Below are 72,089 nucleotides of genomic sequence, written 5' to 3' on the forward strand. Positions count from 1 at the left end.
TACACTGGTGACTTCTTTTCTTCTCAGCGATCCCTTGGTAAGGTAAGGTCGATGACAGCACTAACATCAGGGGTGAGGAGTTCAGCTGTCCCCTGCACAGCATCCCATCCTCGTCGCCAAATTAAAGTTGTTGTAATTATTCAATAGACAACAACTTAGATGTAAGAACTTTTATTCCTCGAACTCCTCAGGTCACCACCAGCCTATTCGCTCTTCACCAACATTCTAATGTCAGCTCCCAGCCAGTCCATTTGTTCTTACATTTTAAGGGGACTGGAGCATACCATTGTTAACTATATACAGTATTTTACTTACATTATAAAATATTTACTACTACTAAATATGTAATAATACATAATAACGTAATACAATTAAATATTAATGTTTATGTATAAACAGTCTTGATTAAATCATTTGGGGAGATGAATCAAGTTGAGCCCTACTTACAACACTTTATTCAGATGCACATAACATCCATAGAAGCAAATATACTTTTAAGAGCATAATAAAACAAATAGATTAATATAATATTAATAACACCTTAAAAGAGTATTGTTCCACATGCACGTACAGCACGTTTTGAAAACTTCCCCGTATACAAAATCACTTAATCATCTGGTAACTGCAATAAACATAAGAATGCAGGCCTACATTGATTTAAATTAAAAAACTTATTTTTCAGAAGTGATAATAAAAATAATCTAGTATACCTGGAATACAACTTACAAAAAAAAGTAAAATGCAACATTGTCCAGATTTTCCATCACACCAGCAAGGCTTATTGTCAAGATTTTGCACATAACCGACTGGGAAACATAATAAATATTTAACAGTATTAGATCTGAAATGCAACAGAAGAGAACTAATCCAACGTCCCGATCGTACCAAAGATAATGATTCAAACAATAAAAATCAGTTATATTTAAATATTCAGCAGCACTGCTTTTCATCTCCATTTCTCTTAAAGGCCTCAAAAACACAAGGTCATAAAGTGCCTTTTCAACTTTCTTTTTCAAACAGGCTTTTACAAGACAAAGGGACAGATTTAAGAAAAATGGTGCTGCACTTAGTGCAGCACCACTTTCCTTGCGACCCTTAGTGCCCCCTACCGCCACCATGTGTGAGACGTATTTGAAATACGGTGCACCATGGCACAGGGTGGGGGGCAATGGCATAGTTTTTTTGACTATATTGATGTACTCTGCAGGAGTAACTCCAACACTTTGGTGCTACTCCTGCAGAGCACATAAGGGCCCATTGTAGATTATGGTATGCCCTCTTTTTTAAATGCCTGCTCTCTTAGATTTCTTTGCACCATTTTTTCGGCTCCCCTAATGGGGGAACGCCCCCGTTGCATACATTATGCCTGGCGCAGGCATAATGTGGAACAAGGGTTTACAAAGTGGCACAATGCATGCATTGCACCACTTTGTAAATATGACATGGGGAAAATGCCTCTTTAGAGCCACCTTCGCATCAAACAAATTATGCTATGACGGCGCTAAGGTGGTGCTAGGGGCTCTTAAATCTGTTTTTAAGGGACTAGAAAGGCAAGGCATTCACCTAACTTGCAGATCTCAGACTTTAAATACGTCAGCCATGGAATATGGACACCTCTATCAAGGGACAAACAATCCATAGTCATATCCCTTCTTAAAGTGGCCACCTCATTCCTACAAATTGCCAGCCACAGTAGCACAGGGTGAACTTTAATCAAATCCTCTATGTATGAAAGCCCAAGCTCACTGTGAGAAATAAAATGCAGTGCAGATATCAGGACTGATATTAGTTTTCTGCAAAGCCTGTTCCCTTCTAGCTGAATGAGCCCACACAAATTTAGGAGCAGATTTAAGAGCCACTAGGGCCTCCATGTGCCACATTAGCACTATTTTTTTCACGCTAATATGGCCCAACGAGGCCGAAATTGCTGCACTAAATTTATAAAGTTGCGCAATGCATGCATTGCACCACATTGTAACCCCTTGCGCCACATGATACCTGTGCCACACATAATGAATGCAAGGGGTGTTCCCCCATTAGGGGGGCTGAAAAAATAGCACAAAGAAATCTAAGAGTTTTCTTTGCATCATTTTTTTAGGCACTTTAAAAACCTGCTCAGAAAACCCCAGTAACCATGGCATCTAAAGCATCAAGAGCATTTACAAAATCAAGTTGGGCAAGAAAAGACAGCAACTCCTTGCTTCTAGAGTCTCTTAGGCCATTAGACTTCAACTATGACGTAATGTCAGTTATATTTTGGCAGGCGGACAGTCTCACATTAAAATCACCCGCCAGGCATACATAAGGAAAAAAAAACTTTAATCACTACATCTTCTACTAGCTTGCTTATATAATCAAACAATGTGGCTAGCTTAGTGATTTGGACACTAGTAAACTCATTGTTGTAAAAATGAATCAGGTACAAACACAAATTATTCTTTACCATGGTAACCTGAAAACTATTGTCCGAAGTCTCCAATGCCCTCAAATGTTGCTTTAGCCCATGTGGCCAACCCATAGGAGGCCCGCCCATGGCGAGATGGAACAGCAGGAGCATAAAAACATTGGTACCTGTCAACAGCTATGGGAAGTGTATCCCAAGATTCCTGCAATAAGACTAAATAAATCATAGTCTTCAATAAATTTGAAGCAATTAAGTGTGCCGGTCTTCGTTCGTGGAACAGCCACATTACAACTAAGTATTTTCAATGGTGCAACCCCTGCCTCATGCAACAGCCCTTAATATTTGCAAAAGCCCTTCATATTAGCAATGGGTGAATGTGCTGAAAACGAGTCAATACTGGAAACGGATAGCAGTAACAGTACACTCACAGTCTGTAGTCAATCCACGCTTTCAAGTTCACAAAGAGGGGCAAACATATTTGAGCCCAAAAAAGACAATACCTTATTGGGGATGTCGCAAGACCGTGGAGAAAAAGTTGTTGGCCTGTAAAAAAAACAAGGGGTAAGGCAACAACCTTAACAACAAACCTGCTGATACATTCCTTCAATTTCATATGTTCCTTACAATACTGGGCCTCCTAAAATTAATTATAATGTAATCCCTGTTAATGTTTTTTCTTGATTGCCCAAGCCAGCCCGCTCTTACCATTAAAATCTTGCTTACACCGGAAAAAATGTCTTTGTTTAGTTAGCCAATGATCAACCTTGTTCCGAAGCTGAACCCAAGACTTTAACCTTAGTGGAGGGACCCCTGCTAAAATTAAAACATGAGGACATGCTGCTGGTAAACTCAAGATGTCCATGTTGGGAGAAAACACGGCCTGGGAGCTCCCCTAGAGGAAAGATTCAAACTGGACCAGGAACTGCCTGATGCTGATCCACGCATGCCAACCAATGCCTCTGGGATAACAGCAGTCCAAATATTTCCGCTGGCTGAAGGATCGCACTCAGACACCTCAGGCACAGTATTCAGAGTATTCACTGGGGGGCAATGTTGGCTATTTTCGGCTCATTCAGATGGAATTTTTCGAAATACGCCCAGGGCATTCCTTAATCAAATCAAATGCAGTACACAAGTGATTTTCAATTCTATTCAATCAGTCAATTATGGATTGTAAATTCACCTCCAAAATACTGCTAAATCTCTCACACAAATCATCGCAAAGAGGGAGATCCTGAGGCAAAAGGGCCTGACACGTTTGGGTCCCCAACGTTTGCTTTTGGGGTTATAACTGAACCCATGAAGAGAGCTGACCTTCACTACACTGGCGTGAGGGTAACCACTTGCTCTTAGCTCCCAACCCTCACTCCAAAATCATTTTCCTTTTAACCGCTGCGCTAGGGACCCTATCAGCATTTTCTATAACAGCCATCTCAGAACCAACATAAAAATGATCTTGAGATTCATTAGGCTCATCACGAGCTATTAAGTCAATGTGCACCGATATGGGATCCTCCTCAGACTCAGTAGGCTTAAAAGATTGCAATAATTTACTGCTATTAATATGGGGGAAGTACTACACACTGAGATAATGTGGTGCCATAATCCAGAGAGAGTCTGCACTCAGTTAGTTCAAATCGCGCTTCCCCTTGATAAAGACAAAGTCAGGGAGGCAAAGAGGAGAAAGCCACAATAATATACATCAAGCAGTCCTAAAAAGTACCTTCACAGAGTCAACAGTGTCAGCTGCAACTTTCCATACGGTAGGTGAAAAATAATGAGCCTAGCCCAGCCTTGTTCGGCCTCGGACGGGTGAAGACGGGCCGGCTTTTGGCCCGATCTTCGCCCGGAAACGCGCCCAGGCACGTCCTGTATGCATCCCATGCAGCAGAGGCACTGTTTGATCCAAATAGCGCCTCTGGGCGTGTGCAGCACTATGGTCGGGCTGCCGGGTGTTCTGGGGCTTGTAGTCTCCCCTCCTCTCCTGCTGCCTCCTTGTTACTCCCACGCAGTGGGAGCAGTGTTTGATCTGAATAGCACCTCCAGGCGCGTGCAGCACTATGGTCGGGCCGCCGGGTGTCCGGGGCTTGTAGGCTCTCCTCCCACTGTGCTCCTCATCACTCCCAGTTTCTCAACCTACAGATAATATCTGCATCATTATACACCGAGTCTCCTTTAAGGTGGCTACAAAAAGGCTATTAGTCAGTACCATCAGTATTGATGCTTTTCAAGGCCTTCGTTGGCATCCTACAGTTCAGTTATCTCCTTCGAGAAGGAAACACAGCTGTCGATATCCTGGAAGGATTAACAAGCAAAGTACATGAATGGCATCAAACCAGGAGTCTCGGGGTTTGATTCATTGCCTCTGATAACAATAATAACAATGTTAAAGCCAGGGTAGGTGGCGGATTCTTCCAAATGTTTTCTTTAGCTCCTTCAATCAGTCTGAGTATTCTGGATTTCAATTAAACTTGTTTGTCATCAGTTGGAGGATTTGTACACTTTTTTTACCATTCCTATAAAGTCCATAAATACTGGAGGATCATTATGCTAACACGTCTCTGTAAGAGCCCTCATTCAGGAGAGTCTTACCCATTAGAACTTCACCTTATTCATGCTACAACAACTGTTTCAGCAGTACAAGTCTGTCAATTATTATTTGCTTCAACGGGAGGAGTTGCTACTGCCAAATCCATGCCAATAGATTTTGACAAATGTAGACAGATAGGGTGCCCAATAGAAACCCTTAACCCCCTGCTACATTAACGCTGGAAGTCACCAAAGAAGATTGTGCCAAGAGCAAAGCCACCCTAGTGTTGCACTTGCTGCAGGCCCGTTTGTATAACGTGGAGCACACATTTATTAATGTTAATGATAAAGTCACTGTTTTGGCAAACACCTTAGATATTCGTCTGGATACAAATATCAGACTGAAATAAAAGATCATGTCCTCCATGGAGTTCATTTTTGCCACTGTACAGGATCCTTGGTACAACAACGGACTTATCAATTACAGTCTCGTTTTAGTGCTGGATGTCTCTGTATACTGTATAAGAATTGGATCATCAAGGAAGCGTCTGAACATTTAGATGAAAGATAACAGCTTGGAAGGCAAAGTACAACTGAAGTACCATCTTCACTAATCTTGGAGAGCACGATGGTGGCTACGAACCATGTCTCTCCTGCAAAGTATTAAACAAACAAAATCAACATTTGTAGCAACACTGTGTGCTGGGTAGATTTTTATAAGTACCAAGACAAAGGTATGGAACTCAAGAGCAGCAAACATCAACAATGACAACAGACAAGAGCTCACAGTAGTAGTTGAATCACTTTTTCTTATTGTGAATATTTTGGAACTGTTTTTGTCCTCCCTATTTTGCATTCTAGCTTAGGTAACTAACTTGGGAGTCTGTGGGATGGCACAGACTATTTGAATTGTATTAACTCTCAATTTCCTTCCATGATAGATGTGCTGAGTCCATGAATGATTGACCCTCTTTCTCACAAACAATTCACTAATTCCCACTACCCATCTATTGAGACATTCCTTAATCCTCTCCCCTTTCAGATGCATAGTATTGTGCAGAAAACCATTTCCTACATTAGCAAATCTCACACCTGGAAAGGCGGATGTGGTGTAAGCAACAATAACTCTCTGGGAGGAATGCAAAAAACAACAACACCCACACAATCCTTCATGCCATGCATCTGGGACATCCTGATATTGTAAAAGGATGAGTAAGGTATCATGCACTTTCCAAAGACACTCTTTTTGCCGAAAAATTCCTGACTTTTACATGGGCCCATAATAATCCACACTTTGCCTTTGAGTTCCACAGCCTTTTTATATTTAATATTTAGAATTTATTTGTATAACACAAATATACAGCACTTGATTGAGAAAAAGACTCAGGGCCTGATTTAGATCTTGGAGGAGGGAATACTCTGTCACAAACTTGGCGGATATCACGTCTGCCCTATTACAATCTCCAGAAGTTATCATGGGATCATAATAAGGTGGATGGGATATCTGTCAAGTTTGTGATGGAGAACTCCCCTCAGACAGCATCCAAATCCGGCCCTCAGTCTTAAGATACTGTGGCGAGTTGTGTTGTCCTCCATTTTGGATTTGCCAATTAATATGTCTTCTTTCATGTTGCATAATCCTTTTGCCTTACTCAAATGATGAAACATCATGTCCTGTGCCATCTTCCCTGTTTGTGCCTATCAGAATGTTTTCTCTCGTGTAACTCCGCTGCAACAACAGCAACTCACAGGTATTGAGGGAGTTGACCGCCATCCATGCTTAGATGAATGTGAGGCTTGAGTTAGACAGTTGGCAAAGTAATATGGCACCTATCCTATAGGCACCTCTTCTTAGTGATAATGTCAGAGCGAAGGGCAGAATACAGCTAAATCTCATTAAATGGGCTCAACTGAAAAGTAACAGAGGAGAGTACATTATCATGCTCAGGTTCCTGACAATGCATGACAGTGGAAGCTCACATTCTTGGACACCCAGAAAGTAAAGTCATGTAGAGAGAGGATGATGGAACTCTTTGTTCTTTATGAAAAGCCTGGTTTAAGCCTCTGACGGTAGTTAAGTGTAGCTTCCATGATTTACACTAGATGATTAACAAATAATAAACAAGCCAATAAACTAATAAAGGGAGAGAATGTTATGTGTAGGACAACGTCAAAGACAATGGAGACAGTCCATCTTTAAACCCTAGAAAACAATAAATAGTAAACTATTTCTTCTCCAACTCATCCCACCCACATAACCTGCAACAGACTTTCCTCGTTCCTCACCTAAAAAAAGCTCAGTATTATCTGTCCCTTCCCCATCCCATCACACTGACACTACTACAACAGACTCACCCTCTTCCTAAACCCTAAAACACAGAAAACTATGGGGTATATTTGAGAGCCACTAGCGCCAGTCTAACGCCACATTAGCATAATTTTTTTACATTAATGTGAGGTTAGAAGACAAAAAATGCTGCATCATATTTACAAAGTCCATGCATTGAGCCACTTTGTAACCCTTTGTAACCGCTGTATAAGGGGCGTTCACACGTGAGGGTGGCCAAAAAAATAGTGCAAGGAAATCTAACAGATTTCCGTGCGTCATTTTTCTCAGCACTTTTAACGCCTGCTCAGAGCATGCATTAAAAGGGGGCATGCCATTAAATACAATGGGCCCGTATGTAATCTGACTGAGTCGCACCAACATGTTGGCACTACTCCTGAAGAGTACATCAATAACGTAGAAAGAATTACGCTATTGCCCCCGACCCTGCGCCATGGTGTGAGAAGGTAGCCTCTTTCTAGCCTTGTTACCCCCACTTTTGGCCTGTTTGTGAGTGTATGTCAGGGTGTTTGTCACTGTTTTCACTGTCTCACTGGGAACCTGATAGCCAGGCCTCAGTGCTCATAGTGAAAACACCATGTTTTCAGTATGGTTGTTATGTGTCACTGGGATCCTGCTGGTCAGGACCCCAGTGCTCATAGGTTTGTGGCCTATATGTATGTGTCACTGGGACCCTGTCACACAGGACCCCAGTGCTCATAGGTGTGCATGTATGTGTTCCCTGTGTGGTGCCTAACTGTCTCACTGAGGCTCTGCTAACCAGAACCTCAGTGGTTATGCTCTCTCATTACTTCCAAATTGTCACTGACAGGCTAGTGACCATTTTTACCAATTTACATTGGCTTACTGGAACACCCTTATAATTCCCTAGTATATGGTACTGAGGTACCCAGGGTATTGGGGTTCCAGGAGATCCCTATGGGCTGCAGCATTTCTTTTGCCACCCATAGGGAGCTCTGACAATTCTTACACAGGCCTGCCACTGCAGCCTGAGTGAAATAACGTCCACGTTATTTCACAGCCATTTTACACTGCACTTAAGTAACTTATAAGTCACCTATATGTCTAACCTTTACCTGGTAAAGGTTAGGTGCAAAGTTACTTAGTGTGAGGGCACCCTGGCACTAGCCAAGGTGCCCCCACATTGTTCAGAGCCAATTCACTGAACTTTGTGAGTGCGGGGACACCATTACACGCGTGCACTACATATAGGTCACTACCTATATGTAGCTTCACAATGGTAACTCCGAATATGGCCATGTAACATGTCTATGATCATGGAATTGCCCCCTCTATGCCATCCTGGCATTGTTGGTACAATTCCATGATCCCAGTGGTCTGTAGCACAGACCCTGGTACTGCCAGACTGCCCTTCCTGGGGTTTCTCTGCAGCTGCTGCTGCTGCCAACCCCTCAGACAGGCAGCTGCCCTCCTGGGGTCCAGCCAGGCCTGGCCCAGGATGGCAGAACAAAGAACTTCCTCTGAGAGAGGGTGTGACACCCTCTCCCTTTGGAAAATGGTGTGAAGGCAGGGGAGGAGTAGCCTCCCCCAGCCTCTGGAAATGCTTTGTTGGGCACAGATGTGCCCAATTCTGCATAAGCCAGTCTACACCGGTTCAGGGACCCCTTAGCCCCTGCTCTGGCGCGAAACTGGACAAAGGAAAGGGGAGTGACCACTCCCCTGACCTGCACCTCCCCTGGGAGGTGTCCAGAGCTCCTCCAGTGTGCTCCAGACCTCTGCCATCTTGGAAACAGAGGTGCTGCTGGCACACTGGACTGCTCTGAGTGGCCAGTGCCACCAGGTGACGTCAGAGACTCCTGCTGATAGGCTCCTTCAGGTGTTAGTAGCCTTTCCTCTCTCCTAGGTAGCCAAACCCTCTTTTCTGGCTATTTAGGGTCTCTGTCTCTGGGGAAACTTTAGATAACGAATGCATGAGCTCAGCCGAGTTCCTCTGCATCTCCCTCTTCACCTTCTGATAAGGAATCGACCGCTGACCGCGCTGGAAGCCTGCAAACCTGCAACATAGTAGCAAAGACGACTACTGCAACTCTGTAACGCTGATCCTGCCGCCTTCTCGACTGTTTTCCTGCTTGTGCATGCTGTGGGGGTAGTCTGCCTCCTCTCTGCACCAGAAGCTCCGAAGAAATCTCCCGTGGGTCGACGGAATCTTCCCCCTGCAACCGCAGGCACCAAAAAGCTGCATTACCGGTCCCTTGGGTCTCCTCTCAGCACCACGAGCGAGGTCCCTCGAATCCAGCGACACCGTCCAAGTGACCCCCACAGTCCAGTGACTCTTCAGCCCAAGTTTGGTGGAGGTAAGTCCTTGCCTCACCTCGCTGGGCTGCATTGCTGGGAACCGCGACTTTGCAAGCTACTCCGGCCCCTGTGCACTTCCGGCGGAAATCCTTTGTGCACAGCCAAGCCTGGGTCCACGGCACTCTAACCTGCATTGCACGACTTTCTAAGTTGGTCTCCGGCGACGTGGGACTCCTTTGTGCAACTTCGGCGAGCACCGTTTCACGCATCCTCGTAGTGCCTGTTTCTGGCACTTCTCTGGGTGCTACCTGCTTCAGTGAGGGCTCTTTGTCTTGCTCGATGTCCCCTCTCTCTGCAGGTCCAATTTGCGACCTCCTGGTCCCTCTTGAGCCCCAGCAGCCTCCAAAAACGCCAAACGCACGATTTGCGTGTAGCAAGGCTTGTTGGCGTCCATCCGGCGGGAAAACACTTCTGCACGACTCTCCTAGGCGTGGGGGATCCATCCTCCAAAGGGGAAGTCTCTAGCCCTTGTCGTTCCTGCAGTATTCACAGTTCTTCAGCCTAGTAAGAGCTTCTTTGCACCAACCGCTGGCATTTCTTGGGCATCTGCCCATCTCCGAGTTGCTTGTGACTTTTGGACTTGGTCCCCTTGTTCCACAGGTACCCTCAGTCAGGAATCCATCGTTGTTGCATTGCTGATTTGTGTTTTCCTTGCATTTTCCCTCTAACACGACTATTTTGTCCTTAGGGGAACTTTAGTGCACTTTGCACTCACTTTTCAGGGTCTTGGGGAGGGTTATTTTTCTAACTCTCACTATTTTCTAATAGTCCCAGCGACCCTCTACAAGGTCACATAGGTTTGGGGTCCATTCGTGGTTCACATTCCACTTTTGGAGTATATGGTTTGTGTTGCCCCTATCCCTATGTTTCCCCATTGCATCCTATTGTAACTATACATTGTTTGCACTGTTTTCTAAGACTATACTGCATATTTTTGCTATTGTGTATATATATCTTGTGTATATTTCCTATCCTCTCACTGAGGGTACACTCTAAGATACTTTGGCATATTGTCATAAAAATAAAGTACCTTTATTTTTAGTATAACTGTGTATTGTGTTTTCTTATGATATTGTGCATATGACACTAAGTGGTACTGTAGTAGATTCACACGTCTCCTAGTTCAGCCTAAGCTGCTCTGCTAAGCTACCATTATCTATCAGCCTAAGCTGCTAGACACCCTATACACTAATAAGGGATAACTGGGCCTGGTGCAAGGTGCAAGTACCCCTTGGTACTCACTACAAGCCAGGCAAGCCTCCTACATTGGTTGTGCAGTGGTGGGATAAGTGCTTGAGACTACTTACCACTCTTGTCATTGTACTTTTCATAAGAGAAAAATATACAAAACAAGGTCAGTGTATATACACATAGCCAAAAAGTTTTGCATTTCCTCTTTTCACTCTTTTCAAAGTGCTGAAAAGTACTTCTAAACTTTCAAAAAGTTCTTAAAAGTTTAAAAAGTTTTTTTCTGTCTTTCCAAAAAGTTCTGAAAACTTTTTTCTCTTTTTCTATCACTTTAACTCTCTCTAAAAAATGTCTGGCACAGGAAAAAATGTTGAACTGTCCAAACTTGCATATGATCACCTTAGCTGGAAAGGAGCAAGGAGTCTCTGCATAGAGAGAGGTTTGAGTGTAGGGAAGAATCCTTCCTTAGAACTGTTAATTAATATGCTTAGAGTACAGGATAAGGCCATAAGTGCCCAATCTGTAGAAAAAGTAGCTAATGGTTCTCAATCTGATCCAGGGACTCCCCCAGGAAAAGGTTCAGGAAAGAAACTTCTCAGCCTGCCCATTACTAGACAGTCTAGCATAGTTGGTACAGAGGTTGTATCACACCATACTAATGGTGTGCTCTCACATTATACTGGTAGCCAAGCTGTTAGGGTGCCCTCTGTAAGGGACAGGTCTCCTTCTGTTCATTCCCATCATACCTCTGTATCTAGAAATGTCCCTCCCACCCACCCTGATGACAGATTGTTAGAAAGGGAGCTCAATAGATTGAGAGTGGAACAAACCAGACTGAAGCTCAAGAAGCAACAGCTGGATTTGGATAGACAGTCTTTAGAAATAGAGAGGGAAAGACAGAAGTTGGGTTTAGATACCCATGGTGGCAGCAGCAGTATTCCCCATAGTCATCCTGCAAAAGAGCATGATTCCAGGAATCTGCACAAGATAGTTCCCCCTTATAAGGAGGGGGATGACATTAACAAGTGGTTTGCTGCACTTGAGAGGGCCTGTGCTGTACAGGATGTCCCTCAAAAGCAGTGGGCTGCTATCCTATGGCTATCATTTACTGGAAAAGGTAGGGATAGACTCCTTACTGTGAAAGAAAGTGATGCCAATAATTTTACAGTTCTTAAGAATGCACTCCTGGATGGTTATGGCTTAACCACTGAACAGTACAGGATAAAGTTCAGAGAGACCAAAAAGGAGTCTTCACAAGACTGGGTTGATTTCATTGACCATTCAGTGAAGGCCTTGGAGGGGTGGTTACATGGCAGTAAAGTTACTGATTATGAAAGCCTGTATAACACAATCCTGAGAGAGCATATACTTAATAATTGTGTGTCTGATTTGTTGCACCAGTACCTGGTAGACTCTGATCTGACCTCTCCCCAAGAATTGGGAAAGAAGGCAGACAAATGGGTCAGAACAAGGGTGAACAGAAAAGTTCATACAGGGGGTGACAAAGATGGCAATAAGAAGAAAGATGGTGAAAAATCTCAAGATAAGCATGGGGATAAGGGTAAAACCAAAGATCCCACTTCAAATCTTAAACACTCTTCAGAGGGTGGGGATAAAACAAATTCTTCCTCTTCTTTCCAACCTGCACACATTAAAAAGCCTTGGTGCTTTGTGTGTAAAAACAGAGGCCATAGGCCAGGGGATAAGTCCTGTCCAGGTAAACCCCCTGAGCCTACCACCACTAATACATCAAGCTCTAGTGCCCCTAGCAGTAGTGGTACTAGTGGTGGGACTGCTGGCAACAGTCAAGCAAAGGGTGTAGTTGGGTTCACTTATGGGTCCATAGTGGAAACTGATGTAATCAGTCCCAAGACAGTTTCTGTCACACCTAGTGGCACTGGCCTTGCCACACTGGCTGCTTGTCCCCTTACAATGGATAAGTACAGGCAGACAGTTTCAATAAATGGTGTTGAGGCCTTGGCCTACAGGGACACAGGTGCCAGTTTCACTTTGGTGACTGAAAACCTAGTGCCTCCTGAACAACACATCATTGGACAACAGTATAAGATTATTGATGTCCATAACTCCACTAAGTTTCTTCCCTTAGCTATAATTCAGTTTAGTTGGGGTGGAGTTACTGGCCCTAAGCAGGTGGTGGTATCACCTAGCTTACCTGTAGACTGTCTCTTAGGTAATGACCTAGAGGCCTCAGGTTGGGCTGATGTAGAGTTTTATGCCCATGCAGCCATGCTGGGCATCCCTGAGGAATTGTTCCCTCTCATTTCTACTGAAATGAAAAAGCAAAGGAGAGAAGGCCTGAAAACTCAGGATCCCTCTCCATCAACTGGTAAAAAGGGTATCACAGTATCCCCTAACCACCCTACCATTCAGGATACCATTCCTGTGGTGGGAGAAACCTCTCCTGGGGTGGCACCTGTTCCAAGGGAATTATCAGTTGTCAAAACTGTACTCCCTGAGGTGGAAGTACCTCTCTGTGGGATAACTAACATTGGTGAGAAAAAGAGCACCATTTTAGTTAACATGGAGCATCCCTCCAACCCTCCCAGAGAAACTTTAGTGCAGAAACCCTGCACTGCCTCACAACACTTAGGACAGCATCCCTGCCCTAGTGTGGAGCTGATAGGACAGCATCCCTGCCCTGCTCCAACCCAAGAGAAACAGCATCCCTGTTCTCTCTTCCAGCCATATGGACAAAGTTTTTGCCCAGCTATGGCTTTTCTGAGACAGCATCCCTGTCTGGCATTTCCATCACTACAAATAGGTTCAGTGGACAATTCACACTGCTCTAAACTAAAACTTACTGATAGAAACTCTGAAAATACATCTTCACATTGTTGCTTAGCTAAAAAACTTCAAACAGGGTGGTTTACATCCCCACAGGGAAGTAACCATATAGTGGATGATAAAGGGAGTAACCAGTCTATTGCAGAGCTACTCTCTACTTATCACCACTTAGACAATAAAGTCTCAACTGGCCAATGTTAGCCTTATTGTCCTTCGTTTGGGGGGGGGTTGTGTGAGAAGGTAGCCTCTTTCTAGCCTTGTTACCCCCACTTTTGGCCTGTTTGTGAGTGTATGTCAGGGTGTTTGTCACTGTTTTCACTGTCTCACTGGGAACCTGATAGCCAGGCCTCAGTGCTCATAGTGAAAACACCATGTTTTCAGTATGGTTGTTATGTGTCACTGGGATCCTGCTGGTCAGGACCCCAGTGCTCATAGGTTTGTGGCCTATATGTATGTGTCACTGGGACCCTGTCACACAGGACCCCAGTGCTCATAGGTGTGCATGTATGTGTTCCCTGTGTGGTGCCTAACTGTCTCACTGAGGCTCTGCTAACCAGAACCTCAGTGGTTATGCTCTCTCATTACTTCCAAATTGTCACTGACAGGCTAGTGACCATTTTTACCAATTTACATTGGCTTACTGGAACACCCTTATAATTCCCTAGTATATGGTACTGAGGTACCCAGGGTATTGGGGTTCCAGGAGATCCCTATGGGCTGCAGCATTTCTTTTGCCACCCATAGGGAGCTCAGACAATTCTTACACAGGCCTGCCACTGCAGCCTGAGTGAAATAACGTCCACGTTATTTCACAGCCATTTTACACTGCACTTAAGTAACTTATAAGTCACCTATATGTCTAACCTTTACCTGGTAAAGGTTAGGTGCAAAGTTACTTAGTGTGAGGGCACCCTGGCACTAGCCAAGGTGCCCCCACATTGTTCAGAGCCAATTCACTGAACTTTGTGAGTGCGGGGACACCATTACACGCGTGCACTACATATAGGTCACTACCTATATGTAGCTTCACCATGGTAACTCCGAATATGGCCATGTAACATGTCTATGATCATGGAATTGCCCCCTCTATGCCATCCTGGCATTGTTGGTACAATTCCATGATCCCAGTGGTCTGTAGCACAGACCCTGGTACTGCCAGACTGCCCTTCCTGGGGTTTCTCTGCAGCTGCTGCTGCTGCCAACCCCTCAGACAGGCAGCTGCCCTCCTGGGGTCCAGCCAGGCCTGGCCCAGGATGGCAGAACAAAGAACTTCCTCTGAGAGAGGGTGTGACACCCTCTCCCTTTGGAAAATGGTGTGAAGGCAGGGGAGGAGTAGCCTCCCCCAGCCTCTGGAAATGCTTTGTTGGGCACAGATGTGCCCAATTCTGCATAAGCCAGTCTACACCGGTTCAGGGACCCCTTAGCCCCTGCTCTGGCGCGAAACTGGACAAACGAAAGGGGAGTGACCACTCCCCTGACCTGCACCTCCCCTGGGAGGTGTCCAGAGCTCCTCCAGTGTGCTCCAGACCTCTGCCATCTTGGAAACAGAGGTGCTGCTGGCACACTGGACTGCTCTGAGTGGCCAGTGCCACCAGGTGACGTCAGAGACTCCTGCTGATAGGCTCCTTCAGGTGTTAGTAGCCTTTCCTCTCTCCTAGGTAGCCAAACCCTCTTTTCTGGCTATTTAGGGTCTCTGTCTCTGGGGAAACTTTAGATAACGAATGCATGAGCTCAGCCGAGTTCCTCTGCATCTCCCTCTTCACCTTCTGATAAGGAATCGACCGCTGACCGCGCTGGAAGCCTGCAAACCTGCAACATAGTAGCAAAGACGACTACTGCAACTCTGTAACGCTGATCCTGCCGCCTTCTCGACTGTTTTCCTGCTTGTGCATGCTGTGGGGGTAGTCTGCCTCCTCTCTGCACCAGAAGCTCCGAAGAAATCTCCCGTGGGTCGACGGAATCTTCCCCCTGCAACCGCAGGCACCAAAAAGCTGCATTACCGGTCCCTTGGGTCTCCTCTCAGCACCACGAGCGAGGTCCCTCGAATCCAGCGACACCGTCCAAGTGACCCCCACAGTCCAGTGACTCTTCAGCCCAAGTTTGGTGGAGGTAAGTCCTTGCCTCACCTCGCTGGGCTGCATTGCTGGGAACCGCGACTTTGCAAGCTACTCCGGCCCCTGTGCACTTCCGGCAGAAATCCTTCATGCACAGCCAAGCCTGGGTCCACGGCACTCTAACCTGCATTGCACGACTTTCTAAGTTGGTCTCCGGCGACGTGGGACTCCTTTGTGCAACTTCGGCGAGCACCATTTCACGCATCCTCGTAGTGCCTGTTTCTGGCACTTCTCCGGATGCTACCTGCTTCAGTGAGGGCTCTTTGTCTTGCTCGACGTCCCCTCTCTCTGCAGGTCCAATTTGCGACCTCCTGGTCCTTCCTGGGCCCCAGCAGCGTCCAAAAACTCCAAACGCACGATTTGCATTTATCAAGGCTTGTTGGCGTCCATCTGGCGGGGAAAACACTTCTGCACGACTCTCCAAGGCGTGGGGGATCCATCCTCCAAAGGGGAAGTCTCTAGCCCTTGTCGTTCCTGCAGTATTCACAGTTCTTCAGCCTAGTAAGAGCTTCTTTGCACCAACCGCTGGCATTTCTTGGGCATCTGCCCATCTCCGAGTTGCTTGTGACTTTTGGACTTGGTCCCCTTGTTCCACAGGTACCCTCAGTCAGGAATCCATCGTTGTTGCATTGCTGATTTGTGTTTTCCTTGCATTTTCCCTCTAACACGACTATTTTGTCCTTAGGGGAACTTTAGTGCACTTTGCACTCACTTTTCAGGGTCTTGGGGAGGGTTATTTTTCTAACTCTCCCTATTTTCTAATAGTCCCAGCGACCCTCTACAAGGTCACATAGGTTTGGGGTCCATTCGTGGTTCACATTCCACTTTTGGAGTATATGGTTTGTGTTGCCCCTATCCCTATGTTTCCCCATTGCATCCTATTGTAACTATACATTGTTTGCACTGTTTTCTAAGACTATACTGCATATTTTTGCTATTGTGTATATATATCTTGTGTATATTTCCTATCCTCTCACTGAGGGTACACTCTAAGATACTTTGGCATATTGTCATAAAAATAAAGTACCTTTATTTTTAGTATAACTGTGTATTGTGTTTTCTTATGATATTGTGCATATGACACTAAGTGGTACTGTAGTAGCTTCACACGTCTCCTAGTTCAGCCTAAGCTGCTCTGCTAAGCTACCATTATCTATCAGCCTAAGCTGCTAGACACCCTATACACTAATAAGGGATAACTGGGCCTGGTGCAAGGTGCAAGTACCCCTTGGTACTCACTACAAGCCAGTCCAGCCTCCTACACATGGTGTGCCGTATTTTAAATATGGCGCACACATGGTGGTGGGGGGACACTAAAGGGCACAAGAAATGTGGCTCTGCACTATGTGCAACATCACTTTTCATAAATATTCCCTTATATAGCCCTCTCCCAATCACAGCAACCCCACCACTCTCCTAAACAAGAAGCAAATAACAAAAGTGCCCTGATAAAAATTACCATGAAAATGCTGTCCAGGACCTTATGGAGGAGGACCTTAGTTGGAGGTGGTGAAGCGAGGATAGCGACTCACTGCTCCAGGGGGGTGGCAGGCCATGTGGCTCATATGATTTTATCATTTGTAGAGGTCTTGATGACTTACAGGCTCTGAACTGCTTCGAACTGCTGCTGCTTCCACTTCTCCTTAACGTCTCGTAGCCAGCAGAGGGCTATTAATATTGCCTCAATTTTCTCAAGGGGCGCCGCATAGCTATGTCCCACCAGGTCTTGCAGCAAGGGTCGCCTTCTTAGCCTCTGACAGGAGAAGTGAACTGCTCTAATAAGAGAAGTAAAAGGCACTGAATTGTAGTTTCCACTTCTAGCATGTGTTTGCATAACCGCACAAAACTGTGGAATTCACTGGTGTCATGTGAGGCTTAATTTTTGCATATATTTTCTATTTAGTGTACTTGCAATCAATTAATCAATTACCACCTGCATACATAGGTTTTTGTTTAGCACAAAGAGATGAAAAGGTTAAAACAATACATATATGAGTTCAAACGTTCACCAGAAAGCATTTACTTGTGTTTAAAAAGATGTCTGGACTGCAAAGTTTTCGTTGCAATAATTTATCTATACAATTTATTTGACTTTTCATGCAGCCCAATAAATGGAGCTAATTCTGCCGCATGATTTTTGGACAACTGTTGCAGCATATTAATATGTCTTATGGCACTGCCCTTCCCCTATCAGACTGCCAAGGCTGATTTTAGGCCTGGGCTTGGACTTGGGCTTGGGCTTGGTTTAGGAGTGGGTATGAATAGGTTAGGTAAAAGAGAGGTAGAAAATTGACCGATGCCCAAGATAGTATTGTAGGGAACCTAGTAGGAGTAGCGTGGCACATTCTGTGGCAGGAGGTGGTAGTTATGAGTGGGGCCCAGCTCCCTTCACTACCCATTAAGTGGCCGAGAGGTGGAGACAGAAACATAATGAAATTGTGAAAAAATGCCAGGGACTAGGTTTAGTGAGATGAAATTACAACCTTGTTAGGGTTAACAAATGTAGCAGTTAAGAGAGGGGACATGAATTATCGCTCACATCAGCAGCTGTTGTTTCTTGTCAGATTTTCCCTTGGGTTGTCTGTATTAAGACAGGGACATATTTGTGAATATAAAAGTTCTGAAAAATTATTTTAAATTCTTGCTAACCAGAGTATCACTTTGAAAGGTTTAGTTGAAGTCATTAATTAGTAGTACTGACTGCTGTACAAATATATTAAATGTAACAGTCAAACAAATGTATTACTTAAGTAACCAATCCCGCAACTCCTATCCTAATTGTAAGAGTTGTGTGTCCTAAATATACCTACAAATGATGTTCCTCCTGCCCACCTTTCATTCATTTTCAACATCATTACACGAAACCTATATGCTAAGTTGCAAAACTCAGCACATGACGAATATGGAGACCATAATGGTCAGAGTCACGGTTCATCCTCATCACCCTAGGGATTTTACTTGTTCAAGTCTCACTTTTTGTCAAATACTCTAGGTCTTCGAGGCTGTCTTGCTACCACCTCATGTGACATCCTCATTTTATGAAATCCGATTACCTGGAATCCACTTCTAACACTCTCTTTAACTGGACTATCTAGTTTCTGGGCCTACTCTCCATTCTCACTTATGGGGCCAGATGTACGATGGTTTTTGCATGGCGCAAACAGTGAAATTCGCTGATTGCGCCATGCAAAAAGCACATCGCGATGCTCATTCCCATTTTGCGAGTCGGTAACCTGGTTACCGACTCGCAAAATGGGAATGCGACTCGCAAAGCAATTCGCAGTTACCACCCATGTCAAATGGGTGCTAACCCATTCGCAAAAGGGAAGGGGTCCCCATGGGACCCCTTCCCCTTTGTGAATGGCCCTGAAAACATTTTTTTCTGAGCAGGCAGTGGTCTTATGGATCACTGCCTGCTCTGAAAAAATGAAACACAAACGTTTCATTTTTCCGTTTGTGTTGCAACTCGTTTTCCTTTAAGGAAAACGGGCTGCAATAAAAAAAAAAAAACTGCTTTATTAAAAAGCAGTCACAGACATGGTGGTCTGCTGTCTTCCGATTCGCAGGTGGTGTCAGGGACACCATCCAGCATCCAGGTTTGAGACTCTCAAATTGCGAGTCGCTCAGACTCGTAATTTGAGAGTCGCAAATTCGGATTTTGCTACATCTGGCCCGAAGAGTGTAAAACAAGCATCTCTGCCTATGTGACTTAATGTCCAACATGTGCTCCTAGCTACATAGACCCTCAACTAATAGTAGAAATGGCTGTTGGCAGCACAAAAGCAGCTGTCTTTCTCATTTCACATGAAGAATAGAGAGAGAGGATGGGGACTATCATTAACTATTCTAAATCCTGGTTTAGGTTTAAGATCCCTGTGAGAGGGACTGCGAAGACTGGGAAGAAAAGGCTTTCCTTTGTAAAGGTACAACCATTATGTACAACACTTGCTTGTCAATGTTGTGACACAACAGCAGTCACTAAATCAAGTGTTACTGCATCCGAAATAAAAGAACTGAAGTAGCAGAACAGGACAGATATTGAAAATAATTTGTATTGTTGGTTAGTTTTAACATAATATAAATAGGACAAATGGGAAGCAAATGTGTAAAGCTGGTGAGGAATGCATGGGAAAATCAAATGAAATCATATCAGATTTATAGAGCGCCGCTAATCACCCGCAAAGGTATCTAGGCACTGAGAGCAAGCTTCGAAGTTCAGTCGAACAGCTTGGTCTTGAGTCCTCGCCTGAATTCAAGAAGAGGGATTGAGGTCAGCAAGTAAGGGGAGAGGTTGTTCCGGGATTTTGCCATGAGGTAAAAGAAGGAACGACCTCCACTGTTGCTCCGGCGGATGCGGGGATTTCATGAGTGATAGGAAGGCGGAGCGGAGGGTCTGGAGGGTTGGTAGATGTTCAGACGGTATTTGATGTGTGTTCGTCCATGCTTGTGAAGAGCTTTCTCAGTGTGCATCCGCATCTTGAACTGGTGACTAGGGCTTGGGTGGCGGTTCGTCAGGTGTCCGTGGGGAGCCATTTGAACATCTTGCGCAGAATGCGAAGAGTGATTAAGCAGGTGTACAAAACTACATTTATCTGTTTTTGTATGGTGAGCTTGCTGTCCAGGATGATGCAGAGGTTGCGTGTGTGATCTGTCAGGGTGGGTGCTGGTCCACATTCTAGGGGCCATGAGGAGTCGTTCCAGGTGGAGGTGTTATTCCCAAAAATCAAAAATCAGCACTTTCCATTTGTCTGTATGTAAAGGTGTTTTTCATCCAGTCAGTGATGCCCCTCATGCACCTGCGGAAGTTGGCCTTTGCTGTGGAGGGGTCTTCTGATAGTGAGAGGATCAGGTGAGTGACATCTGTGTAGAATATGATGTTCATTCTGTGGGATATGATGGTGTAGGCCAACAGGGTCATGAATATGTTAAACAGTGTGGCTGAGAGACAAGCCTTGAGGGATGCTGCAGATGATAGGAGGTAGAAAGATTATTCTGGTTCTTCTGGTAAGAACATGCAGGCAAAAGCAGACTGCAGTAAAGCATGCCACACCCTGGTCAAAATTGGTCACTCGTACTAGTCATGTCAATCACCATCATGAAAGATTCATGTTGAGGCACAAATTGCTACCATTGCATTATACATACTTTAATGTACTTTGTAGTGAATTGTGCGCAATTTCCTAAAACAAAAGTATGTACATTCCTATATAAAAGTAGAAATGAAAGGGATTTATTCACAAAGGAAAATTTACATATATGTAAATCTACACATGTAAATACACACTTGCACTCTGTGGTAAATTTCCTCTTTTGACTGTTTACCATTTCTGAGTGTAAATGTACCGCAAAGTGTGGACTTCCTTGTCCCAACTCCTGAAACAGAGATGTGGAGCCAACTTTACAAGTGTAAAGTTACTACCGAACGAAAAAGGACCCAAAACAGTAATAAACATACTTCAGCTCAAACATGAATTAAGTTCAGCACTGCATATGGAAAATAACTTGTACTGCAATACCCCCAATAAAAAAATTTAAAATAATGGAGTTGGAGGCGGATCTTACAAATAGAACCACATACCAAATATTGTTAAAATGAACACAATAATATAATACCCAAACAAATTACATAGATATAACAACATCCTCTTTAGTCATCTTTGTAGCTAAGCCTCATCTAAGTCTTCCGAAAAGAAAGACATATAGTACATGACACTCTAGTAGCTGAAGGTAGCAGATCACCTGGTTATTTGTGGAAGGCAGATAATTGATCCATATGTGATCGGGAGCAGCCAAGCCATCAACGTGTTTGCAACATAAAGCCAATGCATACAACAAACATATGTGGTACTTCACACTGGTTAAATTACATACTATGATTGGTATTTCTGAACAATGTTGAAGGAGATGTCGAGATAGAGGTATCTGTCTACATATGTAGTGGTCATGCATGTACATTGGATCCTTTGGGGATGAGATAATATCATAGATCAGAAAGAGGAGCACCGTCAAATTGCCACTTAACCCATTGGTACTACTACTATGAGACTCGAGGGAAGATACAGACCATCCACCCGCAGCACCAAAAGAAAGGCTACTGACACATCTTTTATTAGCTGTGAGAATATCCATAACATAACGCTTAAAAAAACAGCTCAGTCTCAGCTATCAATTTGATGGGTAAAAATGTGGCAGCCAAAAGAATGCACATATTTGAAAGTGTTTAGTTACTATTCAAAACATTTGTGAGAAAGGGAAACTCTGGCTCCAACAAAACTCTCTTATCCCTTCACTTATTTTTTTCTTTGTTTCTGTGTTTTTACCAATGCTTGTCATCCATCCTGACTGGCTGAAGATGGTTTAATTATTGCTACTATCTGATAATTTGCTTACCTTCTGAGAAGTAACAGTGACATTGTTAATGAACATTGTCCGCTATAAAAAAAAGTACATAAAATGTGTTCATTTCATCTATTTATTTTAAATGTTGTACAAAATAAAAAACAATTTAGCGCTTTTAACTTAATTTAATATTAAATAGTTAATTGAAACATAATGATAATATGTTTGTTAATTGCATTTTCTAGAACATAAGCACTACTACTAGATATTAGTTTTATATAAAAGATCTGAACAAGGCTTTTTAAATTTAAATGTTAGTGTAACTAGTGTAAATTAAATAATGAAATGGATTTAACTTAATTCTATAAATGACTTCAAATAATTGTTATTATTATGTAATGAATAAATATAAAGTTTAACCTTTAGAATGGATTTTTAAAATTCTAAATCTCAAGCAAAAATGATTTTATTTGAATTTAATGTTTTAAAATTATTAAATATTTAATTAAAATTCATACAAAATTGTAAACAATTTATATTAAACCTAACCAAAAAATATTTTGTTAATTTATTTTTAAGTTTAGTAATCTCACTATGATGAATAAAGAGAAAAATAAGAAAGTTTATTGAACCTGAAAATAATTAGGAAAATATATGTTTATGTTGAATATTATCGCAAATTCATTTTAGAATTATCCAAAATGTGGATCAAAATAGGAAAATTATGCAGGATTGAAAACATAATTTACAAAATGCAGATTTAAGATGTATTTATTTATTATCATAAACATATTAAATTAAATTATAACTATTTTTCTAAAGTTTAAAGTGAAATGAAATTCACAAATACAGTAAAAATATTAATACTTGTAATCTGTATCGCTAATTATTAAAAGGATCTGAAACTATTATTTACAAATAATATATTTTAAAAAACATGAATCATGCATTCGTTTGTGTATTAAATGTGGTTGGCAAAATTAAAATGCTATTTTTAGGAACATATTAGCACTAAATGTAAATAATTTATATTTGTAACTGTTTAAAATAATTTAATTTAACATTTTTTCTTACAGATTTTAGTTTAAGAGTTTACCTCTATTTTTGTCTAGGGGATAGTTTTGCAATGTCTGTGAATGGACAAGTGTGGTGCTGGACTTACTGTAGCTCTTTTTTGGATCCTTTTTTGCTTACAAATTTTTGCAGTATGGTTGGTTTCTGAATGGGAATGGGGTTACTGTTTTGTTGGTGGTGCACAATCCTCCCTATTCCCTTTTCTTGGGCCATCCTTACTCTACACTTAACCCCTCCTCTTTGGTAGTACATACTCCACATTTTACAGTTTCTTCCGCTTATCCTTCCTACATATGCTACTCAAATGTGTATTTACTTGTGCAGAGGCTCAAAGTGGGGCAGCATTTTCAGCACAGAAAAAGATAGGATAGGCGGATGTGGGTCCTCAGCACGTAGGCTTGTGAGTAGCATTTTGTAGTACATTACTAGTATTATTGTAGTGCTACAAAAAGGCACAACAAGATGACATTGATGACTAGGCCCGCAGCTTTTTTTTCTCTTTTCTCTATTCCTCACTTTCCATTCATACAGCCAGAGAAGTGTTCTCGGCCAATATCCTTTGATCAAATTAACATTCTGAAAACCAGTCCTCAATATGACTTACAAATTACTAACATAATAACAGTCATCTGACAAGATTATGCAATAGGCATTGTGACATTTTGGGGCACAAAATTCACAAAGAAGTGCTGACACACAGACAAAGTTTTAATTATTTATTAGGGTGCATACTGGGGCACAATGGTTGAAGCAGACACCCACTCTCACAAACAGATCAAATATATATGAGGCAATAATACTGGATGTCTATATTAGAAGAATCAGAATTAGCTTGTGCAAGAACATATGTCTAGTGGGGACTGTTTTTGTCCCTTTTCAGTTGAAACAAGGACATTGACTTTGAATGACTTGCTTGACATGATAAATTCTGAAGTGTTGTCTAGATGTTTATATTATGGCTGTATGAACACAAACTGAAGAATACATAAAAGAGAAAATACAAGAAAGGAGACTTGTTTCTTTTGTTTAAAATGCAAAGTAGAAGTCACCTGCACTCTGAAATTGGATGTCTAAACTTAGCCTTTTTAACTTGACAGTTTATTATTTCATGTAGAGAAAATTAATTAGCCCAAAGCACAAAAATGTCATCTGAAATGCAAATGCAAATATCACTAGACAATAAAGGACTAGTAGAAATTATAGCAGCTTGCTTATAATTTCTAGTCACAATAGCTTTATAAAGGTTTCAGAACAGATAATGGCTACAAAGTGACTAAGGGCCTCATTACGAGTTTTGTGGTCAGACCACCAGTTCCACATGTTGGCGGTCCTGAAAAGACCGCCATGTTGGTTGTCTTACAGACCGCCCTATTATGAATTACGCAGGCAGGATTGCTGCCTGCCAACCAAAAAAGGCAGACCGGCAGCGGTGCGGAGGACTGGAAATAGTTGGTCCAAGCCCAAGCCCCAACAGCACAGCGACCAGCCAGTGAGTGTATTACAAGCCCAAAATTGTCGTGGTGGGCACCCATGTTGGTCAGCCTATGGTGGTCTGAACCACGGTGGTAGGCGGTCACCAAAGAAATACACAACTGCACATTGGATGGATTTGAAAACAACACAGCTGACACACATTGCTACACTGGACACACCTGTAAAGGACATTGTAAAACACCCCTTCATACACTACAACCCTTTGCATTTAGAACACAGAACACTAAAGCCAGAGTGATCTTTGTACACAAAACAGATATTAGGCACCCTTTTATTCTCCCCATCTCTTTTCACATCCAGCACACACTTTGTCCAGTCACACCCTTTTGTACTATCCCCCTTCAGTAAGTCACAGTCACTCTTCTAAATTTTAAGTAAATATATTTTTGTCCACCATGTCACGTTTCAAAAATCCCTGTTTCTCAAATGAAGATTTAAGAGTCATGGCATGGTGGATGAAATCATAAGAGCAGTGCCCCAGTTATTTGGAGCACAAGTCCAGCACTCTCCTGTCAGTAGGAAAATCAAAATGTGGACAGGATAGTCGACAGAATCAATGCTGTAGGCACTACTCTGCAGACAAAGGAGGACGTGAGGAAGAGGTGGATCGACCTCAGGGAAAAGGTCTGTTCCTTGGCCTCCAGGCACCAGCTGCAGGCCAACAAGACTGGCGGTGGTCCTCCAAATGTCACCAGATTATAATGTCATGCATTCTCACTGCTTACCTTTTGCCACCTTCACTGTCACTCAGCTCACCAGCTCAGTGTTCACCTGTCCAAAGAGCCCTGTCTGGCATCTCACAATTGAAGTGGATTCACCTGGGGGAAAACCTTCTGTGTATAATGTGTATTGCAGGGAGTTACATGACTACAACTCGTACAAGGCACTGTTGTGCAACTCCAAACACCAGACCAGTGTTTTCCTCCCCCAAATACCCAAATACCCAAGTTTGTCAACTCTCAATTGATGTGAACCCACCTGGGAGGATAACCTTTGCCAAGTGTGTAGAGTACAGAGACTGTCATGACTAGAACTCCCAGCAGCCACTGTCACGGTCACTCAAATCACCAGCACAGTGTCACCTTCTCCAGAACCACTTGTCTAACTCCCAAATGTAGTATACTCACCTGGGAGGATCACAAATAAATAGTGTGTGTAGTACAGGGAATGACATAACTACCAAAGCCAAGAGGCACTGTTACTATCACTCCACTCATCCAGCCCTGTTTCCCCTTCACCAAATACCCTTGTTTGGTTTCTCCCAATCATGGCATACTCACCAATGACGATAACATTTGTATAGTAAGTGTACTAGAGAGAGTGAAATTACTGCAAATCCCAGCAGGGCAAGTTTCTGTAGCTCCAACCACCAGCACAGTATTCTCTTCTCCAAAGACCCATGTGTCTCGACTCTTTATTGACGTGTACTCACCTGAAACCAAATATTTATATAGTGTGTATAGTGCAGGGAGTTACATGATTCCAACTCACAGGAGGCTCACTTACTGTCTCTCCAACCACCAGTCCTGGGTTGTCTTCTCCAAATAACATGTTTTGGAACTCTCACTTGAAGTGCATTCATCTGGGGGATGACATTTCTCAGGTGTATGATTTAGAGGGGGTGACATGACTTCCAAGGCCAGGGGCTGCTTCTCCAACTCCAAACACAAGCCAGGTGTTTACTTGTGCAAATACCCTTGTTTGTTACTCGCAGTGGAAGTGTACTCAGCTTGGAGGATAACTTTTGTATACTGTGTGTAGTACAGGGAGTAACATGACTGCAACTCCCAGGAGGGACTATCCCTGTAACTCCAACCAGCAGTCCAATGTGCACTTGGCTCAATGCATCGATTAGTGAACTCTCAAATGAAATTTACTCACCTGGGAGGATAACATTTGTCAAGTGTTGGGAATTAGTGGGAGTGACATGACTGCAGAGCCCAATGGGCCCTGTTTTGCTAACTTCAATCACCAGTCCATTGTCCACTTGTAACAATGCATCTGTAACTGAACTCTCAAATGAAGTTTACTTACTTGGGAGGTTACCAATTATCAAGTGTTGGGAAGTAGAGGGAGTGACAAGACTGCAAAGCACAATGTTCCCTGTTTTGCTAAATCCAATCACCAGCCCAGTGTCCCCTTGTCACAATGTATCTCTTATTAAACTCTCAAATGAGGCTTACACACCTGGGAGGACACCTATTGTCAAGTTTTGGGAAGTAATGAGAGTAATCTGACTGCAACTCCCAGGAGGCCCTGTTCATGTAATTCCAAACAGCAGAACAGTGGTCACTTGTCCAAAAACCCTTGCCTGCTAACTCTCATTTGAAGTTTACTCACCTGGAAGGTGTCAAGATTCAGATCATGCTCAACTCAGAGGTGTGTCTGGCCACCTAGCTCCATCTTGAATTGCTAAGCCAAGGTGAAACTACTGAGGACATGAAGGACATCTAACCCAGTGTGCAACATAAACGCTCGTCAAGGCGTCAAAATGCATCATCAGAATGATATTGGCAGCAGACACATTGAAATTGCAGTGACCATATGATGACTCCAATCACATATATAACAAAGTCCTGGGTCTTCCTGCACAAAAATGTACTAGGCCTCAAAATTGGTCAAAGCCACATCCTGCCCAGCCACTGTTTTGCTTGCACTAGTGACAAGATGTCATTTTCATCCCCACTCCTAAGTGCTAATGACCTGCTCAATTCAGAAGCTGTATGACCTTAAAAGAATGGACATTCTAAACAATTGTCAGGTCAAAACAATCAATAGCATAGGTACCTGTCACAATAGGATAACCTGCAATTCAGCTATGTACAAGGGCTTTGCAAAATGTCACTGTAAACTTTTGGAGGAAGATATCACAATCCAAAAAGTAACAATGTATCTTTCACATCAACAGCTCAAGCTTTCACTGGCCACAAAGAGTCCAGAGAAGAAACTGCCACTACCCTGATGGCTGAAGCCCACAATGAAGAAGACACTCTTAAATGTCTGGACATGGAGGGCCGTTCAGGCCCATCTGGACAACCTGGCCATGTCCGAACTGTGAGTCTCACTGTGACCACATCAACACCTCCCAGCCCAGTTGCCTCTAAATCACAGGCAGCCATTGCCCCCCCCACCCTGTGTCCCTAGGACAGTGGTAACCATATTATGCCCCCCAGTCTATGATCCTGAGTTGTAGCACCTCACCTTGGACAATGATGGTCCTGCACCAGTGGAAGGACCCACTCTGCGGCAAGGACAAAGTGCCTTGTGGGTAGGGTACGTGGGAGGGATGTTGTGTGCCAGTGGGGTGAGGCCACCGGGGAAGCTCCTGGCCAGGACCCCATTTGCCACATCTTGTGGGTCGATAAGGAGTCCAAAGGTCTGATGGGCTTGGTATTCGCAGAACTCTGTGAGATCAAGCAGTGTGGGAAAGTACCATCTTGCCTGGCATGTTACCCCCATTTTTCACTGTATATATGTTGTTTTAGTTGTATGTGTCACTGGGGCCCTGGTAACCCAGGGCCCCAGTGCTCATAAGTGTGCCTGAATGTGTTACCTGTGTAGTGACTAACTGTCTCACTGAGGCTGTGCTAATCAGAACCTCAGTGGTTATGCTCTCTCATTTCTTTCCAAATTGTCACTAACAGGCTAGTGACCATTTTTACCAATTTACATTGGCTTACTGGAACACCCTTATAATTCCCTAGTATATGGTACTGAGGTACCCAGGGTATTGGGGTTCCAGGAGATCCCTATGGGCTGCAGCATTTCTTTTGCCACCCATAGGGAGCTCTGACAATTCTTACACAGGCCTGCCACTGCAGCCTGAGTGAAATAACGTCCACGTTATTTCACAGCCATTTTACACTGCACTTAAGTAACTTATAAGTCACCTATATGTCTAACCTTTACCTGGTAAAGGTTAGGTGCAAAGTTACTTAGTGTGAGGGCACCCTGGCACTAGCCAAGGTGCCCCCACATTGTTCAGAGCCAATTCCCTGAACTTTGTGAGTGCGGGGACACCATTACACGCGTGCACTACATATAGGTCACTACCTATATGTAGCTTCACAATGGTAACTCCGAATATGGCCATGTAACATGTCTATGATCATGGAATTGCCCCCTCTATGCCATCCTGGCATAGTTGGCACAATCCCATGATCCCAGTGGTCTGTAGCACAGACCCTGGTACTGCCAAACTGCCCTTCCTGGGGTTTCACTGCAGCTGCTGCTGCTGCCAACCCCTCAGACAGGCATCTGCCCTCCTGGGGTCCAGCCAGGCCTGGCCCAGGATGGCAGAACAAAGAACTTCCTCTGAGAGAGGGTGTGACACCCTCTCCCTTTGGAAAATGGTGTGAAGGCAGGGGAGGAGTAGCCTCCCCCAGCCTCTGGAAATGCTTTGTTGGGCACAGAGGTGCCCAATTCTGCATAAGCCAGTCTACACCGGTTCAGGGGACCCCTTAGCCCTGCTCTGGCGCGAAACTGGACAAAGGAAAGGGGAGTGACCACTCCCCTGACCTGCACCTCCCCTGGGAGGTGTCCAGAGCTCCTCCAGTGTGCTCCAGACCTCTGCCATCTTGGAAACAGAGGTGCTGCTGGCACACTGGACTGCTCTGAGTGGCCAGTGCCACCAGGTGACGTCAGAGACTCCTTGTGATAGGCTCCTTCAGGTGTTGCTAGCCTATCCTCTCTCCTAGGTAGCCAAACCCTCTTTTCTGGCTATTTAGGGTCTGTCTCTGGGGAAACTTTAGATAACGAATGCAAGAGCTCAGCCGAGTTCCTCTGCATCTCTCTCTTCACCTTCTGCCAAGGAATCGACTGCTGACCGCGCTGGAAGCCTGCAAAACTGCAACATAGTAGCAAAGACGACTACTGCAACTCTGTAACGCTGATCCTGCCGCCTTCTCGACTGTTTTCCTGCTTGTGCATGCTGTGGGGGTAGTCTGCCTCCTCTCTGCACCAGAAGCTCCGAAGAAATCTCCCGTGGGTCGACGGAATCTTCCCCCTGCAACCGCAGGCACCAAAAAGCTGCATTACCGGTCCCTTGGGTCTCCTCTCAGCACGACGAGCGAGGTCCCTTGAATCCAGCGACTCTGTCCAAGTGACCCCCACAGTCCAGTGACTCTTCAGTCCAAGTTTGGTGGAGGTAAGTCCTTGCCTCACCTCGCTGGGCTGCATTGCTGGGAACTGCGACTTTTGCAGCTACTCCGGCCCCTGTGCACTTCCGGCAGAAATCCTTTGTGCACAGCCACGCCTGGGTCCACGGCACTCTAACCTGCATTGCACGACGTTCTAAGTTGGTCTCCGGCGACATGGGACTCCTTTGTGCGACTTCGGGTGAGCACCATTTCACACATCCTCGTAGTGCCTGTTTCTGGCACTTCTCCGGGTGCTACCTGCTGCTGAGAGGGCTCCTTGTCTTGCTCGACATCCCCTCTCTCTCCTGGTCTAAATTTGCGACCACCTGGTCCCTCCAGGGCCACAGCAGTGTCCAAAAACGCTAACGGCACGATTTGCAGCTAGCAAGGCTTGTTGGCGTTCTTTCGGCGGGAAAATACTTCTGTACGACTCTAAACGGCAAGAGGGATCCGTCCACGAAAGGGGAAGTCTCTAGCCCTTTTCGTTCCTGCAGAAACCTCAGCTTCTTCTGTCCAGTAGAAGCTTCTTTGCACCCGCAGCTGGCATTTCTTGGGCATCTGCCCATCTCCGACTTGCTTGTGACTTTTGGACTTGGTCCCCTTGTTCCACAGGTACCCTAGATTGGAAATCCACAGTTGTTGCATTGTTGGTTTGTGTCTTTCCTGCATTATTCCTCTAACACGACTTCTTTGTCCTTAGGGGAACTTTAGTGCACTTTGCACTCACTTTTCAGGGTCTTGGGGAGGGTTATTTTTCTAACTCTCACTATTTTCTAATAGTCCCAGCGACCCTCTACAAGGTCACATAGGTTTGGGGTCCATTCGTGGTTCGCATTCCACTTTTGGAGTATATGGTTTGTGTTGCCCCATCCCTATGTTTCCCCATTGCATCCTATTGTAACTATACATTGTTTGCACTGTTTTCTAAGACTATACTGCATATTTTTGCTATTGTGTATATATATCTTGTGTATATTTCCTATCCTCTCACTGAGGGTACACTCTAAGATACTTTGGCATATTGTCATAAAAATAAAGTACCTTTATTTTTAGTATAACTGTGTATTGTGTTTTCTTATGATATTGTGCATATGACACTAAGTGGTACTGTAGTAGCTTCACACGTCTCCTAGTTCAGCCTAAGCTGCTCTGCTAAGCTACCATTATCTATCAGCCTAAGCTGCTAGACACCCTATACACTAATAAGGGATAACTGGGCCTGGTGCAAGGTGCAAGTACCCCTTGGTACTCACTACAAGCCAGTCCAGCCTCCTACATTGGTTGTGCAGCGGTGGGATAAGTGCTTTGAGACTACTTACCACTCTTGTCATTGTACTTTTCATAAGAGAAAAATATACAAAACAAGGTCAGTGTATATACACATAGCCAAAACGTTTTGCATTTCCTCTTTTCACTCTTTTCTAAGTGCTGAAAAGTACTTCTAAACTTTCAAAAAGTTCTTAAAAGTTTAAAAAGTTTTTTTTCTGTCTTTCTAAAAAGTTCTGAAAACTTTTTTCTCTTTTTCTATCACTTTAACTCTCTCTAAAAATGTCTGGCACAGGCCAAAATGTTGATCTGTCCAAACTTGCATATGATCACCTTAGCTGGAAAGGAGCAAGGAGTCTCTGCATAGAGAGAGGTTTGAGTGTAGGGAAGAATCCTTCTTTGGAATTATTGCTTAACATGCTTAGAGAACAAGATAAGGCCATAGGGGCCACATCTGTTGAAAAAGTAGCAAATGGTTCCCAATCTGATCCAGGGACTCCCCCAGGAAAAGATTCAGGAAAGAAACTTCCTAGCCTGCCCATTACTAGACAGTCTAGCATAGTTGGTAATGATGGAGAGCCTCACCATACAAATAGTGTTGTCTTACATCATAGCAAAAGCATTTATTCTCACCATACTGGTAGTGATGTTTCTGTTAGCCAAGCTGTTAGGGTGGCTTCTGTAAGGGACAGGTCTCCTTCTGTTCATTCTTCTGTGTCTAAGAATGTCCCTCCCACCAACCCTGATGACAGAATGTTAGAGAGGGAACTCAATAAGTTGAGAGTGGAACAAACCAGGCTGAAGCTTAAAAAGCAACAGCTGGATTTGGATAGACAGTCTTTTGAACTAGAGAAAGAAAGACAGAAGTTGGGTTTAGATACCCATGGTGGCAGCAGCAGTATTCCCCATAGTAATCCTGCAAAAGAGCATGATTCCAGGAATCTGCATAAGATAGTTCCCCCTTATAAGGAGGGGGGTGACATTAACAAGTGGTTTGCTGCACTTGAGAGGGCCTGTGTTGTACAGGATGTCCCTCAAAGGCAGTGGGCTGCTATCCTATGGCTATCATTTAGTGGAAAAGGTAGGGATAGGCTCCTTACTGTGAAAGAAAATGATGCTAATAATTTCCAAGTTCTTAAGAATGCACTCCTGGATGGTTATGGCTTAACCACTGAACAGTACAGGATAAAGTTCAGAGAGACCAAAAAGGAGTCTTCACAAGACTGGGTTGATTTCATTGACCATTCAGTGAAGGCCTTGGAGGGGTGGTTACATGGCAGTAAAGTTACTGATTATGACAGCCTGTATAACTTGATCCTGAGAGAGCATATTCTTAATAATTGTGTGTCTGATTTGTTGCACCAGTACTTGGTGGACTCTGATCTGACCTCTCCCCAAGAATTGGGAAAGAAGGCAGACAAATGGGTCAGAACAAGGGTGAACAGAAAAGTTCATACAGGGGGTGACAAAGATGGCAACAAAAAGAAGGATGGTAAGTCTTCTGACAAGGGTGGGGACAAATCTAAAAATGAGTCTTCATCAGGCCCACAAAAACACTCTGGTGGGGGTGGTGGGCCCAAATCCTCTTTTAATCAGAACAAGGAAAAGAAACCATGGTGCTATTTATGTAAAATAAAAGGCCATTGGACAACAGATCCCAGTTGTCCAAAGAAAATCACCAATGCTCCTACCACTACAACCCCTACTGCTACCCCTAGTGTCCCTACTAATAGCAGTGGTGGTGGGAGCAAACCTACTAATAGCCAATCCAAGGGAGTAGCTGGGCTCACTATTGGTAACTTAGTTGGGGTTGGCCTTGTTAGGGAGGCCACAGAGGCTGTGTTAGTCTCTGAGGGGGCTATTGATTTAGCCACCTTAGTTGCTTGTCCCCTTAATATGGATAAGTACAAGCAGCTACCCCTAATAAATGGTGTTGAGGTTCAGGCCTACAGGGACACTGGTGCCAGTGTGACTATGGTCATAGAGAAACTGGTCCACCCTGAACAACACCTACTTGGTCACCAGTACCAAGTAACCGATGCTCACAACAACACACTTAGCCACCCCATGGCTGTTGTTAATCTCAACTGGGGGGGGTTACTGGTCCAAAGAAAGTTGTGGTAGCTTCAGATTTACCTGTAGACTGTCTATTAGGGAATGATTTGGAGACATCAGCTTGGTCAGATGTGGAGTTGGAGGCCCATGCAGCAATGCTGGGCATCCCAGGGCATATTTTTGCTTTGACAAGGGCTCAGGCCAAAAAGCAAAAAGGACAGGGAAGCTTGGATCCTGGAACAATGGACCAAGTGCTCCCTAAAGCTAGGGCTAGTAGAAGCAAACCACTTCCTACTATCCCTCCCTCTACAGTGGATTCAACTTCTGAGGAAGAAGAATTCCCTCCCTGTGCAGAACCTACACCAGAGGAGTTGGAAGCAGACACTGCTGAGCTTTTGGGTGAAGGGGGGGCTGCCAGGGAGGAGCTGAGTGTGGCACAGCAAACCTGTCCCACATTAGAGGGTCTCAGACAGCAAGCTGTCAAACAGGCTAATGGGGATGTCAGTGACTCTCACAGAGTTTACTGGGAGGACAACCTCTTGTACACTGAGCATAGGGATCCTAAACCTGGAGCTGCCAGGAGATTAGTGATTCCTCAGGAGTACAGAAAGTTCCTCCTAACACTGGCACATGACATTCCCTTAGCTGGGCATCTAGGACAAATGAAAACTTGGGACAGGCTTGTTCCCCTGTTTCATTGGCCTAGAATGTCTGAGGACACAAAGGAATTTTGTAAGTCCTGTGAAACCTGTCAAGCCAGTGGCAAGACAGGTGGCACCCCAAAGGCACCCCTTATCCCACTGCCTGTGGTTGGGGTTCCCTTTGAAAGGGTAGGGGTTGACATAGTTGGCCCCCTTGACCCTCCTACTGCTTCAGGCAATAGGTTTATCTTGGTGGTAGTGGACCATGCCACAAGATATCCTGAAGCTATTCCTTTAAGGACCACTACAGCACCTGCAGTGGCAAAGGCCCTCCTAGGAATATTTTCCAGGGTGGGCTTCCCAAAGGAAGTGGTATCAGACAGGGGAAGCAATTTCATGTCTGCATACTTAAAGGCCATGTGGAAGGAGTGTGGTGTAACGTACAAGTTCACAACACCCTATCATCCACAAACAAATGGACTGGTGGAGAGATTTAATAAAACTCTCAAAGGCATGATTATGGGTCTCCCTGAAAAACTCCGCAGGAGATGGGATATCCTTCTACCATGCCTCCTTTTTGCCTACAGGGAGGTACCCCAGAAAGGAGTGGGCTTCAGCCCCTTTGAACTTCTTTTTGGACACCCTGTTAGGGGTCCACTCACACTTGTAAAGGAGGGTTGGGAACAACCTTTAAAAGCTCCTAAGCAGGACATTGTGGATTATGTACTTGGCCTCAGATCAAGAATGGCTGAGTACATGAAAAAGGCCAGTAAAAACCTTCAGGCCAGCCAAGAGCTCCAGAAGCAATGGCATGATCAGAAGGCTGTTTTGGTTCAGTACCAACCAGGGCAGAAAGTGTGGGTCTTGGAGCCTGTGGCCCCAAGAGCACTCCAAGATAAATGGAGTGGACCCCACACAATTGTTGAAAAGAAGGGAGAAGTCACCTATTTAGTTGACTTAGGCACTGCCAGGAGTCCCCTTAGGGTGCTCCATGTCAACCGCCTGAAACCCTACTATGACAGGGCTGATCTCACCCTGCTCATGGCAACTGATGAGGGACAGGAAGAAGACAGTGATCCTCTACCTGATCTCTTCTCTTCCACAGAACAAGATGCTCTTGTGGAAGGTGTAGTTTTGGCTGATTGTCTTACTGCTGAGCAGAAAGACAATTGCATAAATCTCCTAGATCAATTCTCTGAACTCTTCTCTACTGTGCCAGGTACCACTTCTTGGTGTGAGCACACTATAGATACTGGAGACAGTTTACCTGTCAAAAGTAAGATCTATAGGCAGCCTGACCATGTCAGGGACTGCATAAAGCAAGAGGTCCAGAAAATGTGAGAACTAGGAGTGGTTGAGCACTCTGACAGTCTATGGGCTTCTCCTGTGGTACTGGTACCAAAACCCCATTCCAAAGATGGAAAGAAGGAAATGCGGTTTTGTGTAGACTATAGAGGTCTCAACTTGGTAACCAAAACTGATGCTCACCCTATACCCAGGGCAGATGAGCTCCTAGATACACTGGCATCTGCCAAGTATCTAAGCACTTTTGACTTGACTGCAGGGTATTGGCAGATCAAATTGTCAGAAGATGCTAAACCTAAGACTGCATTTTCTACCATTGGAGGACATTACCAGTTTACTGTAATGCCTTTTGGTTTGAAAAATGCACCTGCCACTTTTCAGAGGTTGGTGAACACAGTCCTGCAAGGGCTGAAAGCTTTCAGTGCAGCATATTTGGACGATATAGCTGTCTTTAGCTCCAGCTGGGATGATCACCTGGTCCACCTAAGGAAAGTTTTGGAGGCCCTGCAAAAGGCAGGCCTCACTATCAAGGCTTCAAAGTGCCAGATAGGGCAGGGTAAGGTGGTTTATCTGGGACACCTTGTTGGTGGGGAACAGATTGCACCACTACAGGGGAAAATCCAAACAATTATTGATTGGGTTCCCCCTACTACACAGACTCAGGTAAGAGCCTTCCTAGGCCTCACTGGGTATTACAGGAGGTTCATTAAGAACTATGGCTCCATTGCAGCCCCTCTTAATGACCTCACTTCCAAAAAAATGCCTAAAAAGGTATTATGGACAGCAAACTGTCAGAAAGCTTTTGAGGAGCTGAAGCAGGCCATGTGCTCTGCACCTGTCCTGAAAAGCCCTTGTTACTCTAAAAAATTCTATGTCCAAACTGATGCATCTGAATTAGGAGTAGGGGCAGTCCTATCACAACTTAATTCTGAGGGCCAGGATCAACCTGTTGCTTTTATTAGTAGGAGGTTGACCCCTAGAGAAAAGCGTTGGTCTGCCATTGAGAGGGAGGCCTTTGCTGTGGTCTGGGCTCTGAAGAAGTTGAGGCCATACCTGTTTGGCACTCACTTCATTGTTCAGACAGACCACAAACCTCTACTTTGGCTAAAACAAATGAAAGGTGAAAATCCTAAATTGTTGAGGTGGTCCATATCCCTACAGGGAATGGACTATACAGTGGAACATAGACCTGGGAGTAGCCACTCCAATGCAGATGGACTCTCCAGATATTTCCACTTAGACAATGAAGACTCATCAGGTCATGGCTAGTCTTATTGTCCTTCGTTTGGGGGGGGGGGTTGTGTAGGAAAGTACCATCTTGCCTGGCATGTTACCCCCATTTTTCACTGTATATATGTTGTTTTAGTTGTATGTGTCACTGGGACCCTGGTAACCCAGGGCCCCAGTGCTCATAAGTGTGCCTGAATGTGTTACCTGTGTAGTGACTAACTGTCTCACTGAGGCTCTGCTAATCAGAACCTCATTGGTTATGCTCTCTCATTTCTTTCCAAATTGTCACTAACAGGCTAGTGACCATTTTTACCAATTTACATTGGCTTACTGGAACACCCTTATAATTCCCTAGTATATGGTACTGAGGTACCCAGGGTATTGGGGTTCCAGGAGATCCCTATGGGCTGCAGCATTTCTTTTGCCACCCATAGGGAGCTCTGACAATTCTTACACAGGCCTGCCACTGCAGCCTGAGTGAAATAACGTCCACGTTATTTCACAGCCATTTTACACTGCACTTAAGTAACTTATAAGTCACCTATATGTCTAACCTTTACCTGGTAAAGGTTAGGTGCAAAGTTACTTAGTGTGAGGGCACCCTGGCACTAGCCAAGGTGCCCCCACATTGTTCAGAGCCAATTCCCTGAACTTTGTGAGTGCGGGGACACCATTACACGCGTGCACTACATATAGGTCACTACCTATATGTAGCTTCACAATGGTAACTCCGAATATGGTCATGTAACATGTCTATGATCATGGAATTGCCCCCTCTTTGCCATCCTGGCATAGTTGGCACAATCCCATGATCCCAGTGGTCTGTAGCACAGACCCTGGTACTGCCAAACTGCCCTTCCTGGGGTTTCACTGCAGCTGCTGCTGCTGCCAACCCCTCAGACAGGCATCTGCCCTCCTGGGGTCCAGCCAGGCCTGGCCCAGGATGGCAGAACAAAGAACTTCCTCTGAGAGAGGGTGTGACACCCTCTCCCTTTGGAAAATGGTGTGAAGGCAGGGGAGGAGTAGCCTCCCCCAGCCTCTGGAAATGCTTTGTTGGGCACAGATGTGCCCAATTCTGCATAAGCCAGTCTACACCGGTTCAGGGGACCCCTTAGCCCTGCTCTGGCGCGAAACTGGACAAAGGAAAGGGGAGTGACCACTCCCCTGACCTGCACCTCCCCTGGGAGGTGTCCAGAGCTCCTCCAGTGTGCTCCAGACCTCTGCCATCTTGGAAACAGAGGTGCTGCTGGCACACTGGACTGCTCTGAGTGGCCAGTGCCACCAGGTGACGTCAGAGACTCCTTGTGATAGGCTCCTACAGGTGTTGCTAGCCTATCCTCTCTCCTAGGTAGCCAAACCCTCTTTTCTGGCTATTTAGGGTCTCTGTCTCTGGGGAAACTTTAGATAACGAATGCAAGAGCTCAGCCGAGTTCCTCTGCATCTCTCTCTTCACCTTCTGCCAAGGAATCGACTTCTGACCGCGCTGGAAGCCTGCAAAACTGCAACATAGTAGCAAAGACGACTACTGCAACTCTGTAACGCTGATCCTGCCGCCTTCTCGACTGTTTTCCTGCTTGTGCATGCTGTGGGGGTAGTCTGCCTCCTCTCTGCACCAGAAGCTCCGAAGAAATCTCCCGTGGGTCGACGGAATCTTCCCCCTGCAACCGCAGGCACCAAAAAGCTGCATTACCGGTCCCTTGGGTCTCCTGTCAGCACGACGAGCGAGGTCCCTCGAATCCAGCGACTCTGTCCAAGTGACCCCCACAGTCCAGTGACTCTTCAGTCCAAGTTTGGTGGAGGTAAGTCCTTGCCTCACCTCGCTGGGCTGCATTGCTGGGAACCACGACTTTTGCAGCTACTCCGGCCCCTGTGCACTTCCGGCGGAAATCCTTTGTGCACAGCCAAGCCTGGTTCCACGGCACTCTAACCTGCATTGCACGACGTTCTAAGTTGGTCTCCGGCGACGTGGGACTCCTTTGTGCGACTTCGGGTGAGCACCGTTTCACGCATCTTTGTAGTACCTGTTTCTGGCACTTCTCCGGGTGCTACCTGCTGCTGAGAGGGCTCCTTGTCTTGCTCGACGTCCCCTCTCTCTCCTGGTCCAAATTTGCGACCACCTGGTCCCTCCAGGGCCACAGCAGCGTCCAAAAACGTTAATCGCACAATTTGAAGCTAGCAAGGCTTGTTGGCATTCTTTTGGCGGGAAAACACTTCTGCACAACTCTCCACGGCGAGTGGGATCCGTCCACCAAAGGGAAAGTCTCTAGCCCTTTTCGTTCCTGCAGAAACCTCAGCTTCTTCTGTCCAGTAGAAGCTTCTTTGCACCCGCAGCTGGCATTTCCTGGGCATCTGCCCATCTCCGACTTGCTTGTGACTTTTGGACTTGGTCCCCTTGTTCCACAGGTACCCTAGATTGGAAATCCACAGTTGTTGCATTGTTGGTTTGTGTCTTTCCTGCATTATTCCTCTAACACGACTTCTTTGTCCTTAGGGGAACTTTAGTGCACTTTGCACTCACTTTTCAGGGTCTTGGGGAGGGTTATTTTTCTAACTCTCACTATTTTCTAATAGTCCCAGCGACCCTCTACAAGGTCACATAGGTTTGGGGTCCATTCGTGGTTCGCATTCCACTTTTGGAGTATATGGTTTGTGTTGCCCCTATCCCTATGTTTCCCCATTGCATCCTATTGTAACTATACATTGTTTGCACTGTTTTCTAAGACTATACTGCATATTTTTGCTATTGTGTATATATATCTTGTGTATATTTCCTATCCTCTCACTGAGGGTACACTCTAAGATACTTTGGCATATTGTCATAAAAATAAAGTACCTTTATTTTTAGTATAACTGTGTATTGTGTTTTCTTATGATATTGTGCATATGACACTAAGTGGTACTGTAGTAGCTTCACACGTCTCCTAGTTCAGCCTAAGCTGCTCTGCTAAGCTACCATTATCTATCAGCCTAAGCTGCTAGACACCCTATACACTAATAAGGGATAACTGGGCCTGGTGCAAGGTGCAAGTACCCCTTGGTACTCACTACAAGCCAGTCCAGCCTCTTACAAGCAGATGCAGAGCTACATCAATGGGAATATGCGTGAACAGTGGGAGGACAACAATACCGACATGGCCTCCCTATCAGGGGTGTTGAGGGACATTAACACCACACTAATCAGGGACCGTCAACAACCCCTTCCTTTGGCGCAGAAAAACCTGGCCCTTTGTTGTGTCAGCCACTGAAAGGGAGGCCCTGCCCCTGTAGCAGCAGATCACCCCCCCCAGAGCAAGTGGGGACATCCAGTAAAGACTCCAGTAGGTACGGATGGCAAGACACCTATCAATGCCGGCAAGTGATCTCTTCATAAAGAACCTAATTTGTGTGCCACATATTCACTCTGTTAACTGTTCCTCAACCATCTTCCGTTTCCTATTGAAGGAGTACACAGGACTTTGGACTGACAAATGTGTGGCATCTACTTCAATTACTTCATCCACCATGACTGAAACCTTCAGTCTTCTTTTCAACCATCTTCAATTCAATTTTAAAACACAATTTTTCAGTAAAACCACCTATCACAAAGTCAATGTCTCCTTGCTTGTGTTCCACATTTTATTAGGTAGACATGTAAGACCATGTGAAGCAAATGAGGAAGACACACGATGCTAATGCAAGGAGGGAATTGTTACAGGTACAGTGTCCCGCTAAGGATTACCAACAGCACACACAAGCACATTGCTACAAGTGTGTGGACACACCAAAAAATTTCTTTCACTGAACAGCACATAGGCTGTCCATATGTCTGGACTGTCTGAGCTAAGAATGGCTGTCAAGATAGATACACTGAGGCACAGCCCCTTTGACCACAGAAGGAAATGCCTTGTCAGACATTGTCCTGTAGAATAGGCAAACAGAAAAGTGAATGGTGTCACCAGCTTGAGCCTTATCATATACCATACCAAAATAATCCAACATCACATAAAACAAGGTACAGACAGAGGGCAGTACAACAGTCCCTGATCACAGGCCCATCATAAATCAATGGCCTTGCATCTGGTAGTATGAAACAAACATATGTCTGTGTTGCAGCGCAGGCACTGTGGCCTGCAATGAAGAAACACATCTGCAGACACATACAGGTCATACAAGAAGAGTGTTTAGCGCATGTGAATGGTGAATGCCATGCTTGCAACCGATGACAACATATTTCATGGACTCAAGATCACACACATCATGTAATCGGCCCACCTCACCACAATAAACAAGTACAATGTGCACTTCAGACCTTCCACCCAAACACTGTTAAGCTGCCATGGCATAGGTCTCATACAGCTCAAATCTGTGACCTATATTACCTGGAGATATCCATGTCCACTTCCTATGTCGGAACAGAATCATATACCTGCCAATGTCACAACTCTGACATGTCAACATGAGGATGTCATGGTGATGGTACCTTGACAAATACAAAACTAGGAGTATAGGCTTGAAAATATTCCTGTTACACAATTCGTATGGCAAGGATCTTGAAAGGAAATTACATTGCAATGAGACGGACACAAACAATGTAGATATATCAAGGTGGGGATATGTCAAAGGCTAACCCTTCAAGCACCCTTTGGCTGTATAATGTAGAGCATTTGCTCCACAGTTTTTGCTAAAACACTCTACTCCACATATTCTGGCAACTACAGTTTTTTGTACAGTCACAGTCATTGCGTCACATGACATATTTACAATGAAGAAAAGTAGCTATTGATGAGAACTATCTGCAAGTCAGCTCCTTCTTCTTCACCTCTGTTATCCTCACTTGGCATTTCAGAAGTTTTACCCAGTGGCACTGCAGGCTCGCCCTACTCTGGGATGTATGGGATATTCCTCTGCTGGGCAAGGTTGTGGAGCATGCAGCATGCCACAGTGATCTGACACACTTTTTTGGGTGAAGAGATGAGGGCTCCACCAGTGCAGTCGAGACACCTAAATCTGGCCTCCAAAATCTCAAAAGCCCACTTCACTACCTGCCTTGCTATTCCATGGGCCTCATTGAAGCCCATGACGTAGTTGGATTCCTTAGTGGTGTCAACAACCAAGGACAGTTTTGATATGCAGAGCCTCCTGTTAAGGAATGGGACATATGTGCAAGAATGAGTCCCTCTCATCAGCATTGTGGCACCAGACATTATACACACACAAACATGTGGTCCAGCAACCAGCCAGGCCCTCGTTGGGTACAGTCGTGACATCAGCTGGGGATAGTGCTTTTCTGCATAATGAACGAATCATGGACTGAACCTGGATAACAGGCACAGAACTGTAAACTGGATATGTATGCCAAACATACAACTGGCATGTTGATGGAATGGAAGTTCTTTTTGCTGCTTTATACTTGTTCATTGGCATGCAGTGGGACCAAGCAAAAATGTGTGCCGTCAATCACCCCACCACATGTGAGATGTGTGCAAAACCATAAAAGTCAGCCTTCACATGGGCTAAATTCTCATGTCGGGGAAACTGGATGTAGTTGACCAGGTGTTTCAACAGTGCTGAGAGGACATCCTTCAAAACCAGACTGAACATAGGTTGGGACATGCAAGTTGACAGGCCACTATACGTTGGAAGGACTCTGTGGCTAGGAAGTGCAATACTGTTATGACTTGTACAATGGGTGGTGTGCTGGTTGGATTACTAATAGCTGTCACCAGATCTGGCTCCAATTGATGATAGAAGTCCACTTTTGTATGCCAATTAAGATAATATAGGAGTATGATGTGTAGTTCTTCCATGGTATGAAGGCCTGGCAGTGGGTGGAAGACCGGTACCCACACCCTGTGTACTTATATATGACAAGAAATTAGTTCTTTGCCACAAGCTACATACATGATGCATGTCAATGACAACATGTGAAAGGTCATTTTGGAAGGGATTGACATGGCAAACAGTATACATCACTGCTGCTAATATCACAAGGGTCACATGTGACCCCTATGGTTTGCCACACATGTGTCCACATCATGTATGTGGACCAAACACAAATATGTGCATCACAAATGTCCCTAAAAATGTAACTGGATATCCTCACGGCAAAAATGACCTTTGACAGGGGTGGGCTGTGCCCCACTGTAAAATGCCATCTGTGCCCTGCAACATTCTACAATTGTGTTTGAGTAGTAAATCCTACATTACAAGACAGTATAAGCATGTTTGTGAGCTCAAAACAAAATTATTGGAGGAGTAACAGTTTGTCAAACCCAATACCGCATTTCAGGCCTCTAAAATGGCAGATATCTGACCTAATCCATTGGTCATTAGGAACCATGTGCGACCAGCGATGGAAGTACAGCCGCGGCAGATACAGCCATAGCCTAAGGTTGTTGCCAGTGGCACTCACAGGCCAATGGCTATGTCTGCCGACAGTGACAACCGTGTACGTGGCAGATGTGTCTGCCATGTCCTTCAGATTAACTCGCTTGACTCCTGACACTGCTGCCATCAAGACCACCACTACCAAGCCTTACCACCTCTGGAAGCAATCATGCCATGTCCAGCAGGTGATAGGGCCCCTGCCTTTTCTCCAGAGGAGCTGGAGAGGCTAGTAGATGAGGTACTACCCCTACATGAACAGCTCTATGGTGCGCCAGAAGACCAGTACTTCATGTGCACAGTTTTCTCTGTAGTTCACCATCGGTTCCTCCCTCACAGGCTAGAATGTATCCATGTGTGCCAAATTGACCACTTTTATGCCTGTAGGTGTAGTCTGTGTGGCATGAATTGGAGAGTCAAAATGCAGATTTTGATGGCCAGTGCTATATGCTGAGTTTATTCACATTGTAGTGTGTGTTTTGTGATTCTCCTTGTGTTAGATGCACATAACTAACTAACAAATTGCGACCCACCTCATTAATATTAATGAGGTGGGTCTTTGCGACCCCCTTCCGATTCGCAGGTGGTGTCAGGGACACCATCCAGCATCCAGGTTTGAGACTCTCAAATTGCGAGTCGCTCAGACTCGCAATTTGAGAGTCGCAAATTCGGATTTTGCTACATCTGGCCCAAAGAGTGTAAAACAAGCATCTCTGCCTATGGGACTTAGGCGGTCATTCTGACCGCGGCGGTTACCGCCGAATGACCGCCCCGCGGTCAAAAGACCGCGGCAGCCATTCCAACTTTCCCGCTGGGCCGGCGGGCGACCGCCAAAAGGCCGCCTGCCGGCCCAGCGGGAAAGCCCCTACAACGAGGAAGCCGGCTCCGAATGGAGCCGGCGGAGTTGCAGGGGTGCGACGGGTGCAGTGGCACCCGTTGCGATTTTCACTGTCTGCAAAGCAGACAGTGAAAATCTGTATGGGGCCCTGTTAGGGGGCCCCTGCACTGCCCATGCCAGTGGCATGGGCAGTGCAGGGGCCCCCAGGGGCCCCACAACACTCGTTCCCGCCATCCTGGTTCTGTCGGTGAAAACTGCCAGAAACAGGCTGGCGGGAAGGGGGTCGGAATCCCCATGGCGGCGCTGCAAGCAGCGCCGCCATGGAGGATTCCTTGGGCCAGGGGAAAACCGGCAGGAAAACCGGCGGGAAACCACCGGTTCCCCTTTTCTGACCGCGGCTTTACCGCCGCGGTCAGAACAGCCCAGGAAGCACAGCCAGCCTGTTGGCGGTGCTTCCGCTGCCCTCCGCCCTGGCGGTCTTGGACCGCCAGGATCGGAATGACCCCCTTAATGTCCAACATGCGCTCCTAGCTACATGGACCCTCAACTAATAGTAGAAATGGCTGTTGGCAGCACGAAAGCAGCTGTCTTTCTCATTTCACATGAAGAATAGAGAGAGAGGATGGGGACTATCATTAACTATTCTAAATCCTGGTTTAGGTTTAAGATCCCTGTGAGAGGGACGGCGAAGACTGGAAAGAAATGGCTTTCCTTTGTAAAGGTACAACCATTATGTACAACACTTGCTTGTCAATGTTGTGACACAACAGCAGTCACTATATCAAGTGTTACTGCATCTGAAATAAAAGAACTGAAGTAGCAGAACAGGACAGATATTGAAAATAATTTGTATTGTTGGTTAGTTTTAACATAATATAAATAGGACAAATGGGAAGCAAATGTGTAAAGCTGGTGAGGAATGCATGGGAAAATCAAATTAAATCATATCAGATTTACAGAGCGCCGCTAATCAACCGCAAAGGTATCTAGGCACTGAGAGCAAGCTTCGAAGTTCAGTCGAACAGCTTGGTCTTGAGTCCTCACCTGAATTCAAAAAGAGGGATTGAGGTCAGCAAGTAAAGGGGGAGGTTGTTCCGGGATTTTGCCATGAGGTAAGAGAAGGAACGACCTCCACTGTTGCTCCGGCGGATGCGGGGATTTCATGAGTGATAGGAAAGCGGAGCGGAGGGTCTGGAGGGTTGGTAGATATTCAGACGGTATTTGATGTGTGTTCGTCCATGCTTGTGAAGAGCTTTGTCAGTGTGCATCCGCATCTTGAACTGATGACTAGGGCTTGGGTGACGGTTCGTCAGGTGTCCGTGGGGAGCCATTTGAACATCTTGCGCAGCATGTGAAGAGTGATGAAGCAGGTGTACAAAACTACATTTATCTGTTTTTGTATGGTGAGCTTGCTGTCCAGGATGATGCAGAGGTTGCGTGTGTGATCTGTCAGGGTGGGTGCTGGTCCACATTCTAGGGGCCATGAGGAGTCGTTCCAGGTGGAGGTGTTATTCCCAAAAATCAGCACTTTCCATTTGTCTGTATGTAAAGGTGTTTTTCATTCAGTCAGTGATGCCCCTCATGCACCTGCGGAAGTTGGCCTTTGTTGTGGAGGGGTCTTCTGATATTGAGACTATCAGGTGAGTGACATCTGTGTAGAATATGATGTTCATTCTGTGGGATATGATGGTGTAGGCCAACAGGGTCATGAATATGTTAAACAGTGTGGCTGAGAGACAAGCCTTGAGGGATGCTGCAGATGATAGGAGGTAGAAAGATTATTCTGGTTCTTCTGGTAAGAACATACAGGCAAAAGCAGACTGCAGTAAAGCATGCCACACCCTGGTCAAAATAGGTCACTCGTACTAGTCATGTCAATCACCATCATGAAAGATTCATGTTGAGACACAAATTGCTACCATTGCATTATACATAATTTAATGTACTTTGTAGTGAATTGTGCGCAATTTCCTAAAACAAAAGTATGTACATTCCTATATAAAAGTAGAAATGAAAGGGATTTATTCACAAAGGAAAATTTACATATATGTAAATCTACACATGTAAATACACACTTGCACTCTGTGGTAAATTTCCTCTTTTGACTGTTTACCATTTCTGTTTGTAAATTTACCGCAAAGTGTAGACTTCCTTGTCCCAACTCCTGAAACAGAGATGTGGAGCCAACTTTACAAGTGTAAAGTTACTACTGACCAAAAAGGACCCAAAACAGTAATAAATATACTTCAGCTCAAACATGAATAAAGTTCAGCACTGCATATGGAAAATAACTTGTACTGCAATACCCCCCATAGAAAAATTTAAAATAATGGAGTTGGAGGCGGATCTTACAAATAGAACCACATATCAAATATTGTTACAATGAACACAATTATATAATACCCAAACAAATTACATGGATATAGCAACATCCTCGTTAGTCGTCTTTGTAGCTCTGCCTCATCTAAGTCTTCCGAAAAGAAAGACATCTAGTACATGACACTCTAGTAGCTGAAGGTAGCAGATCACCTGGTTATTTGTGGAAGGCAGATAATTGATCCATATGTGATCGGGAGCAGCCAAGCCATCAATGTGTTTGCAACATAAAGCCAATGCATACAACAAACATATGTGGTACTTCACACTGGTTAAATTACATACTATGATTGGTATTTCTGAACAATGTTGAAGGAGATGTCGAGATAGAGGTATATGTAGTGGTCATGCATGTACATTGGATCCTTTGGGGATGAGATAATATTGTAGATCAGAAAGAAGAGCACCGTCAAATTGCCACTTAACCCATTGGTACTACTACTATGGGACTCGAGGGAAGATAAAGACCATCCACCCGCAGCACCAAAAGAAAGGCTACTGACACATCTTTTATTAGCTGTGAGAATATCCATAACATAACGCTTAAAAAAAACGGCTCAGTCTGAGCTATCAATTTGATGGGTAAAAATGTGGCAGCCAAAAGAATGCACATATCTGAAAGTGTTTGGTTACTATTCAAAACATTTGTTGAGAGAGAAAGGGAAACTCTGGCTCCAACAAAACTCTCTTATCCCTTCACTTATTTTTTTCCTTGTTTCTGTGTTTTTACCAATGCTTGTCATCCATCCTGACTGGCTGAAGATGGTTTAATTATTGCTACTATCTGATAATTTGCTTACCTGCTGAGAAGTAACAGTGACATTGTTAATGAACATTGTCCGCTATAAAAAAAGTACATAAAATGTGTTTAAGATAATTGAAGTAAATACATTTCATGTATTTATTTTAAATGTTGTACAAAATAAAAAACAATTTAGCACTATTAACTTAATTTAATATTAAATAGTTAATTAAAACATAATGACAATATCTTTGTAAATTGCATTTTCTAGAACATAAGCACTACTACTAGATATTAGTTTTATGTAAAAGATCTGAACAAGGCTTTTTAAATTTAAATTTAAATGTTAGTGTAACTTTGTTTATTAAATAATGAAATGGATTTAGCTTAATTCTATAAATGACTTCAAATAATCGTTATTATTATGTAATGAATAAATATAAAGTTTAACCTTTAGAATGGATTTTTAAAATTCTAAATCTCAAGCAAAAATGATTTTATTTGAATTTAATGTTTTAAAATGATTAAATATTTGATTAAAATTCATACACAATTTTAAACAATTTGTATTAAACCTAACCAAAAAATATTTTGTTAATTTATTTTTAAGTTTAGTAATCTCACTATGATGAATAAAGAGAAAAATAAGAAAGTTTATTAAACCTGAAAAGAATTAGGAAAAAATATGTTTATGTTGAATATTATCGCAAATTAATTTTAGAATTATCCAAAATGTGGATCAAAATAGGAAAATGATGCAGGATTGAAAACATAATTTACAAAATGCAGATTTAAGATGTATTTATTTATTATCATAAACATATTAAATTAAATTATAACTATTTTTCTAAAGTTTAAAGTGAAATGAAATTCACATCTACAGTAAAAATATTAATACTTGTAATCTGTATTGCTAATTATTAAAAGGATCTGAAACTATTATTTAAAAATAATATATTTTAAAAAACATTTATCATACATTCGTTTTTGTATTAAATGTGGTTGGCAAAATTAAAATGTTATTTTTAGGAACATTTTAGCACTAAATTTAATGAATTTATATTTTTAACTGTTTAAAATAATTTCATTTAACATTGTTTCTTACAGATTTTAGTTTAAGAGTTTACCTCTATTTTCGTCTAGGGGATAGTTTTGCAATGTCTGTGAATGGACAAGTGTGGTGCTGGACTTACTCTAGCTCTTTTTTGGATCCTGTGGTACTGAAAATTCTGGACCTGTGTTATAAACATCGTCGTATCACAACGATTTTGGTATCAGCAGACCGAGAATGATTAGAATAGTATGCACAAGCATTGTATTCATATTCGGGTAACGAAATCACCCGAATATCAGAGTTTCCGTCTTGAACCCTCGTGTTCCATTTAAACGACAGCCATTTTGTGATTGCCCTCACATAGGCCAATGTCTAATGCTGAAAACGAGTCTGAAGGACACGTACACCTTTGCTGACTCCTCTGTGACCTGGGCAAGCTGACTCCACTGCCTGAAGCCAAACCTGTTCGGCCAGTTTCTTTCCCAGTGGCCGAATGAGATTAGTATCAAGGCACAACACATCATAAACCTTTCATCACACACAAACTATGCTTAATCTTACACACACCTGTCCCTGTTTCTTTCTTTATGACTTGCTTTACAAGGAGGAGGTGCCCGTTTATATTGGGGGTCCGTCGATATCTGATGAAAGTACTAAGCCTTGCCGGGTAATTGATTGAGGGCTGGACAAACTGGAATATGGGCTTGTCATCATAACCCTGCTATTTCTTTGTAGTGAAAATATGTGAATGGTCAACTGTAAAATAAGGAATGTTTGCCTAAAGCATGATATTTTGTATAAAAGAGAAGGTTAGCTTTGCAAAGGGAGCAGTCTCCTGAGAATATACACTGTGTTGTACTTCTAGGATACCTGTTTCTGGCTGCAGCCAATAAACAAGATCTTTGACTTCACCAAGAAGACTCTGTGTTTCTGTAGTCTGAAACAGGAAGGACTCGAAGTCTTAGGGTGTGTTCCCTGGCACCGCTGGGTTCTGAAAAACCCAGTACTTCAGTTGGCGCCCAACGTTGGGCGATTTCAGCGGTACCGGTCCAAGCCAGAGGTTCGTGAGGAGCTTCGTGTGAAAATTCTGGAGGAAGGCCGCCACTTCATCGACCCCTGTATGTCGACGTGGTCCGAAAGTCTTTGCTGCGAGGTTCCCCGCTTTCCGACGGCTACGAAGGACTGCTGCCCTGACTATCGCCCTGTTTTGGACCCTTGATGATTTGGTAGAGCGAAACGATAAACGAGTCTTCTGGTGACGTCATCGAAACCTCAGTTAAGTATAAGTGGATCGTCTCCCAGTCCTTAGTTTGGTTCTTAGTTTGGTATCCCCTTGGGATCTTTGATTTGGAACTTGCAAGTACCAAAGCCGAGGGATTCGTGTATTCACGAGAGTATCGTATTCGATAATCCGTTGAAGTTTGAAGCTAGACTAGAGAGCGAAGATGCCTGGTCTTAGCAGATATGGACATTTGTTTTGTCTTGGTTATAATAGGGATTCCCGATTGGAGGACTCGTGTCCGGTTCCTCCGATTGGAACTCCAACCTATGAACTATATGTGAAACATGGCATAGGCCCCCTCACATATAATGAAGTATGGATCCGATACACCAGGAAAGATGGTGTTTTAAAATGGCCCCAATATGGTAGTTTTGACACAGAGATTCTGAATAATCTGGAGGTTAAACTTTTTAAGAAGAAATCCCGGCCGGCGATGTTTGACTCTTTCCGCCTATGGCGTAAGGAAGCCAAACAGAAGGAAATTAAATTAGTAAAGAGAAATAAGAGGGAAGAGGGTATCTCGATAATGCAAGCTGCCATGCAGTTTAAAGATGATGAAGAAGAACAGATGAATGAGCAGTTGCACAGGCAACGTGAATTGGTGACCGATAAATGTTATCCAGTTCTTCCGCTTCTTCAGCAAGATTCAGCAAAAGAACTTGAGAAAGATCCTTTAATGTCACACTTGTTGAGTTCGCCACCCCCTTATGCGCAGAATGCTACAGCACCTCCGCAACCTTTAGCTGTGCAACCTCCGGTTATTGTGCCTCAGGTTCTTCCACAGCCGCCAACTCCTTTTCAGTTGGCTCCTACTACTATGGCGCAGCCCCTTCAAGGGCCGCCGACTTCGCTACCTGCTCCATCTGTACCTCCTACGACTTTATGTACTACATCGACTGCCTCTACTGGTGTTCTTCCTGATACTGCCTCTGCGTCTGCTTCTGCGTCTGCCTTGCCTCCCACTGTTTTTCCTCCTGTTCTTTCATCAACTTCTCCTTCTGTCCGACACAGAGTGACAGATACTGTTGCCAGCCTTATATTTCCTCTCTTTGGGTCGCCTGGTGTGACCCCAGATTCGGAGCGTAAGCAGTCGCGTAGTGAACTGCCTAATTCTCAAGAGAAAGAAATGTTGGACCGTATGGCGCGTAAATGGGTTGTTTACCCTTTAAGATACGATGTAGAGTCTGTTATGGATGTCTTCCGTCAATGGGGAGCACCAAAACAAAGATAAGTTTTTGAGAAAATGTGTGCTTTCCTTTGTGAGGAATTGGAAGATAATGATTTGGAAACAAATCCGCCTGATTTGTGCCATGTACGGTTTGAGTTTGCAAAGGGCACGATTGTGGGTCCCGATGTTGAGACAGCAGTTGCAACGTTGTTGTCCTTTAGGAATAAGGATCCTTCTCAGTCATTGTTCCAACATGACTCCTCTGTTAAAAAAAAGGTGCAACAGTACCCAATGAGAGAAGTCCCTCCGGTATGGAAGGACGCTGTTGAGGCTGATGATGCTAATCACATTGATGCTGTCCCAGCTCATTTTCAGCGTGTTTGGGTACATGTTCTGTGGAAGCGAGCTGAAGTTTTATCCCTTAAGCAGACATTGCCTGATCCCCATAAAAACCCTGCAGGGTATTATAAGGAATTATCAGACTGCAGACTCATGCATTATGAATTTAGCCGACATAGACATGTTATTTGGGAATGTTGTTCCATAGCCTTTGTGGGGATTGATTCGCCATACAGATCATGCACAAGAGTTAGGTGACTCATGGGCTAATATTAGTGCTGCAAATGATAGACAAGTTGGTGGTGCCAAGCCTGAGCCTTTGGTAGCAGAACTGCCTGCTAGGATCATTACTTACATGAAGACTTTAATGCCTGCGATGCGTGTGAATTGGGATAAATTGTCTGCGTGTAAGCAGAAGAAAGATGAAACAGTGTCTGATTTCTTCACCAGGTTTGAGGAAACGTTTATCGACCACAGTGGTCAAGATATGAGTACAGAAGGTGGTCAACGGTTGTTCGTCGACAAGTTTGTGCACAATTTGCTTGCCGAGCTGTGTAAGAAATTGAAGGATTCAGAGAGTTCTTGGGCCGTTTCCTCTTCAGCACAAATATTGGCTACTGCACAGTACTACGAAAATAGGGGTAAAGATGAGAAGTATAGAGCAGACAAGAAAACTAAAGAATTAAAGACAAAGGTTATTTTACAACAGGCGTATCCGCCACGTGGTGGTCAGATTAACTATCAGCAACCTCAACAGTTCCAGAGAAACTCGCAAAGGTTCGAGTTTTCTCAACCACGTGTTCCTGTAGGTCCCAATCAGTGTTCATATTGTAAAGAAGAGGGTCATTTCAAGTATAGTTGTCCTATTTTGTTACAGCATACGAATGGTGCTTCTGACGCAAGAGGTCGAGGTGTTCAACAAGCTCCTAGAGGTAGAGGACGTGGAAGTTTCCCCCAGAACACGCGTTCCTTTCCGTCTCAAAACTCAATGAATAGTTTTGACCAGCAACATAACGCGTCTGGTAGGATGGCTCAGTACTATGCTGACGACTACTATGCAGAAGATGAGAACTTGGAAGGTAATAATTGCTAGGACAGCCATAGACGAAGAGAGGGAGTTTTTTTAGTTCCAGTGGATCAGAATGGACCTTATGTTAAGGTGATTACCTCAGGTGTGTCGGAGCCTTTTCTGTTGGATACTGGTGCTACAAAGAGTTCTATTATGCACTCAAAACTCCCTGGCGCACCTTTGTCTGGCGAGATGAATGTTTCAGTAGGTTTTTCTGGCGCCCCGGTAAGGAACCCGATTTCTAGTCCTATGTCCCTTTCTGTTGGACCTTGGGAATTGGAAGCACCCCTTATTCTGACGACAGGTTGTGGTGAAAACTTGTTAGGATTGGATTTGTTGAAAAGATTGTATGCAACATTATATTGTTCTCCTTCGGGAGTACAACTTACACTGGGTAGGAAAGTGGTCTCTCCAATGTATTTGTCGAAGGATAAACTTCCGACCGAATTGTCGTTTCTTCCTGATACCATTTGGGCTACTGGTCCTAATGATGTGGGTCTGTTGGAAATACCGCCTTATGTTGTGACATTGAAAGCCAATGTTAAATTACCACGCATTCAACAATGCAAGATCTCTAGTGAAGGTGAAAAGGCGTTGCTAGCGATCATTTATGATTTAATTGAAAAAGATGTAATTGAGGAGACAAGAGGCAAAGTTTGTAATAGTCCTGTTCTGCCTGTTTTGAAACGTACTTACCTCTCTAAGCCACCTGTTTACAGGCTCGTGATTGATCTTAGAGAGGTAAATAAAATAGTTGTGCCACAGTTTCCAGTTGTTCCTGATATCACTGCCATATTGACTATGATTCCAGCTTCCGCCACCTGGTTCTCGGTGATTGACTTAAAGAATGCTTTCTTCAGCATCCCGATTGCAGAGGAGAGCAGGGATATTTTTGGATTCAGTTTAGGAGGCCGAAGTTTCCGCTTCAAACACGCTCCACAAGGCTACTGTGAAAGTCCATCAATATATAGTCAGGCTTTAAAAACACAGATTGATGCAATTGTTTTACCTTACGGCGCTACCCTTATTCAGTACATTGATGATTTGCTAGTCGCTACAGATACTGAAGAGATTTGTAAAGAAGTCACCTTGTTGTTGTTGCGTCATTTGTCTGATTTACATCACAAAGTGTCCCTTTCAAAACTGCAATATTGTTGACAAGAAGTGACCTACTTAGGTCATCTCTTATCAAAGGAGGGAAGGAAACTGACCTCAGAAAGAATTCAGGCAATTGCAAAATTGAGTGTGCCAAGGACACAGAGAGAAGTACGTGCTTTCTTGGGCATTACATCATACTGCAGACAATGGATACCGAATTTTTCTTTGCTGGCCAAACCTTTGGTAGCATTGACCTATAAAGATACACCAAACCCCGTTCCGTGGTCTGAAGATTGTCAGAAAAGTTTTTCCGAATTGCGTAATGCATTGTGTTCAGCTCCTGTGTTGGGTACCCCCGACTACAGTAAGCCCTTTACACTGTATGTCCATGAGAAAGAGGGTTGTGCATTGTCAGTGCTGACACAGTCTTTTGGAGACAAGCAGCGCCCATGTGCATATTTTTCGTCGACTTTGGATCCAGTAGCTAAAGCATTGCCGAGTTGCTTGAGAGCCACAGCGGCAGCAGCTGTTTCTATTCGACAGTCTGCTGGGTTAGTGATGAATAATATGTTGATTGTGATGGTTCCACATGCAGTGGACACGTTGTTAAACAGGACCAAGACACAGCATTTAACTAGTGCTCGATTGTCAGGTTATGAGTTGACACTGTTAGCGAGTCATGTGCACATAAAGAGGTGCAATACGTTGAATCCAGCCACGTTATTGCCAATTTCAGTAGAGACAGATGATGTTGAACTACATGATTGTTTTCTTAGGACAGAAGAAGAAACGAAAGGGAGAGTAGATCTTAAAGATACTCCTCTTGTAAAGTGTGATGGTACCTTATGGGTGGATGGTTCATGCTTCAAGCTTCCGAATGGTGATACGACTGCAGCATATGCTGTCACAACTTTGCATATGATTGTTGAAGCTGCACGTATACCACATAATTCAGCTCAAGCATCAGAGCTGATTGCACTTACGAGAGCGTGTGCGTTATCGAAAGGAATGAAAGTGACCATATATACCGACAGCCAGTATGCGTTTGGTGTGGCCCATAGTTTTGGACGATTGTGGAAAGAACGTGGGTTCCTGACTTCGCATGGAACTAAAATTCAGCATGGTCAGTTGGTGAATGAGCTTTTTGAGTCACTGACCTTGCCATTACAAGTTGCGATTGTGAAATGCAGTGCACACAAGAAGGTTACTGATGATGTCGGTCGTGGCAATGCATTTGCTGACGAAATCGCAAAAGAAACAGCAAAAGATGTGATGAATCGAATGTATTTTGCAGGCCCCGCAAGATGGGTTGGTGACGTTGGAATATGTGAAGATACGATAGAGGGTGTGAAGTCTATTCAAGCTGAAGCTTCAGAGAAAGAATTGAGTGTGTGGAAAGAAAGTACGGGTAAATTGGATGAAAATGGTTGTTGGGTTGACTTGTCAGAACATCAGCGATGGTTGTTACCCGATGCGTATGTGCTTGCAGTGGTGACAATGGCTCATTGAATGGCCCATATCAGTGTGAAAGGGATTTGTAAGTTGTTGGCTCCAGTATGGCAAAATGCTGGAATTCCTAAATGTGCAGAGAATGTGGTCAAGAATTGCATGGTGTGTCTGAAATACCATCCTGGTAGGGGAACCCCAACTCCAGCTGGTCATTTTGCGCCTCCAACGTATTCGTTCGAGGTTTTGCAGCTAGATTTCATCCACATGGAAAGGTGCAACAATCTGAAATACGTACTCGTTGTTGTTTGTGCTTTTTCAAGATGGGTAGAAGCATATCCCTTAAAAGACAACACTGCCTTATCCACAGCTAAAGCCCTTGCCAAAGAATTCTTCCCTAGGTTTGGAATGCCGCGAATGGTCTGGAGTGATAATGGGAGTGAATTTGTGGGTTGAGTGATGAAAAAAGTATGTGAAGGGCTAGGTATCCAGCAAAAATTCCACGCTGCAAATCACCCCCAATCAGCTGGACTAGTAGAGTGCTATAATGGCACACTAAAACTGAAGTTGGCAAAGATACAAGCGAGCTCTGGTCTTAAATGGCCTGATGCTCTGCCTTTAGCACTCCTATCAACAAGAATGACTGTGCATTCGCGAGTGTGACTTAGTCCATATGAAATTGTGTTCGGCCGCCCGGCCAACATATGGGGAGTGCCAAGACCAACAAAATTCAGTGAGATGGAACACCCTGTACTGCTTGATTATTTGTATGAATTGACGGCTAAATTGCGTGTTCTACACCAACAGGTTCACGATACTCTGCCTCAGGTCTCTGAAGCTCCAGGACATCTTATCGATCCTGGATCATGGGTGCTGGTCAAGAACTTCCAGCGGACAAAGAATGACCAGCCCTGTTGGACCGGCCCCTACCTCGTCCTTTTCTCAATAAGATCAGCTGTTAGAGTGGAAGGGAAAAAGAACTGGATCCACGGTGTACACTGCAAGAAGGTCCCTTTTCCTCTACCGTACGACTGGTGGGTCCAGGAGGGGATCGCTGACTCTGAGACTGAGACTGTGCCTCGTTTTTTGCCATTTAGCGATGCACGTGTAAAAGGAACAATTTCTGAACAAGAAAGTGACAATAATTTGCAAGAAGCTGTGCCACCGTCAATTCGATTGAACACTACAGAGCCTGAACTCTTGTTCCAGAACCAGACAGTTCCTGGAAAAAGCCGTTATAATTTGAGACCAAGAACTAAGGACAAATCATTTTTTTCCCGTTCCTTTGCTATTTTTTTTTAAAGTGCAGCTCTCTCATCTGAGAAACGTTCTTATTTTTGTTTTTTTTTTCTTTTCGAACCACCATCCGGGTTCAGCTGTAGGGTCGTGGTTGCCCAAGTCTTTGGAGTGCAGCTGAAGACGTTAGGTCGACAGTTCTGGTCGGTCTAAGGGAGTTGCCCTGGACTGACAGAAGTATTCCCTAGCATAGAACACCCTACCACCACGAGCAGCAATTAGAGAGGATGGAGTTTTTCAAGAATGAGAGACCTGCCAGACAGATGGACTTTAAAGCCAGAATGGGTATAATAATGACAAAGAAACGATTTTTGATATTATGTATTTTCATGTTGCTTAGTGTAATGACGTTTTTAATAGGATATGTTTTATTCTTTTTTCAAGTGACATTTGCACCCATTACTCAGCCCATACCTCCTTCTACTGTTTCCTCGCATTCTTTTCACCCCCTGCCTGAACACGAGTCTGCCAGAAGATTAGAATTTGTCAACAATTCATTCATTCAGCTTCTACACCAACACCAATTAGTAGTGAACACAACTAACTGTTGGGTGTGTGGTCTTATGCCTCATACTACTGATAAAGGTATCCCTTATCTGGTCCTGCCTTTCAGCCATAATGGTTCTGTGTGGGCATATAGAACGGTGTTCATATACGCGTATGAAGCCAACCCCCTACGTTCTGTGAAAGATAATCCTAAGAATAGTGCTCTAGCTAAGGGTATAGTAGATATGATTAGGGAAGATATTTCCTATGAGACTATCCCGAGAGATGAGACACTAGCATATATTGGATGGAACATAACAGGATATTGAGTTACTCTGAGTGGGAACCAGCGAGCAAAGAGATCCTCCCCGATTTGGATTGTACCCCATCAGGGTCACCTATGTCTGCAAGGTAATGGCAAGAATCCCAGAGCTCAGTTAGGGAAAAGTATCTGCACTGAAACATATGTTTTTGCGTCTCAGACTTCTCCTTCGTTCTTAGCAGCTAAGGGTACCTATTTCATCTGCCATAATAGAGCCTATACATGGTTGCCTCCTGACTTCTCAGGCACATGTTTTGTTTCGTTCCCGTTACCTCCCACCTACACGGCCGCGGCAGATTACCATAAGACAAGGATAGTTAGAGGTGTCATAAGTAAAGAAGACACTACAGGACAAGAATTTGGAGATTTCGTAAAGGGTTTTCTGCCGTTTTGGGGCCCTATGGTTAACAGCAGGAACATAAGGCAATTGACAAAGGTGGTTGAATCCACTGTAGTTGAAACCGCCGGTGCCCTTGGTAATTTGACTGCTGAGCTCCAGTCGGATCGCCTTATGACTCTTCAGAACAGGGTCGCATTAGACGTCATACTTGCAGACCGAGGTGGGGTATGTAAAGTAATCCAATCAAGTTGCTGTGTTTTCATCCCAGATAACGCTCCGACAGTCTACCAGGCCATTTCCAAACTGCATAAGATCCCCGAGTCTATTCACGTGGATAAAGGAGATTGGTCATTGATGGGGTGGTTCTGGGAGCTGATATCCGCCTGGGGATGGAAGACTCTGGTAGTCATTGGGATGATCTTAGCCATTCTTTTCCTGTCCTGTCTGTGTGTACAGTGTGCTCCTGCAATATGTGGCCTCTGTGCTACATCGTGTGTAAGGAAACCTGTATCAAGGGACGAGCTAAGTAATAGGATGATGCTACATAAACGACTTTATGAATATAGACCTGGACTCAGATTAGCGTGAGTATAGGTTATTGCCTATGTAAGGGCAAAAGGAGGGTCTGTGGTACTGAAAATTCTGGACCCGTGTTATAAACATCGTCGTATCACAACGATTTTGGTATCAGCATACCGAGAATGATTAGAATAGTATGCACAAGCATTGTATTCATATTCGGGTAACGAAATCACCCGAATATCAGAGTTTCCGTCTTGAACCCTCGTGTTCCATTTAAACGACAGCCATTTTGTGATTGCCCTCACATAGGCCAATGTCTAATGCTGAAAACGAGTCTGAAGGACACGTACACCTTTGCTGACTCCTCTGTGACCTGGGCAAGCTGACTCCACTGCCTGAAGCCAAACCTGTTCGGCCAGTTTCTTTCCCAGTGGCCGAATGAGATTAGTATCAAGGCACAACACATCATAAACCTTTCATCACACACAAACCATGCCTAATCTTACACACACCTGTCCCTGTTTCTTTCTTTATGACTTGCTTTACAAGGAGGAGGTGCCCGTTTATATTGGGGGTCCGTCGATATCTGATGAAAGTACTAAGCCTTGCCGGGTGATTGATTGAGGGCTGGACAAACTGGAATATGGGCTTGTCATCATAACCCTGCTATTTCTTTGTAGTGAAAATATGTGAATGGTGAACTGTAAAATAAGGAATGTTTGCCTAAAGCATAATATTTTGTAAAAAAGAGAAGGTTAGCTTTGCAAAGGGAGCAGTCTCCTGAGAATATACACAGTGTTGTACTTCTAGGATACCTGTTGCTGGCTGCAGCCAATAAACAAGATCTTTGACTTCACCAAGAAGACTCTGGCCCTCATTCTGACCCTGGCGGATACAATCCGCCAGGGCCAACGGGCTCGGGAGCACCGCCGACAGGCCGGCGGTGCCCCTAAGGGCATTCTGACCGCGGCGCTAACGCCGCGGTCAGACAGGGAAAACTGGCGGTCTCCCGCCAGTTTCCCGCTGCCCTGGGGAATCCTCCCTGGCGGCGCAGCATGCTGCGCCGCCATGGGGATTCCGACCCCCTTCCCGCCAGCCTGGCTCTGGCGGTTCTTACCGCCAGAACCTGGCCGGCGGGAACGGGCGTCTTGGGGCCCCCTAACAGGGCCCAACTAGGCTTTTCATTGTCTGCGATGCAGACACTGAAAAGCGCGACGGGTGCTGCTGCACCCGTCGCACGCCTTCCACTCCGCCGGCTCGATTCCGAGCCGTCTTCCTTGTGGAAGGCGCTTTCCCGCTGGGCCGGCGGGCGATCTGAATCAGATCGCCCGCCGGCCCAGCGGGAAAGTCAGAATACCCCTCGCGGTCCATTGACCGCGGGGCGGTATTCAGGCGGCTTCCGACGGGCGGGCGGCAACCGCCGCCCGCCTAGGTCGGAATGACCACCTCTGTGTTTCTGTAGTCTGAAACAGGAAGGACTCGAAGTCTTAGGGTGTGTTCCCTGGCACCGAAGGGTTCTGAAAAACCCAGTACTTCAATCGTTTTTTGCTTACAAATTTTTGCAGTATGGTTTCTGAATGGGAATGGGGTTACTGTTTTGTTGGTGGTGCACAATCCTCCCTATTCCCTTTTCTTTGGCCATCTTTACTCGACACTTAACCCCTCCTCTTTGGTAGTACATACTCCACATTTTACAGTTTCTTCCCCTTATCCTTCCTACATATACTACTCAAATGTGTATTTACTTGTGCAGAGGCTCAAAGTGGGGCAGCATTTTCAGCACAGAAAAAGATAGGATAGGCGGAAGTGGGTCCTCAGCACGTATGCTTGTGAGTAGCATTTTGTAGTACGTTACTAGTATTATTGTAGTGCTACAAAAAGGCACAACAAGATGACATTTATGACTAGGCCCCACAGCTTTTTTTTCTCTTTTCTCTATTCCTCACTTTCCATTCATACAGCCAGAGAAGTGTTCTCGGCCAATATCCTTTGATCAAATTAACATTCTGAAAACCAGTCCTCAATATGACTTACAAATTACTAACATAATAACAGTCATCTGACAAGATTATGCAATAGGCATTGTGACATTTTGGGACACAAAATTCACAAAGAAGTGCTGACACACGGACAAAGTTTTGATTATTTATTAGGGTGCATACTGGGGCACAATGGTTGGAGCAGAGACCCACTCTCACAAACAGATCAAATATATATGAGGCAATAATACTGGATGTCTATATAAGAAGAATCAGAATTAGCCAGTACAAGAACATATGTCTGGTGGGGACTGTTTTTGTCCCTTTTCAGTTGAAACAAGGACATTGACTTTGAATGACTTGCTTGACTTGATAAAGTCTGACGTGTTGTCTAGATGTTTATATTATGGCTGTATGAACACAAACTGAAGAATACATAAAAGAGAAAATACAAGAAAGGAGACTTGTTTCTTTTGTTTAAAATGCAAAGTAGAAGTCACTTGCACTCTGAAATTGGATGTCTAAACCTAGCCTTTTTAACGTGACAGTTTATTATTTCATGTAGAGAAAATTAATTAGACCAAAGCACAAAAATGTCATCTGAAATGCAAATGCAAATATCACTAGACAATAAAGGACCAGTAGAAATTATAGCAGCTTGCTTATAATTTCTAGTCACAATAGCTCTATAAAGGTTTCAGAACAGATAATGGCTACAAAGTGACTAAGGGCCTCATTACGAGTTTTGTGGTCAGACCACCAGTTCCCCATGTTGGCGGTCCTGAAAAGACCGCCATTTTGGTTGTCTTACAGACCGCCCTATTATGAATTACGCAGGCAGGATTGCTGCCTGCCAACCAAAAAAGGCAGACCGGCAGCGGTGCAGAGGCCTGGAAATAGGTGGTCCAAGCCCAAGCCCCAACAGCACAGCGACCACCCAGTGAGTGTATTACAAGCCCAAAATTGCTGTGGTGGGCACCCATGTTGGTCAGCCTATGGTGGTCTGAACCACGGTGGTGGGCGGTCACCAAAGTAATACACAACTGCACATTGGATGGATTTGAAAACAACACAGCTGACACACATTGCTACAATGGACACACCTGTAAAGGACATTGTAAAACACCCCTTCATACACTACAACCCTTTGCATTTAGAACACAGAACACTAAAGACAGAGTGATCTTTGTACACAAAACAGATATTAGGCACCCTTTTATTCTCCCCATCTCTTTTCACATCCAGCACACACTTTGTCCTGTCGCACCCTTTTGTACTATCCCCCTTCAGTAAGTCACAGTCACTCTTCTAAATTTTAAGTAAATATTTTTTTGTCCACCATGTCACGTTTAAAAAATCCCTGTTTCTCAAATGAAGAGTTAAGAATCATGGCATGGTGGATGAAATCATAAGAGCAGAGCCCCAGTTTTTTTTAGTACAAGTCCAGCACACTCCTGTCAGTAGGAAAATCGAAATGTGGACAGGATAGTCGACAGAGTCAATGCTGTAGGCACTACTCTGCAGACAAAGGAGGATGAGAGGAAGAGGTGGATCGACTTCAGGGAGAAGGTCTGTTCCTTGGCCTCCAGGCACCAGCTGCAGGCCAACAAGACTGGTGGTGGCCCTCCAAATGTCACCAGATTATAATGTCATGCATTCTCACTGCTTACCTTTTGCCACCTTCACTGTCATTCAACTCACCAGCTCAGTGTTCACCTGTCCAAAGAGTCCTGTCTGGCATCTCACAATTGAAGTGGAATCACCTGGGGGAAAACCTTCTGTGTATATTGTGTATTACAGGGAGTTACATGACTACAACTCCCACCAGGCACTGTTGTGCAACTCCAAACACCAGACCAGTGTTTTCCTCCCCCAAATAACCAAATACCCAAGTTTGTCAACTCTCAATTGATGTGAACCCACCTGGAGGATTACATTTGCCAATTGTGTAGAGTACAGAGACTGTCATGACTAGAACTCCCAGCAGCCACTTTCACGGTCACTCAAATCACCAGCACAGTGTCACCTTCTCCAGAACCACTTGTCTAACTCCCAAATGTAGTATACTCACCTGGGAGGATAACAAATGAATAGTGTGTGTAGTACAGGGACTGACATAACTACCAAAGCCAAGAGGCACTGTTACTATCACTCCACTCATCCAGCCCTGTTTTCCCTTCACCAAATACCCTTGTTTGGTTGCTCCCAATCATGGCATACTCACCAATGACGATAACATTTGTATAGTAAGTGTACTAGAGAGAGTGAAATTACTGCAAATCCCAGCAGGGCCAGTATCTGTAGCTCCAACCACCAGCACAGAGTTCTCTTCTCCAAAGACGCATGTGTCTCGACTCTTTATTGACGTGTACTCACCTGAGACCAAATATTTATATAGTGTGTATAGTGCAGGGAGTTACATGATTCCAACTCACAGGAGGCTCACTTACTGTCACTCCAACCACCAGTCCTGGGTTCTCTTCTCCAAATAACATGTTTTGGAACTCTCACTTGAAGTGTATTCATCTGGGGAGATGACATTTCTCAGGTGTATGATGTAGAGGGGGTGACATGACTTCCAAGGCCAGGGGCTGTCTCTCCAAATCCAAACACAAGCCAGGTGTTTACTTGTGCAAATACCCTTGTTTGTTACTCGCAGGGGAAGTGTACTCAGCTTGGAGGATAACGTTTGTATACTGTGTGTAGTACAGGGAGTAACATGACTGCAACTCCCAGGAGGGACTGTCCCTGTAACTCCAACCACCAGTCCAATGTGCACTTGCCTCAATGCATCGGTTAGTGAACTCTCAAATGAAGTTTACTCACCTGGGAGGATAACATTTGTCAAGTGTTGGGAATTAGTGGGAGTGACATGACTGCAGAGCCCAATGGGCCCTGTTTTGCTAACTTCAATCACCAGTCCATTGTCCACTTGTAACAATGCATCTGTAACTGAACTCTCAAATGAAGTTTACTTACTTGGGAGGTTACCAATTATCAAGTGTTGGGAAGTAGAGGGAGTGACATGACTGCAAAGCCCAATGTTCCCTGTTTTGCTAAATCCAATCACCAGCCCAGTGTCCCCTTGTCACAATGTATCTCTTATTAAACTCTCAAATGAGGCTTACACACCTGGGAGGACACCTATTGTCAAGTTTTGGGAAGTAATGAGAGTCATCTGACTGCAACTCCCAGGAGGCCCTGTTCATGTGATTCCAAACAGCAGAACAGTGGTCAATTGTCCAAAACCCCTTGCCTGCTAACTCTCATTTGAAGTTTACTCACCTGGAAGGTGCCAAGATTCAGATCATGCTCAACTCAGAGGTGTGTCTGGCCACCTAGCTCCATCCTGAATTGCTAAGCCAAGGTGAAACTACTGAGGACATGAAGGACAGCTAACCCAGTGTGCAACATAAACGCTCCCCAAGACGTCAAAATGCATCATCAGAATGATATTGGCAGCAGACACATTGAAACTGCAGTGACCATATGATGACTCCAATCACATATATAACAAAGTCCTTGGTCTTCCTGCACAAAAATGTACTAGGCCTCAAAATGGTCAAAGACACATCCTGCCCAGCCACTGTTTTGCCTGCACTAGTGGCAAGATGTCATTTTCAGCCCCACTCCTAAGTGCTAATGACCTGCTCAATTAAGAAGCTGTATGACCTTAAAAGAATGGACATTCTTTACAATTGTCAGCTCAAAACAATCAATAGCATAGGTAACTGTCACAATAGGATAACCTGCAATTCAGCTATGTACAAGGGCTTTGCAAAATGTCACTGTAAACTTTTGGAGGTAGATATCACAATCCAAAAAGTAACAATGTATCTTTCACATCAACAGCTCAAGCTTTCACTGGCCACTAAGAGTCCAGAGAAGAAGCTGCCACTACCCTGATGGCTGAAGCCCACAATGAAGAAGACACTCTTAAATGTCTGGACATGGAGGGCCGTTCAGGCCCATCTGGACAACCTGGCCATGTCCGAACTGTGAGGCTCACTGTGACCACATCAACACCTCCAAGCCCAGTTGCCTCTAAATCACAGGCAGCCATTTCCACCCCCCACCCGTATGTCACTAGGACAGTGGTAACCATATTATGCCCCCCCAGTCTATGATCCTGAGTTGTAGCACCTCACCTTGGACAACGATGTTCCTGCACCAGTGGAAGGGCCCACTCTGCGGCAAGGACACAGTGCCTTGTGGGTAGGGTACGTGGGAGGGATGTTGTGTGCCAGTGGGGTGAGGCCACTGGGGAAGCTCCTGGCCAGGACCCCATTAGCCACATCTTGGGGGTCTATAAGGAGTCCAAAGGTCTGATGGGCTTGGTATTCGCAGAACTCTGGGAGATCAAGCAGATGCAGAGCTACATCAATGGGAATATGCGTGAACAGTGGGAGGACAACAATACCGACATGGCCTCCCTATCAGGGGTGTTGAGGGACATTAACACCACACTAATCAGGAACCGTCAACAACCCCTTCCTTTGGCGCAGAAAAACCTGGCCTTTGTTGTGTCAGCCACTGAAAGGGAGGCCCTGCCCCTGTAGCAGCAGATCACCCCCCCAGAGCAAGCAGGGACATCCAGTAAAGACTCTAGGAGGTACGGATGGCAAGACACCTATCACTGCCGGCAAGTGATCTCTTCATAAAGAACCTCATTTGTGTGCCACATATTCATTCTGTTAACTGTTCCTCAACCACCTTCCATTTCCTATGGAAGGAGTACACAGGACTTTGGACTGACAATTGTGTGGCATCTACTTCAATTACTGCATCCACCATGACTGAACCCTTCAGTCTTCTTTTCAACCATTCTTCAATTCAATTTTAAAGCACAATCTTTCAGTAAAACCACCTATCACAAAGTCAATGTCTCCTTGCTTGTGTTCCACATTTTATTAGGTAGACATGTAAGACCACGTGAAGCAAATAAGGAAGACACACAATGCTAATGCAAGGAGGGAATTGTTACAGGTACAGTGTCCTGCTAAGGATTACCAACAGCACACACAAGCACATTGCTACAAGTGTGTGGACACACCAAACATTTTCTTTCACTGTACAGCACATAGGCTGTCTATATGTCTGGACTGTCTGAGCTAAGAATGGCTGTCAAGATAGATTCACTGAGGTACAGCCCCTTTGACCACAGAAGGAAAGGCCTTGTCAGACATTGTCCTGTAGAATAGGCAAACAGAAAAGTGAATGGTGTCACCAGCTTGAGCCTTATCATATACCATACCAAAGTAATCCAACATCACATAAAACAAGGTACAGACAGAGGGCAGTACAACAGTCCCTGATCACAGGCCTATCATAAATCAATGGCCTTGCATCTGGTAGTATGAAACAAACATATGTCTATGTTGCAGCGCAGGCACTGTGGCCTGCAATGAAGAAACACATCTGCAGACACACACAGGTCATACAAGAAGAGTGTTTAGCGTATGTGAATGGTGAATGCCATGCTTGCACCCGAAGACAACATATTTCATGGACTCACGATCACACACATCATGCAATCGGCCCACCTCACCACAATAAACAAGTACAATGTGCACTTCAGACCTTCCACCCAAACACTGTTCAAGCTGCCTTGGCACAGGTCTCATACAGCTCAAATCTGTGACCTATATTACCTGGAGAGATCCATGTCCACTTCCTATGTGGGAACAGAATCAGATACCTGCCAACGTCACAACTCTGACATGTCAACATGAGGATGTCATGGTGATGGTACTTTGACAAATACAAAACTAGGAGTATAGGCTTGAAAAAATTCCTATTACACAATTCGTGTGGCAAGGATCTTGAAAGGAAATTACATTGCAATGAGACTGACACAAACAATGTAGATATATCAAGGTGGGGATATGTCAAAGGCTAACCCTTCAAGCACCCTTTGGCTGTATAATGTAGAGCATTTGCTCCACAGTTTTTGCTAAAACACTCTACTCCACATATTCTGGCAACTACAGTTTTTTGTACAGTCACAGTCATTGCGTCATATGACATATTTACACTGAAGAAAAGTAGCTATTGATGAGAACTATCTGCAAGTCAGCTCCTTCTTCTTCACCTCTGTTATCCTCACTTGGCATTTCAGAAGTTTTACCCAGTGGCACTGCAGGCTCGCCCTACTCTGGGATGTATGGGATATTCCTCTGCTGGGCAACGTTGTGGAGCATGCAGCATGCCACAGTGATCTGACACACTTTTTTGGGTGAAGAGACGAGGGCTCCACCAGTGCGGTCGAGACACCTAAATCTGGCCTCCAAAATCTCAAAAGCCCACTTCACTACCTGCCTTGCTATTCCATGGGCCTCATTGAAGCCCATGACGTAGTTGGATTCCTTAGTGGTGTCAACAGCCAAGGACAGTTTTGATATGCAGAGCCTCCTGTTAAGGAATGGGACATATGTGCAAGAATGAGTCCCTCTCATCAGCATTGTGGCACCAGACATTATACACACACAAACATGTGGTCCACCAACCAGCCAGGCCCTCGTTGGGTACAGTCGTGACATCAGCTGGGGGATAGTCCTTTTCTGCATAATGAAAGAATCATGGACTGAACCTGGATAACAGGCACAGAACTGTAAACTGGATATGTATGCCAAACATACAACTGGCATGTTGATGGAATGGAAATTCTTTTTGTTGCTTTATACTTGTTCATTGGCATGCAGTGGGACCAAGTAAAAATGTGTGCCGTCAATCACCCCACCACATGTGAGATGTGTGCAAAACCATAAAAGTCAGCCTTCACATGGGCTAAATTCTCATTTCGGGGAAACTGGATGTAGTTGTCCAGGTGTTTCAACAGTGCTGAGAGGACATCCTTCAAAACCAGACTGAACATAGGTTGGGACATTCCAATTGACAGGCCACTATATGTTGGAAGGCCTCTGTGGCTAGGAAGTGCAATACTATTATGACTTGTACAATGGGTGGTGTGCTGGTTGGATTACTAATAGCTGTCACCAGATCTGGCTCCAATTGATGATATAAGTCCACTTTTGCATGCCAATTCAGATAATATAGGAGTATGATGTGTAGTTCTTCCATGGTCTGCACGCCTGGCAGTGGTTGGAAGACTGGTACCCTCACCCTGTGTACCTATATATGACAAGAAATTAGTTCTGACATTAGTCATTGTGCCACAAGCTATATACATGATGCATGTCAATGGCAACATGTGAAAGGTCATTTTAGAAGGGATTGACATGGCAACCAGTATACATCACTGCTGCTAATATCACAAGGGTCACATGTGACCCCTATGGTTTGCCACACATGTGTCCACATCATGTATCTGGACCAAACACAAATATGTGCATCACATATGCCCCTAAAAATGTAACTGGATATCCTCACAGCAAAAATGACCTTTGACAGGGGTGGGCTGTGCCCCACTGTAAACTGCCATGTGTGTCCTGCAACATTCTACAATTGTGTTTGAGTAGTAAATCCTACATTACAAGACAGGATAAGCATGTTTGTGAGCTCAAAACAAAATTATTGGAGGAGTAACAGTTTGTCAAACCCAATACCGCATTTCAGGCCTCTAAAATGGCAGATATCTGACCTAATCCATTGGACATTAAGAACCATGTGCGACCAGCGACGGAAGTACAGCTGCGGCAGATACAGCCATAGGCTAAGGTTGTTGCCAGTGGCAGTCACAGGCCAATGGCTATGTCTGCCGACAGTGACAACCGTGTACGTGGCAGATGTGTCTGCCACGTCCTTCAGATTAACTCGCTTGACTCCTGACACTGCTGCCATCAAGACCACCACTACCAAGCCTTACCACCTCTGGAAGCAATCATGCCATTTGCAGCAGGTGATAGGGCCCCTGCCTTTTCTCCAGAGGAGCTGGAGAGGCTAGTAGATGAGGTACTACCCCTACATGAAGAGCTCTATGGTGCGCCAGAAGACCAGTACTTCATGTGCACAGTTTTCTCTGTAGTTCACCATCGGTTTCTCCCTCACAGGCTAGAATGTACCCATGTGTGCCAAATTGACCACTTTTATGCCTGTAGGTGTAGTCTGTGTGGCATGAATTGGAGAGTCAATGTGCAGATTTTGATGGCCAGTGCCATATGCTGAGTTTATTCACATTGTAGTGTGTGTTTTGTGATTCTCCTTGTGTTAGATGCACATAACTAGGTGAGGTGACATCACAGCCATTCACTGACATCGCTTTCTTTGTGATTGTTGTATATGTGAGACAACATGTATGTGCATGACACCATGAACTGAATATGCATGTTGTGAGTAATGTGAGCTGTGTGTATGTTGCCACAGAGATTTCTCCACACAGCTGCCCTTGCTAGACTGTTGCTGGGAAGGCATTTCATCACTCTCTTTGACGTTCAGGTTGCCACACACACCACATGGAAATTAGGTGTTGGCTACATGATGTGCTGTCATGCATGGAAGTGATGGGAATGTAGTGTTGTGTAGGTTCTGTGTGCTCAGCCAGCAGAAAACAGGGACTGCCACATGTATATCCCAGTCTGGGTCCTAGTCTAGGCTGGTTTGGAGTTATTGTGGCTATGCAACTTGGCCCCATGCCCACTCCCTGTACCCCAGCAGATTTTGTCATGTGGGCAATATAAAACTGTGAGTAATAGCCTGCCCAGAATGACTCATTCCCTTGATACGACAGGGAATGGGTGCAAAGGTGAGTTACTGATCTAGTACACATGTGCACTTAGCTTCATTGTCAATGTGTGTCTCTGACTCATTACAGGACCCTAACGCCAAAAGCCATGTTGTTACCTTCAAACAGGTCACATTTGTCCTATGCAGACTTATTGTATAACCAACATTCCCACACTGCAGACAGTGTATTGATTCCTGGGAGGTTATGATATATGACTCAATAGCTTGATCACCCAGCAGAAACTGTTCAATGCAAGCCTTTTTTTTCTTTAAATCCCAACCCACTGAAGTGGCATGAGTGCATTTGTTTTTGTACATATCCACACATGGACAGGGCAGACACTTTCTGAACCCACCATGCCAGTCCTTTCATTGTTAACCATGTGCGAAGTTTGAGTTTGTACTCTGGCAGAAGCCTGTAGGGACTATGCAGAGAGTCATCATCATCAACACATATCTTTATTCGGTTACTTTCAACCATAAAAGCAAAACAACCAATAATTGAATGAAAAGGAAATAGAAATTGAGTTAAAAAGAGATAAGAATAAAATAGAATAACATATGTTTCAGCCTTAAAACACATAAAATTACTTTCCTTAAAAATACACCTAACCCCCTAATACCTATCATTTAGATTAAACATGGGGTTTTATTTCAGTCTAGGTGTATAGTTAAAATTTGGCAGCTAAAACACTTTAAAAAAAAAAAATGTGTTCCTCATCATCATTTTTCCCCAGAAATTTAATACGTATATGCCAAGCAGCTACAATATACTTGCTAACCGCACAGGATAGAGGGAGAGAAGTATCCCTCGTCATGATCCTTAAGGCAACAATACAATGTCTTATCCCCATATTCCTGCACACAGGTCGTAACCACTTCCGTCGCGCAATCATATAAGCAGGGCATATAAACATAAAATGTACAATAGATTCTGAAATGTGATTACAACTAGGACAAAGATCAGGTCTTGGAGTCACACTCCATGTGCTACCGTAGGATTTAAGAGGCAGACAACCATATCTGAACTGAATATATAGACTCTTACTTAATGGGTCAAGAATTGTATCTATAAATGGTTCCAGATACGGGTACCATTTAAAATCAAAAAATTGTGAAGTCAATCTGCCGTGTGTTGAGCACAGCAGGTAGTTTTCCCTGACATATATCCAGTAAACAGTTTTCAAATGGTTCTTCTGATCCTTCCTTATACTTTCTGGATGACTCCAAAACTCACTAAGACCCAATATATGAAACCATTTTGAGATGTGGTTAAACCAGGAAATGGTAAGTACATTTGGTCTATCTAGAATGTCTTGAATAGACTCCTTGTATGTGGATAGCTCAGGGGTGGTCCATACACGGACCCAGAAAAGCAATGGTCCTAGGGCAATTACATCTGAGATTCGTGAAAGGCCAAGGTCCCAGAACATTGGCAGCAGTGGGGTATTGCGAGGACATGCCAAAGTTGACCTTACAAAGTTGTTTTCCCCCACTGCAAGCTTGCCAGGGTTCGAGGACCCCCAAATTTCTGCCCCATAGACCGCAGCACTCTGTGCCTTTGCTCAATAAATTTTAATAGTTGGAGTAATCACTCTCTCAGAAGTAGACTTGTGGAAGCGTAGAATGGCCCCAGATCTCTGTGCCAGAAGAGCTAAACTTTTATCAATTTGGGTCCCCCAATGCAGATTGTTGCTAATTCTCACCCCCAAATAATCTATGGAGCTTACCATGCCTACGGGGGTTCCATTATAGAAAATTTAGTATCTCTTAGTGGGGCCACAGCCCAGGGTCATAAGTTTAGTTTTGCTATGGTTGAGTTCAAGTCCATAGTCACCACAAAACAAACTAAACTTATCCACAAGTACCTGGAGACCCATAGGAGTTCTGGAGATCAGGAGGGAATCGTCAGCAAATAGCAAAATCAGAATTTTATGGTTGTTCAAGGATGGAGCATCATTTTGGCAGTTGGTAACGACTTGCACCACCTCGTTGATAAACAATGTAAATAGCGTTGGGGCAAGAACACAGCCCTGGCGCACTCCTCTCCTAATATCTATTTTGTCGGTGAGTTCCCCCTGATTCCCCCATCTAACTTGTGCAAATGTTTTTTCATGTAATCTTTGAATTAAATGCACTAACTTTCCTGGGATACCGATTTTGCTTAATACTCCCCATAGTTTCTCTCTTGGGACAAAATCGAATGCAGATCTTAGATCTACAAAAGCAACATAAAGTTTTTGCTTAGATAGGGTGACATACTTCCAAAATAATAATGACAGCCTGAAGACTTGGTCCATGGTGTTAGTTTTAGTCCGAAAACCAGCCTGTAGGGGGGATAAAATGTGATTGTCTTGGATCCAATCGGTAAGCCTATCTAAGACTTGCTTAGCAAACGTCTTCTGAAGGATATCGATAAGGCTGATTGGTCGATAATTTACAGGTAAACCTACATCGCCCTTTTTGTGAATCGGTATTATTTCTGCGCCACGCCAAGAATCTGGAATAGGGCTACCAGCTGCTATGGCATTAGACAATAAATTGATGTACCATGCCCATATCTTTGGTTCTGATTTAAACAGGTCCCCTGGGATCTTATCTGGACCAGGGGCTTTGGCTGGCCTCAGAGAATTAATTGCAGCTGTTGTTTCGGCTAAGGTAAAAACAATGCTCTCAGTTGAAGTCTTGGTGACAGCCCAACACTCATCATATCCAGGGTCCTCCAGAGCTTGCGGTGCAGGCAGAGCATAAATTCCAGAAAAATAGGACACCCATCTTTCGGGCTGTATGTACATACCAATGTCATCATTGCCCCTTTTCGAACTAGAAGTCAACAGCCGCCAAAAGGAACTATCATCTTTGTGTTTAACTGCTGCAAGCAGCTTCTGCCATATCTCATTATCTCAGTCTTTTTTTGCTTGTTTCAGGGCATTAGCATACCTACGTCGGGCCTCTTTAATAGCTACTTGGGTAGAGTTTTTTACAGCATCGTTTAAATTAGATCTTGCTCGCACACAATCCTGATTGTACCAATCCCTACGAGGGGTATCAGCAGGTCTCGGTTTGGAAGGGATTTCCCTATAGAAGAAACCCTGTAGGGAATCCACCAATTTATTGTGGATAGCCATAATGGAGAATATCAGAGGCTTCTTGTTCCTCATAATCTACAAAGAGTTTTAAAAATGATGAATATATTTCCCCAATCAAGTACGGGTTGGATTCAACCTTTGGCCAACAGACCCGAGAACGTCTATGATTCAGGTAAGGGAGTGGGACGTTAGTGATCGTTGTGTGCTGGACTCTTAAAAATGCATGGTTGGTCAGTACAAGGCACAGAGGATTATGATCGCTATCCAGGCGAGGGAAAATTTCCATGTCCAGTGAACTTGACCATAGCCTAATGTCCACCAGAATATAATCAATAGTACTAAAGGAAAGCCCTCGCTTGAAAGTGATGGCCCGCTCTGAATCAGATTTAGTGCAGCCGTTACATTCTCTCAGGCCATATTTCAGACAAAGGGAAGACAACTGAGATGCAACACAGGAAACTGGCAAAAACGCCATTTCCTTAGATTGAGGAACACCCCAATATTCGTCCTCCTCAGTAGTCAGATTGCTGATGGTATTGTCCAACACAAAAGAACAATTAAAATCCCCTGCTATAATCAGAAGATGTAAAGGGTCCAGAAGCTCTATATAATCCGTCAGCTGGGTGAGAACAATTGATTCTGACCCACGGGAAACGGATCTTGCATAAGTATTCAGAACTATCAGCAGATCATAGGATTTAAACTTTAACATCGAGTGGTCACATTCTAGCTTATTGTTCAATAAAATCATTAACCCTCCTATCTGTCTTCCAAAGCCACCAGAGGCAGGTTGGGCAGCAGAAAAATAGGTTGTAAAGCCTTGTATGGATAACTGTTCTGCAGTCCAGGTTTCCTGAAAAAGACAGATATCTTGTTTATAAACAAGGCTTACCCATTCCGGGTCATCCAACTTTGACTTAATTCCTGCAACATTCCATGATATAATATTGATTTTGGAGGCGTAGATATTCACTTAGTTCTCAATAGGGAGGCAGGAGATGGAGTCCCTGTAAGTTGACACTCATCATTTACTATTTTAGGAAGTACTGTGCAGGGGGCAATCAGTCAGTCTAATTCAGAAGGTAAGGGGGAAGGGTTCTCAGATTTAGATGTTGAAGAGTTATCTGAAGAAGAAATAACCCCGGCTACAATAGTTCCAGATGTACAACATCCTCTACATAACGGGGCCCCAGGCGGCTGACTACTAAGTCTAAGATTCGATTCCCTACTTGTACATAATGTACCTGTCCGTGTGTCGAAGGCCAGGAGATCATTAACTAGACTACTATCATTAAAAAGAATCGAAATATAATCAAATTCCGACCCTAACTGATTATATCTATGGGCCTCACA

The sequence above is a fragment of the Pleurodeles waltl genome, chromosome 7, assembly GCF_031143425.1.
Source record: "Pleurodeles waltl isolate 20211129_DDA chromosome 7, aPleWal1.hap1.20221129, whole genome shotgun sequence".
Classification (NCBI taxonomy): Eukaryota; Metazoa; Chordata; class Amphibia; order Caudata; family Salamandridae; genus Pleurodeles; species Pleurodeles waltl.